General features: G+C 35.8%; 3 protein-coding genes and 2 long non-coding RNA genes across 9 annotated transcripts; 4 read left to right on the plus strand and 1 right to left on the minus strand.

Annotated features, from left to right (window-relative positions):
* The first annotated feature begins 10,111 nt into the window (after positions 1 to 10,111).
* On the plus strand, positions 10,112 to 12,310 carry LOC150034587 (uncharacterized). 2 transcript variants are annotated; one of them, XR_016531393.1, is made up of 2 exons: positions 10,112 to 10,557; positions 10,647 to 12,310. It is a non-coding gene; the product is annotated as an uncharacterized LOC150034587 (long non-coding RNA). The 2 variants fall into 2 exon arrangements; XR_016531394.1 differs by having other exon boundaries at positions 12,068 to 12,310.
* Positions 12,311 to 13,797: 1,487 nt separating this feature from the next.
* On the plus strand, positions 13,798 to 15,482 carry LOC120083873 (uncharacterized). Its single transcript, XR_005483565.2, has 3 exons — positions 13,798 to 13,927; positions 14,126 to 14,300; positions 15,344 to 15,482. It is a non-coding gene; the product is annotated as an uncharacterized LOC120083873 (long non-coding RNA).
* Positions 15,483 to 15,967: 485 nt separating this feature from the next.
* LOC120083665 (nuclease) lies at positions 15,968 to 19,078 on the plus strand. 4 transcript variants are annotated; one of them, XM_039039503.2, is made up of 6 exons: positions 16,015 to 16,307; positions 16,933 to 17,144; positions 17,280 to 17,381; positions 17,535 to 17,992; positions 18,068 to 18,293; positions 18,423 to 19,078. In XM_039039503.2, exons 4-6 carry the CDS (start codon positions 17,549 to 17,551, stop codon positions 18,929 to 18,931), a joined length of 1,179 nt encoding a protein of 392 aa, XP_038895431.1. In that variant the 5' UTR covers positions 16,015 to 16,307; positions 16,933 to 17,144; positions 17,280 to 17,381; positions 17,535 to 17,548; the 3' UTR covers positions 18,932 to 19,078. The 4 variants fall into 4 exon arrangements, with proteins under 4 accessions (XP_038895430.1, XP_038895432.1, XP_038895431.1 ...); XM_039039504.2 differs by lacking the exon at positions 17,280 to 17,381 and having other exon boundaries at positions 15,996 to 16,307; XM_039039501.2 differs by having other exon boundaries at positions 16,034 to 16,307; positions 16,933 to 17,381.
* A 3,851-nt stretch (positions 19,079 to 22,929) lies between these two features.
* LOC120083474 (uncharacterized protein At3g17950) lies at positions 22,930 to 24,077 on the plus strand. Its single transcript, XM_039039241.2, has 2 exons — positions 22,930 to 23,180; positions 23,260 to 24,077. Exons 1-2 carry the CDS (start codon positions 23,097 to 23,099, stop codon positions 23,740 to 23,742), a joined length of 567 nt encoding a protein of 188 aa, XP_038895169.1. The 5' UTR covers positions 22,930 to 23,096; the 3' UTR covers positions 23,743 to 24,077.
* Positions 24,078 to 24,727: 650 nt separating this feature from the next.
* LOC120083473 (surfeit locus protein 1-like) lies at positions 24,728 to 29,933 on the minus strand. The gene is made up of 6 exons (XM_039039240.2): positions 29,522 to 29,933; positions 29,307 to 29,407; positions 28,370 to 28,608; positions 27,481 to 27,658; positions 27,116 to 27,399; positions 24,728 to 25,384 (listed from the first exon to the last, which is right to left on the minus strand). Exons 1-6 carry the CDS (start codon positions 29,685 to 29,687, stop codon positions 25,315 to 25,317), a joined length of 1,038 nt encoding a protein of 345 aa, XP_038895168.1. The 5' UTR covers positions 29,688 to 29,933; the 3' UTR covers positions 24,728 to 25,314.
* Positions 29,934 to 72,089: the final 42,156 nt, after the last annotated feature.

Genomic DNA, 72,089 nt, shown 5'->3' on the forward strand with positions numbered 1-72,089 from the left:
ATTGAAGAAATGAGTGAAGAAGGTTAAGCTACAGAGATTGGATTTTCAGCCACTACCATATACTCGATGCTTGATGGCATACTCGATGGTATTTTGTGTAATACTCGATTCTCGATGTTACTCGACGTCATACTCGATGGTACTCGATTACTTGATGTACGATGCCTTACTCGATGGTATTTTGTGAAGTACTCAATGCTCAATGGTACTTGATATCATACTCGATGCATGATGGCATACTTGATGCTTATACTTGATGGCATACTCGATGCTCGATGTCATACTCTATTCACGTTGGCATACTTGATGCTCATATTTAATGCTTGATGGCATGCTCGATGGTACTCGATGCTTGATGGTACTCAATGGTTTTTTGCCCGATTCAGCCCAATTTTGAGCATTGGAGGTCCAGTTCGGTTCAAGGCGGTTTGAGCGGTCCAAAAGTGTTTTGGAGCCAGTTTTGTTTATTATTGTAATAATTAGACTTTTTGTTTGCTTGAGAATGCCAAAACTAAACCATATTATTTTGTGTTTAATTATTTATGCATGTGATGTATGTTATAATTAAATAAATCTTGTATGTGCATATAGTATGCCATGTAGATTTAAAATCCCTCCATAGGAAGCATGTTACATGCATTGAAAGCATGTTATAAGATGTTATAATATACATTATGCATGTTTAGGTGTCAATTGTTATAATATAAGTGTTATATTAGATCATGAGATATCTGATGTACTTTATGGATGCAAAAGCATGTCTAAAGTTTTATAACTTGTTATAAAATTGAATTAGACATTAAAATCCATAACAAAAATAAATAGCATGTTCGCTTAGGTTAATGACTTGTTTTAATAGTTAAAATAGGTCATTATCTTATAAAATTTGGTTACAAACTTAATCATTTTATAATCTTGTCTAAGGCTGGGGGTATTTAAGTTGACGATTTACGTAACACCTCCTACTTGGGGATTATGACCGAAATGATGAGCATTGTTAACCGATTTTATGAGCTTACGTGAGCGACGTGAGGTTTAAAATTAGTTTAAATACTTAGACATCGCAGGTTGAAGTCTAAATATAAATGTTATACTTGGATAAAATCATATAGACTTAGGTAGTTTAAAATTAGCCGTAATAAACCTAAGTAAAAGAATACCCAAACATTTAGAATACTTCAATGGGAGATTAACAATATGTTAGATCGACACCAGCACACAGTGGAAGAAATCAGGATCCATAAGCACTCTAATTCATTAATTTTGGTTGAAAATAAACATGCTAAAAACAGAGTATAATGGGTTTCAAGAACATACCTTGGTCGAACCAACGAAATCTCCATTTCCAGCTGCAAAATCCTCTGAATCCTCGTGTAGACCACCACAAGATCTTCCCTACTATCTTCTTGGTGCTCTAGATTAAGTTGCGGGACTCAAAATAAGCTGGAATCAAAGGGAATATGGAGAAAGCTCACTGAACCAACCCATTGAAGAACACCTTCTTCATCCGAATTTTTCAGCAAAAATTCAGTCAGTTCCTCATAATTTCTTCACTCCCATCTCTTCAATATATTGCAGACTATTATGCAAAGAGAAGTGCTGTATGGGATGTGTTGGATTTTATGTCATAAAACTCGTAGTTTTTAAATTGATAAACATATTCTGTTTTGTTTTTCGATAAAATTGTTATTGAAATTGTAATCTTGAATCCAATAAACTAAGGTCCTGAGGCTATTTAATGTAGACTTGAACTTTATGTGATGACATAAAACATGGATCAAGTTCGAGTATATAGCCTAAAATGGTCTATAGTATAGAGATAAGGTTGGGCGCCTTGTTCTAGGGACACTATGGATGCGGCCCACTTTGTAGTTAGTACAAACGATGTGATCCTAAATCGTTCATATAGAGATATGTGAGTGGGGGCATCCTATGCAATGAGTTTATATAAGACTGGATCACGACTTAGTCACTTTTACTCTATAACACCGTTTACTATATAAAACTGACCAATTCAAATTTGATGACCTAGGTAACTCGATCTCAATCCTGAGCTAACTATGAACTTCTATTTATTTGGAATTATCCTTAGATCTGCATGGGTGAGAGTAGCTCAACAGCGCTGGTTCAATAAGCCTCCCATTTCAGAGGTAAGACTGGGTAAATAACTGGGGACATAAAGTGCAAGACGGACTTCACTCCTACCCGTCTCTAGTCGTAGTAGATAGGTTGTTCCCTCAAGTGCTACATTCGGAATTTGAACAAGGGGCCCCACCCTCTCACTAGGCTGAGAGGGACTCGATTTGTTGGTTGGACCACAAATCAATTGTTCTTTAGAGGTTCAGTGGTACTGAAGGAACAAAAAGTTTTCTCGGAGGTAAAACGGTATTTTGACCCAGTCAAGACCACGAACAACCTGTGAAAGATTGACTTACTGATTATAGTTATATCAGATGGACAGAAACATATCTATAGTGAGGGAAGTGCAACTACGAGACTTTAGTGGAATGACCTGTTAGTTAACAAATGTTGATTAATTAGGTTAAAGAGTTTTATCGGTTAATCTCAGATTATTAGAGTCCATGATCTGTAGGTCCATTAGGTCCCCTTGCTAGCTTATATGGATTAAACTTAGAACAGTATGTTGGATTAATTCGAATTGTTCAAGTTAAGAAAAAGGATTAAAACCGACAAGTATATGCGATATCGCTATTGATTTTTTGTATGGCGCTCTATATTCAAATGTGATTTGAATTTTGAAAATATGAATCCGGATTCATGTTCGGGAGGTCGAAATTAGTCAAGAGGGTCAAAACTGTAAAAAGTCAAAAGGGTTGACTTTTTCGCTAAAAGTCAAAGTTTGACTTTGACCAAATAGAAAAAGACCATTTTGCCCTTGACTAAGAGTTAGTGGAATTATCTAACATTTTTGTTGGATAATCCCACTAACTTAAGTGGACTATGTGTAAACATTATAGAATGACATATAGCACACTTTGGTTCAGTGCTTTGTGAGGTGTTGATCTTTGGTGAGTTTTTACGTGCATTATATGCATGTAATAGTTTTATAAAAAAAAAAATTCTTTTGAAATAAACTTCTTCTTTCTCTTTGAGCAAGCTAATTTTTCTATCATTTTTTGTTTTCAAATTCTCATAAAAAATTCATTAATCTTGAACCTCCCTTTATTCTCTTTTCATTCCCTCATTCATCGGGTTCCACAATCCGGTTTTGAGTCCAGAGAATAGCGGGTAAACTTTAGTGGTGGTCCGGTAAAGTTTAGGTCGAGATTCAGCGAGGAAAAGCTTTTTTTGGAAGCTACAAAGATTGACTCTACTCCTTTTTAATTTACTATTTTTTCTAATTTTTTTCCATTTTTTTCCTTTTAATTAAAAGCAATTAGAGTCTAATTAGATCCTTATTCCGCTGCGTATGTCTCGTGTTCCATCAGGTTGCAGCTCATGCTTGGAGTAAACCAAAGGAGGAGGTGGTGGGTTCCTTGTAAGCTAATTGAAAATGAACTTTGAAAAACCCATTTTCAATTTTGTGTAATTTTTCAATTTCCAAAATCTATTTTGATTTTAAAATCAAATTTTATTTCTAAAATAAAATTTATTAACTTTACAAATTAATTTCATAAATTAATTTTCTAATAAAATCAATAAATAATTATTTGAACAATTTAAATAATTCTAATTAATTTAATATCCAATATTAAATTAATTTTTACACAAATTCATCTTCATATATTTAAATATATTTTCTCCAATTCCGTTTGATTCTAATTTGAAAGTTTTAAATTAACTTATCACACTACTCTAGGGCTAATCCATTTTCGAGCTAGTAGGTGGACCTCATGGACCTACAGATCATGGGCTCCAACGATCCGAGATTAATTGGCTAAACTCATTAAACCGATCTAACCCTATTCGTTAATTAATGGATCACTTTACTCCGAGATTAATCGGCTAAACTCATTAAACCGATCTAACCCTATTCGTTAACTAATGGATCACTTTACTCAAGCCCATAGTTGAACTCCCCTCACTGTAGATATATTATGTCCACTCGATATAACCATGATTAGTAAGTTAACCCTTCACAGGTTGTTCGCAATAACGGCTGGGTCAAATCTCTGTTTTACCCCCGAAATTACCTCTTATTCCTTAAGTCCCCACTGATCCCCTAATGAACAATTGTTTTATGATCCAATCACAAAACCGAGTCCCTCTCATCATGAGAGGGCGGGATCCCTTGTTCAAGCCCCAAAATCAGCACTTAAGGGAACAACCTCTCTACTATCCCTAAAGCGGGTAGGATTGAATTCCTTTTGCACCCTATGTCCCCAACTATCTATCTGGTCTTACCCCTAAAATGGCAGTCATATTGAGCCGGCGCTGTTGAGTCAACCCTCACTTATGCAAATCTAAGGACAATCCTAAACAAACAGGAGTTCATAGTTAGCTCAAGATTAAGGTCAAGTTACCTAGGTCATCGATTTGAAATAGTCAGTCTTAAACAGTAAATAACGTTATAAAGTAAGAGTGACTCATTTCGTGGTCTGATCTTGTACAAACTCTTTTGCACAAGGACACCCTCACTCCTCATGTCCAACATGAACGAGTTAGGATCACTTCGATTGTAGCACTTTACAACTCCTTGTAACAACTACAGAGCAGGCCGTATCCAATAGTGTTACCAAAATAAGGTACCCAACCTTATCCATGTACTATAGATCATTTGACTATTTACTCGAACCTGATCCACCTTTATGTCTCCACACAAAGTTCAAGTACTCATCCAATGGTCAAGGGACTTTTAGGTTTATTCGATTTCTATTCAAGCAATAGATTTATTCAATAACACCTCTATTGAATTTTCAGAATAAGCTCCATTGTTTACATACCACGAGTTTTAGGACATAAAACCCAACACAATATATTTGTTATATCATTTTTAGCTCTCACGTCCTTAAGAGTTCACACCGTGAGATCCATGCTCGGCTTCGTGTCGCTTTTACTACGACTTCTCCATTCGGAAAGTGTTTTCATGGGTCAATAACAAGGTGAATGGGGGAAGTAGTTTATAGTAAGTGGGTGAAGGAAATGTGTCAACATATCCTACAGTCTCCTCCATTAGTTTGAACTGTGAGATTCCTATGTTACGTCTGTTGTTGTTTTTAGGTGGCACTAGCTAGTCGTTAACTGCGACGATCCCTATGGAGGGTTGTAACATAGGATTCAGAACAACCCAAGCTTCATAAACGAATAGGGTCTTATAATTCCTTCTTGAACATTGTCTTCCAATTCGGGGGCGTGTTCATATTGTTTTATAATATTTGAAAATGACGGGTCACACTTATAGAATTACTAAATGTTAGTAAGTTCTTGACTGAAAATGGTAGCTAAATGACTGTCGAAATATGAGTTATTCTGGAGATAGTATTTAGTCAAGAATCTCTTGCTTTAGTGAAGGAGTATTTGACTGCCCCTCGGTAGCACTTATTCTGACTCACTATAGTATCATTGCAAAAGAAATATGGGTACTTTATTATTTTTGCTAAAATTGGATTTAGATGTGAAACCCGGATTTCAATTTCCCTACTTAAGCAGATAATTAAGGAAATTAACTAAGTATAAGTTAAATCCTATGCTGAAGAGAAGGAAATTTCTAAGTGTTGAATAGATTTTCCTTGAGTAACTTTGAATTAAGCCTTAATTGGTGAAATTTGGCTAAGTATGAAATAAGAAAGAAGCCATGTGTTGGGTGATAGGAAACATTAACGCATGAGATGAGGTTAAGTGTACCATGAAGCCAAAGGCAACCACGCGTTTGTAAGGTAGGACGCATGTTGGCCGAAGCAGTGGCAAGAGGCGTTGCCAAGAGTTACTCATGCGTTGAGGAAGCGTGAGCGAGAGCGAAGAGAGCGAGAAAAGCTTGAGTGGACAAACGATTGTATAGATATGTGCAGGCGTTGAGTGAAGCGCTAGACGATCATGTAGCTGTAGGCGACGCCAAAACGATGTGAAGTGACGTGTTAGATGATAAAACTATACGATAGAAGATGGCACTACACGATCAGTGTAAGCACTAAACGATAAGCGTAGAAGCTGGGCGATAGTGCTAGACGATGGCACTAAACGATAGCATTAAGGATGAGCGGACGCTAGACGATAAGCTGAAACGTTAGACGATGCGCTGGCACTAAGCGATAGACTACACGATGGCGCTACATGATGAGCGTGATTGCTACACGATAGGCCAAGCGGTAGACGATGGGCGTGCGCGATAGACGCAGACGCTGGGCGATGGCATTGCACGATAAGTAGACGCGTTAGGCGATAGACAAATGCGTTAGACGATCAGGTGTCAATGCTACACGATGGAGCTAAACGATGGGCACAATAGCTATGCGATGGGCTATGCACGAGATCGTTGAGAGCGAGATGTTTACTAAACGATTGAGCTACACGATCGGGCGTTAGTGCTATGCGATAGATGCAGGCACTAGATGATTGATTATAGCGAGAGACAGCGATAGAGCTGAATGTTAAGCGATAGCGAGAGATTCATTAGACGATAGAGCTAAGCGATGATGTGTAGGAGCTGCACGATGGACTAAACAATGGAGCGGTGCTGAGGCCTGTGTTACGCAAGGCTGATGAGCTCATCCAGACAAATGGCTATATCGAGAGAAAGTTAAGACTTGAATTAGTAAAAGCTGGACAAATTAAGTTTCATGCAAAGGAAGTCTTATGCATGAGGAAGACAACTCAAGCAGGTGAGTGGCATAAGAGTAGGTGAATAGCAAAGGAAGTAGGTGGTGGCAAAACATGGTGCATACACTTCAAGAGTAGGAGGTGTCTTACATTGGAGGCCTAAAAGATGAGAAGGATCATTTCTTTTAGCCTATAAATACCACCACAAATTATCTCTTCAATCCAAAAGCCAAATCCTCTTCAAAGAGCGTAAGGAAGAATGTTAGAAGGTAGATTTGGAGTAGACTATGCATTGATCATGAAGGGCATGCGTTGATCAAGAAATTCCAAGAGGCGGAGATGCTGTCGGACAGTGAAGTCTGGAAGTAGCATCAACTTGGGACGAGGAGTTCTCCCAGAATACTCGTGTGTTGTAAGTGATTTGAAAGCCACTTGAAAGCTGAGAGAGTCTAGTTTTCAGGATTGGGCTGCCGGAGAAGAAGCTCCAAGGAATCGGGCTGGAGAGTGAAGAAAAATAGAATGGTAGAGCTGTCAGTCAGTCTTGATGTTTTGATGGTTTCGGCCAAACCATGAGGAGGTCTAAGCTAATATTTTAAGGTAAGCTTCCTGAGACATTCTCGAAATAAGGCTTGGAACTATGAGTAATCTGAGCTTAAATTTGAATATGGATTTTAGGATTCAAAAGAGGAGCCCGAGAGGATCAAGGAACTTCTAAAGAGGAAGATTCCTATCTGACCAAAGTGAGTGGTGCTTTCCCTTAAGTCTTAAAGCATATCTTTTAGAGTAAATTATATATGCTTATGTTATGAATGAGTATTTAGCATGAGAATGAGATTATGTGATCGGGATGGTCAGGGGGTCAATAGACCTAGTTCCTGAGCCTCGAATGGAACCTCACGGGATGGTCAGGGGATCAGGAGGTCTAGTTCCTAAGCCTGTAGGAGGAACCTCATATGGGATGGTCAGAGGGCCGGCAGGCCTAGTTTCTGAGCCCATAAGCGGGGAATTATGTGCACATAGGGAACAGAGGGAACGCAAGAGAGTAAGCGTTTATGATTAGTATCAGTTAACTGTCTATCGTGTATGTAGGTAGAAAACATACTCATTCTAAGTAGTTATTAGTTTAGCTATCTACCGTGCATGTAGATAGAGTTGAAAGCAGACTCATTCAAAGCTGAGGTTTGAGTATTAACCTCGTATTTATGATATGCTTGTATAACTCTATAAGTTGTTTACCACTCACTGAGCTTTGTGAAGCTCATTCTTTTCTTTCATGTTTTTCTTTCTAGGTAGCGGAAGGTGAGGAGTTCCAAGATGCTGCAAAGGTCAAGGTCTGCCACAACCACAGTCACACTTCCGGGTTTTAGAGTTGTTGTTGTAAACTTTGTGGTTAAGTCTTGGAGTTGTATAAACATTACATTGTTGTAATAAAATGGGCCTAATCCATCACATGTTGTTTATTTTCTTGACTTAAAAGTTTACTAAGGGTAAAAGAGGTTCAGATGGGCAGTAGGTATCACAAAATGGTGGTATCTGCGGTCTCTCACGCCTCTCCTCGGGCTCAGGAGGCAGGCTCGGGGCGAGATGTGACATTAGATTCATAATTTTAATAGAATTTATGTATTTTTCAGCAATGTCGAACTCAATAATACAACTTCTTGCTTCTGACAAATTTAATGGAGAGGGTTACTTCAACTGGAAGTTAAACATAAACACAATATTAGTAGTTGATGACCTGAGGTTTGTTTTAATGGAGGAATGTCCTCTTATTCTCAGTTCAAACACTAACCAAAATGTTCAAGATGCCTATGATAGGTGGGTAAGGACTAATGAAAAGGCAAGAGCAATATCTTGGTGAGCATATCTGATGTGCTCAACAAGAAACATGAAGCCATGCCCATAGCTCGTGAGATCATGGCATCATTACAGGAAATGTTCGGGAAACCATCATCTTCCGTACGACACGAGGCTATAAAATATGTTTATGACTCTCGCATGAAAGATGGAACCAATGTCAGGAAGCATGTCTTAGACATGATGGTTCACTTTAACATTGCAGAAGCTGACTAGGCTACCAAAGACGAAACTATTCAAGTTAGTATGATCTTGGAGTCTCTTCTGAAGAGCTACCTGACCTTCCGTACTAATGCCGTAATGAATAAGATTGATTACAATTTGACTACTTTGATAAATGAACTTCAGACTTACCAATCAATGATGAAATTAAAAGAGAGTGAAGCAAATGTTGTTTCACATCAGAATTTTTTTTTGAAAGGATCATCTTCGAGAACGAAGCCTTCAAACAAAAAGAAGTCTGTCCCTTCATCATCTAGAGATAAAAGTGTATAGATGAAGAAAAAGGGAAAAGGGAATAAAAAACCTACTGCAAAGAAAAACAAAGCTCCCAAAAGAAAGTGTTTCCATTGTAGCCATAAGCACGGAAAGAACATCGAGTGCAAGTACCATCTCATCAGGGAGATTGTACACCTTGAAAACGTGATCGTCACGTAGATAGCCTCATAAGACAATTTAGCTGATCCTTTTACAAAGGTCTCTCGGCTAAAGTGTTTGAGGGTCACCTAGTGAGATTAGGACTACGAGATAGATAAATCTAAGGCGAGTGGGAGAATTATTGGGTATCTGATGCCCTAGGTTATTGTATTTATTCTCTCGTACTCAACATTCTATATATTTGTATATATGTAAACCCACTGGAGTTTTAGTCCAAGTGGGAGTTTGTTAGATTGTATGTCCTAAAACTCGCAGTTTGTAAAATTAAACATATTCTATTTGCAATAAAGAAGTTATTGAGGTTTATTCAATAAAAACTGTTATTGAATATGTAAATTGCACTTGTAAAAACTAAATTCAATAAACTAAGATCCATGGCTATTACATGAGTACTTGGATTTTATGTGGAGACATAAGAATGAAACAAGTTTGAGTAGGTAGGCAAAAGGGTCTATAGTATACGGATAAGGTTGGGTACCTTATTCTGGAAACACTATTGGATGTGACCCACTTTGTAAGTACAAAAGATGTGATCCTGAAGCGTTCATGTGGAGACGTTCTATACAAAGAATTTGTATAAGACTTGTAACACCCCAAGTTTTGTTAGTAATGTATTTTAGTAACTTCTTTTAATTGGGGGCATTTTTGGAATTTTGGACTTTTAAGTGTAATTGCGAAAATTTAATTATTAACGTTGGAAATTATTTATGTTGAAAATGAATGGTAGGAGTTAATTCTCTTTTGAAAGGGAGGGAATTTAAAAAATTTATGTGGATTAAGAAAAGAATAAAATAAAATAAAATATATTTTATTTTTATTTTATTTTATTCTTATTCTTATTCTTTCTTTTCTTTTCTTTTCTTTTCTTTTCTTTTCTCTTTCTTTTTCTTTTTCTCTCTCCCTTCTCTTTCTTCTTCCTCGTGTGCCTCCCCACCTGAAACCCCTTCCCCCCATCTCTTCCCTCTCCCTCTTTAAAGACCAGAACCCCCTGAAATCGTTCGCCATTCGATCGAGCCCAGCACCCACAAGCTGCTGCCTCCGATCTGCATGCAGCGCGTGCCGCCAGCCGCCGATCTGAGCTCCACTTGAGCCACTCGTCGTTTGTGGGTTTTTACCGAATAGATCCCGCTAGCCGAGTCGCATCGCCTTAGACCTCCTCCACCACGTGCCCCTCTATGCGCCGAAGCGATCAGATCCGCCACATTGTCCACATTCGTCTGACATCGCCCAGCCCCTGCCGTTGTCTTGGGTTTTGTTAGATATTTTTGGTTTAGATTTGATGTCTTGAAGAGGAATTTTCATGCTGTGCAACACGGTTTGGCATGATTGGTAAGTTGTTCGTGAAATTTTCTTTGGGTTGTTGTTCTACCTCATTTACCAAATAAGATTGACTTGAATTTAATGTTTACCCATAATAGTTGGTCCTAGATTTGAATTTAAGAAGTGCTAAGAGTGTTTTCTAGAAGATTTAAAGTGATTTCGACAAGTGTTGGTAAGTTTTTGGGTAAAATCGGTTGAGTTTTGAAGGTTCTTGTTTGCCCATTAAATTTTGGATTTTCTTTTGGTTGATACCTATTATATTTGGAATTAAGATCCAAGATTGGAGTAGTTTGAAGTGTGCAACGTGCTGTTCAGCGAGTTCGAGTTCGTTTCCGACAATAAATTTGGTAACATTTATGGTTCTTGAGGTTGATCTTCGGACACCCACTAATGATTGGATTAAGTATTGACTTGACTATTGTATTTAGAAGGTTTAAGGTCGCTGTCTATCAAAATTAGAGGTTGTTCTTCTTTGTGGAATTTAGTGGAGAGTTTGGAGCCAAAGCTTGGAAGTGACGGTTGATCAAGCCACACTTTAGGTAAATTATTTTGGGGTTGATTGTATGAATTGATGGGTGGAATCGGGCCTTAGTGTGAATTAAATGTTGGGTTTATGTAGTAGGTTTAATTTGAGTTTCATTATCGAGTAGTTGCTTGGAGGGAAATATTTGGACTTGCGATTTGAGATAAGTAATCTTACTACTAGAAACTGTCTACGGGCCAGATACTAGATGTATGCTAGCATGACATATTGATATTATGACAGAGCGATGGCATGATAGACTGATAGTATAGTATAATCGATGTATGTTTTTGTACGAGGATCTAAAATATTAAATGCGCATATAGATACTTGAATGCTAGCATGAGATGATATTTGATTCCATGAGATTTTATTTGGTCTGAGGATGTCGAGACGTATATGTATTTATAGAGCCATGATGTTGAGATGTATATGTATGTTGTAGAACTATGATGTTGGGATGTATATATATGTTATAGAACCATGTTATGATACTTGTGTTATTGAAATTGTGATAGTGTCCTCACTGATTAGTTAGATGCCCACTAGATGTTGTGTTTCCTTCAAGATTCAGTAGAGGTGGTGGTTTCCTTCGGGATCCACCGGGGGTTGTGTTTCCTTCGGGATTTACTAGAGGTGGTGTTATCTTTCGAGATTCACCAGAGGTTGTGTTTCCTTCGGGATTCACTAGAGGTGGTGGTTTCCTTCGGGATCCACCAGAGGTTGTATTTTCTTCAGGATTCATTAGAGATGGTGCTTTCCTTCGGGATTCACCAGAGGTTGTGGGTCCTACGAAACTTACTAGAGGTAGTGGGTATACTTAACTATAGTAGGATCAAAATCAGTTACTCATGTATGAGTCCCATGAGGACTAGAGGAGTATGTATGTTCCACCGGAGGTAGGCATCTAGAGGATATAGATGCCTAACCTAACCCCAGTAGTGGGTTTACTTACTGAGTATTTTATACTCATCTTTTTTTATGTTGTTGTTTCAGGTAAGGGTAGAGATGCACCGACGACTGATAAGAGGAATCTTTGATCGAGCCACTGGAGACTAGTTTACATGTTTCCGCTTATATTTTAATATTTCTATTATATTTTACATTTTCAGATTTGAAATTTGAGACTACCGTTTAAGTTTTGTTTTCAGACTTATTTGTTTCTTTTCATGATTTATGGATACCCTATCCTTTGACTTTAAGTATTTGAATTTAATGCAAATCTTTTTAGTTATCTCATTTATTTTACATTTATTTCATTATAAAAAAATGTCCTTTTAACTTACATGCATGCATGTGTTAGTAACAACCTAGCTTGAATCATAGGGAGTCGGGTCGTTACAATACTGGACCAAGGAATAAGTCACTATTAATTTAGAAAGTTGTTTACTGTTTAAGAATGATTATTTCAAAGTGATGACATAAGTAACTTGACCTTAATCCTAAGCTAATTATGAACTCCTGTTTATTCAGGATCATCCTTAGATTTGCATAGGTGAGGGTTGGCTCAATAAGCCCCACATTTCAAGGGTAAGACCAGGTAGATAACTGGGGGCATAGGGTACAATACAAAATTCACTCCTACCCACTTTTAGTGATAGTAGAGAGGTTGTTCCCTTAAGTACTGACTCTGAATCTTGAATAAGGGGCCCTACCCTCTCATTGGCTCGAGAGGCAGTCAGTTTGGTGATTGGATCACAAACTAATTGTTTATTAGAGGATTAATAAGACTTAATGAGCAATGTGTAATCTTTAGGGTAAAACAGCTTTTGACCCAGTAGTTATCACGAACAACCTGTGAAGGATTGACTTACTGATTATGGTTAAATCAAGTGGACAAAAATATATCTAAAGTGAGGGGAGTACAACTACTGGGCTTTAATTGAGTGACCCAGTAGTTAACGAATGCTAACTAATATGTTTTAAAGAGTTAGCTGATTAATCTTGAATCATTGGAGCTCATGATCTGTATGTCCATTAGGTCCCCTTACTAGCTCACAGATGGATTAAACCTTAGAATAGCGTGATGAGTAAATTTGAAATGTTCAAATTTGAATTGAGGGAATTAGTAATTATATACGATATAATTAAACATTTAATTATTAAATTAAACGAAATCGGAGGATTAGACAATATTTAAATTTGATTCATATATTAATTACATGAATAGAGATTTATGTTTGTGGATTTGGTGTCTTAATAATTTAATATTCGATATTAAATTATTCTAATTAATTATTTAAATGAATTTTATTTAAAATTAAAATTTTAAATTTTTTGAAAATTCAAATACATAAATCGATCTTGTTTAATTTATTATTTTTTGAAAATTAAATTAAATATTAAAAATTGATTTAATTGAATTTTACTGAAAATTCAAATATATAAATCAATTTTTAATTTGTTTTTTGGAAAATTAAATTAAATAATAAAAATTGTTTTGATTGAAATTTATTTAAAATTCAAATAAAAAATTGATTTTGAATCAATTTTTAAGTTTGAGTGGGTTTTTCCCACTTTTTCCACCTCCAACTTCATTATCCTCTTGGTGTTTGGTGTTAAGCTGATTTGCTGTCTTAATTGCATGACTAAGTTGTCTAAAAAATTAGAAAACTTCAGCTGAAAAGGATGATGCATTTTGAGGTTTTTGTTGAAGAACAAGAAGAAATGTTCTTCAACCTAAGAACATAAAACTAGAATAAAAGACTCTCTTTTATTCCCTTCAATTCCAACTCATTTTGGGTTCCACCACCTAATCTAAGGTTTTAAAGGATAGTAGGGAAGATCAAGTGGTGGTCTACAAGTATTTGGAGTGAAGATTCAAGCTAGATTTGAAGATTGAAGAGTTTTTTAAAGGTATATCTTCAAAACTCTATTTTTAGTTTACGAACTTACGTGTTTCTATGCTAAAATTGATGGAATTAGACTGCTTAAGATCCTAATATTCCGCATGTTGAATGTCAACACCATCACATCTCATGTTCTCCAAGTACGACCTGTACAGTTAAAAGAGAATTTAACTAATAAAGAAGAACTAGTATGGATTCTTGACAGGAAAGAACAAGTGCTTCAAGATAAGACTATTCCTCTAGTAAAAGTGCTATGGAGAAATCATGGGATGCAAGAGGCCACCTGGGATACAGAAAAGCAAATGAGAGACAAATACCCACATCTCTTGTACGAGGAAGCTTAAGGCAAATTTCAAGGATGAAATTTTTCTAAGGGGAAGGTAAATTATAAACCCTAGATTTTGAATTTCTGAATGCCCGTGCTTGAAAATTTACAATGTTACTTATTATCTTAAATGCATATTAAGTAAGGTAGATTTTATTAGTTAAGGTGTTTCAATAAAAAAGGAGTATGTGAATATGCAATTAAGAGGATAACCATAAGTTAATAATATTATTTTTAGGCCAAGTTCAATTAGGAGAGGCTTATGAACCTAAAGGATGGAGCTAGAAATTATAAGTGACAAGTTTTTTTTTATAAATATTTCCAGCGCATAGTCAGCTTAACTGTTGCTTTTATATCATGATTTTCTCAACACATGCTTTAAATATATGTTGATCGTATGATCCATAATTTTAAATACTTAAATTTTATATGTGAAATTGGCATGCGTTGAAATTGGCATGTGTTTTCAGTAAGCTTATGCCCATGTTATGAAATATGTTGAATTTCTACAAATAAATTTATAAGCATGATTAATGTTTACAAGGCACTATGCGGTGACATGTAACTTTGAAGTTTAATCATTTTATCATCGAGTATGTTACTTTATATTTATGGAATGTTTTAATAGCCTTGTACAAAAGCCCTACTCCAAATGTTGGTAACAAAGGTATAGTAAGATACCTAGATTTTCAGTTATGCTAGGGATTCCTGATACCGAAGGTATGGTAAGGTAGTCAGGATCCTATTCAGTTCTACTGCACGTATGACCTATGTTATTGACGTTGGCGAGATCAAGCAAAAGGGCTCTCTCTCAACTAAGGATATTAGGGACTAAGTAAAAGAGTTCTCCCTCATGTTCAGACAAAGGAGTAGAGGTGCTTTACAGGAAAATGATGATGAGTTTTATTCCAGAGTTTTCTTTTTTGTGTACTATAATTCCATGTTTACATTTTTTATTTTCAAACCCTAAAATTAAAAATGTAAATGTTTTATGTAAAACATGTTTATGTTTATTGATGTATGAAAACATGTTTCTTTTAAGGAAGCCACTCGCTACGCATTTTCAAGCTCATTGTTTCAAATGTTTTTTCTCCCTAGCTAGCAGTCGATGCCCCAAGGCCTAGCAATTCTGCTAGTCAGTCACTACTCAGGGATCATATAGGCTTGAAGTTTAGGTGGTCCACTATGTCCTTTTTAGACCCTATTCCGAAAAAAAAAATGTAGCAATTGAAGAAGAAGAAGGAGAAAAAGAACTATTGAAGAAGGAGAAGGAGGAGGAACACCTTACCGATTGAATCAAAGAAGAAGAGAAAGAACTGCTCGTCGTCGATCTTTCACAATTCAATTGAAGAAGAAGAAGCAGCCGACTGTAGAACTCGAAGAAGAAGAAGGACTCAATCGTTCAATTGAATGTTGAGGTTGAAGAAATTGACAATGAGAAATGGGGAAAATTAGGGTAGTTTGGGTATTTTAAAATTTATTAAAATTTCGTGTGCTGCATTTTTTTTAAAATTTTTTTTTACTATTTTTGTAAATAGTTGACATTTTTTTTCATATGTGAGAATTTTCCTATTTTAATCCAATTTTGATGTATAAATTGATTTTCTTTTCTCACGGAAAAAGAAGAAGGAAAAAAGGGAAAAAAGAAAAAGAAAAAGAAAAAGAAAAAGAAAAATGGGCTTCCTTATACTCATAGTATGTGGTGGGCTTTCCAATGGAAACGGACTCTACCCTTTACAAGCAAAACCGAAAAACACTATGATTAAGTTACCATAAAAATACACCAATGGCAGAGCAAACAGAGTCGCTGAAAAACCCTGCAAAATCTACAGTCTGGACAACCCCTGCTCCCAAAATCCCTTCTTTTCAGACTCTACTACTTCTATACCTACGGATTCTACTCTGTCATTGTCTCTTCTTCAAACCCTCTTTTCACTTTCTTCCATTTCCCTTTCTGCACTCATTTTGACCTCAAATCTTCCCCACTTCGTCGCCACTCACCGACGCCGTTTCCCTGGTTTTCAAACCAGGTGGACAACGCCCTCCAGAGTAGTCTTACCATGTATGGTTCCTGCCCTTTATCGCTTTGTCTCCTTAAACATTAGTTTTGGTTTTGCTGAAAATTTGAATTTTTAACTTCTTTATTCGTTCTTCTAAGTGTATTTTGGAAAATGGGCATGTTCTTATTAGCGAAAAGTTCAATGAATTTGGGTGGTTGGTTACTGTTAACTTGATGTATTGGGTATTGACTATGGTGTTCTTGTTTATTGGAAACCAATCTGCGGATTGGAACCAGTTTGAGGATGAAGCAGAACGTTATGTGGGTGTTTTTTGCTTGTTATTTTTACTCTTCATTCTCTCTAGAAGTTCTCTTTGACGTTGAGTTTTGGTTATATTGTTGCTATTGTATGATTCTATCCAATTGACTTGTTCTTTCTCCTTCCTTGGGACTTTGGTGATGTTTTGTGATTCAATATTTTTTTTTTTGGTTTAAAAAAGAAGCGAGAAACTTTTTTAATAAGAGGATGAATAGAGACTATTGTTTTGAGATACATAGGGATGCAATGAAACGAAATGTTAATAAACCATAATAAGGGACTTAAAACATAAGCAGTAATTTAAAGCAAAAACAGAAAAGAAATTTTGTGATTCAATATTTTGATGCATTCTTTTTTTCTTTTATGAAGGTGCATGCGTTCTTTTGGAGCTGTTAATTATGTTGTGTTTAATACCACATACCATGGCAGGCTACAGATGAAATAGAGTTCTCAATTTGAACTTAGAACTTCTTGATATTTACATTTAAGCCATGACAGAGGCTAGATATCAAGTAGAGCTAGTGTTCAACTTAAAACTCCCTGCATTACCTAAGCACTTCTTGATTGTGATCACCAGGCCGGTGAGGGTGTTGCCATATCTTTTTCCCCACAACAATAGGCATTAAACCTTATGAACGGTTCCTGCCATTCTTCTTTGTTTGATAACCTAATTATTTTAATGTTCATATTAGAAACTCCAAACTTTTGTTCTGCAGAAATTTTATCACTTGGGTATTTGTCATTTTTTCAAGATCTTTACAAAAATCTAATTTGTGCCCAGTCGTTTCTAGTTGTACTTGTCCTTGATGGATTATTAGGTAAGATCTTCTGAGTGCTTTTTTTTGTTATACTATTTGCCTCTCTCTCTCTCAAAATCTCCTTTTCCTTTTATTTGTCAAATATAATGGCAAGTTGATTCTTTCATTTGAAGAAAAAAATAAATTGATGATATTCCCATACTTTGGCTGCAGAGTTCAAATTTACTATGGAGAGTTCTGATGATGAAAAGGATGGAACTTATGGGAAATACGTTCCAAGAGAACCGAGTCATAATCTAGTATCTAATGGTGCAAAATTTGTAGATGAAGTACTCAATGGACAAAATGAACGTTGTTTAGATTATTTCCGCATGGACAAGCACATATTTTATAAGTTGTGCGATATTTTGCAAGCCAAAGGCTTACTGCGTCATACAAACCGCATTAAGATTGAAGAGCAACTAGCCATATTCATGTTTATTATTGGTCACAATCTTAGGACACGAGCAGTTCAAGAGCTGTTCAGATATTCGGGAGAAACAATAAGTCGCCATTTTAACAATGTATTGAATGCGATTATGGCAATATCATTGGATTTTTTTCAACCTCCAGGATCCAATGTTCCTCCTCCAGAAATTTTAGAAGATCCAAGATTCTATCCTTACTTTAAGGTAGCACGGTGGTTTTAGTTTGACTAGTGTTTTTCTATAATGTGACTTACCCTCTCATTAACTTAACTTATTTAGGATTGTGTGGGGGCAATTGATGGCATACACATCCCTGTGATGGTTGGTGTTGATGAGCAAGGACCTTTTCGAAATAAGAAAGGACTACTTTCTCAAATTGTTTTGGCAGCATGCTCATTTGACCTCAAGTTCCATTATGTTCTAGCAGGATGGGAAGGATCGGCATCCGATTTGCAGGTTCTGAACTCAGCACTTACTAGGCGAAACAAACTACATGTCCCTGAAGGTGCGTGCATTCTAAGAAGATAATCATAAATCTCTTATTTTTTAGTGTGCCTAATATGGTAGAAATGGTATTTGAATGGTCAGGCTATTGCTCTCTGGCCATTTTTGGGCTAATATTGTTGAATTGCAGGTAAGTACTACCTTGTGGACCAAAAATATATGAACATGCCTGGTTTTATTGCCCCTTATCATGATATCCCCTATCATTCAAAGGAATATCCTGGTGGTTATCATCCACAAGATGCCAAAGAGCTATTTAATCTACGGCATTCATTGTTGCGCAATGCAACTGATAGAACTTTTGGAGCTCTAAAGGCACGCTTCCCCATACTATTGTCAGCTCCTCCTTACCCATTACAGACACAAGTTAAGTTGGTTGTTGCAACATGTGCGATTCACAATTACATTCGGAGGGAGAATCCTGACGATTGGCTCTTTAGATTATATGAACAAGACCATGTTCCACATATGGAGGATTCTTTGCCTCAATTGGACGCAGAACAGTTGACAACACACATTGAGACTCCAATTGTGGACATTGCTTTTGAGACGGAAGAACTAGAAATTACATCACAGTTGCGGGATACTATTGCAGCTGAATTGTGGAGTGACTACATTAATGATATATCACCCATGTAAATTAAATTTATGTTATCATAGCTTCTAAGTAGGTCAGAAATCTTTGGGAACATAAGAAATACACAAATGGGGTCTGATTTTGAAGGTGTATATTGGCATTACTATGTTCATATGAAAAAAATATAATAATGAACATTGTTTCTCTCAGGTTTTTGCAAAAGTGTACTACATAGGGTGTACTAATGGTGCCCGTAATCTCAACTGTTCTTTTTGTTTGTAATACGATATTGATAGTCCAAATGCGACAAACAATCACTGTGGAACTTTGGAGACAAACTTTCACATTCTTGATGACTGCAGAAAAATCAACCATTAAGCTGGTTACATCAGTTGCTGATATGTCTCTTGTTTTTTTCTTTTAAAATTGTGTTAATTTGATTCAACAAATATGGTTCTAATATGTCAATTTTCTCTTGGACTTGTGTTTTTTCTTAGGGAAGTCAAATCCTTGAGTACTGCTGCCAAGGAAGCAACACCAGGTTAGCCTTCTCGAAGATATGAATTAACTGACTGATATTTGTATTCATTGAGTTTTGAATTTTGTTACACATACCAAACTATATTTGCCTCTTGATGCGCAAGGGATTGAGTATGGTTGTTGTGATGGGTCAGAGTTACATGAATGTGATTGATTAATATTTGCTTGTTTTTTTAGACAATAGTGGATGCTGTTTTGATCCAATGCAAAATTTCGGTAAACAAAGCCTTTTTTTCCCCTCTTCTTAAAAGGCATAAATATGTGCCTGCTAAAGAAGTGCATGCCTGCTTGAGTTAAATTATGGTTGAGAATGTGGTTCACTTTTTTTGAAGAAAGAGCATGGCTTTATCAAATCAGAAACTGTTTTCTTCTGTTTGTTTCATTTTTACTGCTACATTCATTCGGCTTCCATCTGAAAGTACCTCAAAGTTCCCCACCTCCTGTAGTTTGCTTTTGATCTGCTGGCAATGCGTGTATATTGTGGTGCGCCTCTTGTATGGGGTGGGGCTTCAAAACTGTTGGATCTATGTACTTGTCTTTTGAATCAAATAGTTCGTACACACCAATCGATATATATTTTTTTCTCCTTAAAATATATAATGAGGATATTGGCTACATTTTCAAGTCAATTCCACTGTAGCTAAGTGGATAAGATATCAAATACCATTTTAAAGATCATCTACCCATAATTGTTGAACAAAAGAAAAAATTACTATCTAGAAAGTTCAAAAAAGTTGAGAAATTATTAGAAATAGGCTTCATATGTTTTCATCTTTCACAATTAACACCTTTTTGGAGAATTCGTTGGAATAGTTTTTCTTGGTCCGGTCGATCTCGAGATTCGAATAAAAATTTAACTTATTTTCATAGGTTGTATGTAATCTTTCCTAAATCTTGTGTAATCTTATCAAATCTTCTTCAAATTTTCAAAATTTATGGCCTATTTAGTTGTCTGAACTAGGAATTTCTATATAGATTTACAAATTTTTCGTTTTCCCATTCGAGCAATTGTGCGATCTACGGAAGAAAATCGGATCTTGGGGTGCATAAAAATGAAGTTAAATTTAGGGAATGATTACATAGGGGGTGTTTGGCCCATCAATATGAGTTGAGTTGAGTTGGTATAATATAACAACTCAACCTTTGATCCACCAAATTTAAATGTTGGTTTACTAACTCACCTCAACTCTTCCTTCTTCCTATATTTTTAATGGCTTCACCCATCGACTAGTGTTAGCGACTATTGCTGTCACACTCTAGGAACCAATTTTGGACTTCGACAACCACTTCTGATGACAACTCCAACGACCACCTTGGCACCACCTACTCCAACAACTAATTTCGGCTCTGGCAAGCACCTTCAATGACAACTCTGGTGACCCAATTCCGATGACTACTTTCGCGCAACCAACTCCGACTACCACTTTTGCACGACCAACTCCGATGACCAATTTTAGGCTCTGATTGACCTTCATAGGCTCTGACAACCACCTCTTACTACAAACTCCGACAAAAATCACCTTTGATCATCAACTTTGATGACCACCTTCGAGTGAGCAACTTTGACGACCAACTCTAGGCTTCGACAACCAGTTTCATTGACAAACTTTGGAAATCAACTCCAATGCCACATTCATGTGACCAACTTCAAGCTCTGACAACTACCTTTAGCGAAAATCATCTTCGATGATCAACTTCGACGACCATCTTCGCGTGACCAATTCTGGACTTCGAAAACCACCTCCAACGACAAACTTCCACCTTCATGTGACCAACTTCAAGCTCCAACATCACCTTTGGCTACAAACTCTAGCAGAAACCATTTTTGATAATCAACTTTGACTACCACTTCTGACAATTATAAGATCGATGACTGTTAAAGTATGTTGTAGGGTTGTTGATTATATAAATAATGGTATTTTGTCTACATTAAGTGCAATATTTATATGTAGAAATTTGTAAAATATATTTTTATTTAATTAAATGCACATATCAAATTAGTGTTAAGAATAATTGGAAAAGTAGCAACATATAACAAAAAAAAAAAACCATAAAATGGAGATTTTTTTTTAAAAAATACTTTCTATCAAGAATTAGTGAAAAATGAAGATTTATTCTCTAATGATCCTTCAAATTTGGAGGAAGAAATTGTTGAAGAAATGTGATGACATTCTATTGGCCATTAAGATGATGATAGAGATTCAATTAAAAAAAATTCATGATAAAAGTAAAAATACAAAGCAACAATAGGAAAGAATAAGAAGAAAAAGAAGAAGATGATGAAATTCAATGAGAAAAATTAGGAATAAAAAGTTTTGATTTCTTTTTTATTTCTCATTTTATTTAACTATATTTTTGTGAAAAATATGAGTTAATTGTTGTTTATTATCAAAAAAGAAAAAGACAGAAAGAGATAAAGAAAGAAAAGCTTTAAAAATTAAAAGAAAAAAAAATTACAATATGTATTTTATTTAAACAAAGATGGGTACAATTATTGAATAAAAAAGTTTCAAAACAAAAATAACAGACATATGAACTCAGATCAAATAATTTTGCACCTCAAACACAAAAATACGAACTTCACAGGTATATAAATTTCAGACAATCATATCTCAACCTAATGCTCCTAACAACCCATAAGATTTTGAAAAGATTGCATATGATCTCAGTCTTCATCTTGGTTGAGTTTTCTCCGAGAAAACCTAAAAAAAAAAAATCGATGGTTTAGATGTTCGATGAAAATAAGTTAAACTTTTATTCGAATGTCGGAGTCGATCTGGGTTGGAAAGTACCAAAAAAAAAAAAAAAAACTATTATAATTAATTGTAAAAACGATGGTAGTAGTGAAAGTTAAAAACTTTATAGGATTTCAGATAATTTCCAAAAGTTTAAAGTTATTAATTGAACTTGTTGAAATGGTAAGATTTTGAAGTGAAGATAGACATATCATGTTACTTTTGCTTGCATTATGACGTATTTAATGGCTATTTTATAGTGTGGGGGAGTGTGCTTTGGGCTTTTGTATTTATTGGATTCTCTGACTTCCTCTGCTTCATTGGTCAGTCATTTTAGTTGACTTTTCTTTCTTCTTTCTGTCCTCTCTGTTCCCTTTACCATCGTCTTTCCCTTTCTATTTTATGCACTTGTTTAATTTGTACTTGCACAAATCTACAATTTTTGGATCATGGGTTCATCTCTTTTTAATCCAAAATCAAATTGCCACAACTTATGTAATTCCTTTATTATGACAAACACAATCTAGAGTTTCTAAAATGATTAAATCATAAAAAATACCTCTAAAGTTGATCGGTTGTTTCAAAAATACTTTTAATCTTTTATATCTTAGTTTCTCATGCAATAGCATAAAATATAATATCCCAAGGAATTGTTTATTATTACATTATCACCCCTTGCGATTAAACACATTAATGTGCTATATATTTGATATGTGAAGAATAGTAAAGTAAAAAGTGAGGACAAAATTGAGAATAAATAAAAGAAGGGGTAAGATAACAGACACAAAAAGGCTGCACTAACAATCATTTCAAAACCCATTTCAATTTTCATCCCTCTTTCTCTCTCCTCAATTTCCAATTCCTTAATTCTTTCTCTCTCATCTTCTTCTTTGTTTTTATTTCTCATTCAAATTTCATTCTCAGCTTCTCGAATCCAGAGAGAGCGAAAGAGATGTTGAATCCGGCCAACGATCTGTTACCGCCGCCGTCTTCTCCGACCAATTCATCCATTTCCTCCTCCGATCTCGATACTGAGGTGCCCCACTATCGCCTTTCTCCCATTTTCTCATTCTCTAATCTGTTCTTTATTTTAGGAATTCAATTCTGTTTTGCAGTCTACGGGTTCGTTTTTCCATGACAGGAGCACGAGCTTGGGGACTCTAATGGGGGTCAGCTTCCCGGCGATTACTTTCCGAGTACCCTCCCAGAACAGAGATCAACACACCGCTGCGACGGCCGCCGCGGGCGGCGGTTCCCGCAAGAGTAAGAAGACAAAGAGAAAAACGTCAACTGCACCGGCACTGGTTGCAGATCGGAAACGGCGGTGGTGGCGGCTATGTAGGGATGACGGCGTTAAGCCGGCGTCTCTGGGCGAGTTTCTCGAAGTGGAACGGAGATTTGGGGATGGTGCTTTCTACGGCAACGCGGTGGATCTGGAAGGCGTGGTTGCGACAGATCAACAGAGGAATGGCCGGTCTTTGTTTGCCGACGGAAGAGTTCTTCCACCGGCGGAAACGGAGGATGATACGTCGGCGGCCGGCGCTCTATGTCGATTTTCTGTATCGCTTACCGGAATTTGCAGCGGCGGTGCCGGTTAAAATCTGGGATTTGATTTGTCCAGTATATTTAAAATGTTATATTATATTTAATCAATCAAATGCTTTAATGTGGAAGAAAAAAAGGGAAAAAATGTCACCTTTATTGTGTAGGTGACCCTCTTTTCTTTTTCTTTTTTCTTTTTAATTTTCTTTAATCATCTCACAGGTTACTTCTTTCTTTTTCTTTTTTTTTTTCTTTTCGAAAATAATTAAAAAAAAATTAACACTGAGATCTTCATCTTTGAAGATTTTGGAAATTTTCCTGTTCAAGCTGTGAATTGTGAACTATGTTTGAGCAAAATTCATAAATGAATTTGAAAACAGATACCCCCAAATTTCTCTTTTTCCAATCATAAATAACATATTTGATGACATGGGCTCCCAATACCAAATTAAATTTTATACAATTCTTTTATCTCAACCTTTGTATTTAAGGTAATCAACAAAGTCAATTTGAACATATTTTAGCTTAAACACGTGATATAAACCAAAAGCAGAATAATAATAATAAAGTTAGCCAAGTAGATTTGATGTAAAGAGTGGCTAACCAATGTAGCAAGCATATTATGCTAGAGCTTTACATCGCACCAATACAAATCTAAAATTATTAGATTTTTTAGTAGATGTTTGAATCTTTGAATTTTTGTCGAAGATATATACTTAAATTAGTTTGACTACAGTCAAGTTACCATTAAAGTTATTAGGCTTAATAAAAAAATATGATTAGAATATGATTATAACCAAATAAACATACCATAAAATAGATAAAGAAGAAACATATAGCCAAGATTTCCAATGCTCAGGGGTATAGCTTTGGGCCACATTTTGAAGTACCAAGTAAGAGAAATTGAAGATGGGAACCATCCATTATCCATGTCAATGGAGATGTGACTTTTCATTTGAAAAAATGCCAAAGGACTTATTTGAGGATGATAAAAAGTTAAAATCCAATTAGAAGTTGAAAGCATCCAACCAACCAAATAGGTTTTCAATATTCATAGACCATCCATTGTAACCCACCAAACAAGATATATATTTAATGTCACTTTCACATTCAACTATGCCTAATAAACTTGACAATGAAAGATTTAAGGAAAATAAAAACATAGACAAAGAATATGACAGGCCTGACCAACTTTTTTCCCCCCAAGATAATAGAGAGTAGGTAGATTTGAACCCCAATCCTAAGAAAACTATACATCAATTACCACTGTACTATATCCATATTGGCAAATGAAATTAACCGTTCTTTCATACACCGGAAAACATGACAGTTCAAAGAAACAATGCTCCAAATTGACTAACAAATTTATTAGTTAGGGAAATATCAAAATGGTTGCTCAGTTTTAATGGTTGCAGAAAACTTGTTATCTTGCCACATGCTGTATCTCTAAAGGGATCGAGGATTTCTGAGCATTTTCTAGTTCAAAAAGTCCTTGGGAAATGAGGTATCCAGGCTTCTCTAGTGAAAAGCATTATGAAAATCAATACCAAGAAAAATAATTTGCACGTACAATTTATGAGAGTTCCGGGTTCGTTCCTGCTCTATAGAAGGTCAAGCAAGAGTTTTTGTTATCTTCGACTTGTTTTTTGACTCAGTCTTTTGAAAGCCATAAACGTTACAGCAGCTGAGAGAGCGTACCTGCACAAAGATCAACCATTGCAAGAATAAGAATGTATAAGACTTCCAATTGAAACTTCTTCAACATCAAAATCCATTTTACTTTACTTTTGTCATCTTCTCGCAAGGACTATAAGCCTATGTATGCTTGTACACTTCTCTCAAGGGTTGGATTGTTTTTTTTTTTTTTTTTTTTTTTTTTTTTTGAGGATAAGAACAACTTTCATTGAGAAAAAAAAAGAAAGAATACATGGGTGAACAAAAAAAACTCAGCCTACAAAAAATGGGGGAATCCCGCTACAGGAAGGAACTCCAGCTATACAAAATCATGTCAATAGAATAATTACAAAAAGCCTTCAAAATTGAAGCCCAATGAGAAACATGGAAACAAACAAGAGACAAAACATTCCTAGTATCCTTCTCAATTCCCCTAAACACCCACCTATTCCTCTCATCCATAGCACCCAAATAATAGCACAAACACTAGCAAGCCAGAGGAACCGGCTTCTCTCCCCAAATGGTCGATTGAGAATGAACTCCTCCATTATATCTCTAACACCCCTATGGCGAACCACACATCAAGTCAAACGTCTTGAGAAAATAATCCCAGACAGAGTTTGCATACTCGCAACGCCAAGGAACATGATCCAAGTCTTCCTCCACCTTCCAACATAGAATACAGTAGAAAGGCCTAAACATCGACCGCAACCTCCTAACCAACCTATCCAACGTTCTTATCCGACCATGAAGAACCTGCTTGGTAAAGAATCTGACCTTTCTCGAGATCTTAATCCTCCACATCGACGCAAAGACCGACTCACCCGAAGAAGCAGGGTTGAATTGGGTTAAATTTTTCCTATTTTTTTTCGAGTTGATTTTTTTTTCTCCCGGGTTGGACCAACCCAACCCAAGTTACATATACATTAATAAAATATTAAAAAGAATATATATATATATATATATATATATATATAAGTTTAATTTTTGGGATTTAGCTTTAGGTTGAATTTTTAATGTTTTTGTTTTAGAATTGTTGCGATGTTTGTCTTTGTTTAAAGTTTGTAATCAATATCATAGATATGTATTTAACATTAGAGTTTTATGATATTTTAGTTATTAGACATGTGTTAGTAGTAGATAAATTTAAGTTTCTTAAATTAATAAGAAAAAAATATAGTAACTCAACAAATCACCCCAACCCAACCCAAATTTCAAGGGTCGGGTTGGAGACCCTGTTTGGGTCTTTCGGTTAGCCAACCCGACCAACCCAAATTTTCGGGTTGGTTAAAAAAAAAAAAAAACAATAAATAAATCATCCATGTACACCCCTGAGTCATAAACTTACAAATTATAAGTCAGCTAAAACAGAAGCAGCTCAAAATTTTCTTAACCCTTCTAAAGAAATTACAGATTTATTTTTCTTAAATGATATCTGCAAGGATTGGGAAAAAATCAGATAAGGTATGAAGAGTCTTTGATAAACATGAGAGAGTATGAGCTTGAAAAGTAATTCAACCCACTTTCTTCGCGGGATGAACAGGTGCTATGCTTATTCCATCAACCACCATTGGTAGTTGACCAGATGCAGCATCTTAATTCTCAATGTAATTGGAATAATAATTATTCACAAGTAAAAGAAACTGAAACTTATTCCACGTGAATCAATCAATGGTTAGGAGTACTCAATGTCATACTTCAGGAAATAGTGAACTTTACATGGAAAGAACATGTGAAAAAAGGCTAACAACATACCATGTTAATGTATAATTCAGATGATCTTGTGGCATAACGGAACTCCGTATCAAGGTATTAACATCCTTTGGAATGGGATACGGGTCACTTGGGTTCACATTCTCATTTATGTCTTCAACATAAGTAGTATCCTCAGGTAGACCAGAAGAGCGTGCAATTGCTGGAACATCGACATAAAACCATTGCCTAGAGCCAGGATCATTTGCTGGCACAAATATGCTAGGCTTCTCACTTGTGCGAACTACTCCAATAACTTCTATTGGAGTAATGGGGGTGGTTTCATTCTGCATAACAAGTAAAGTAAGAATTTTAGTATTTGAATGAATGTTATTTGACATTTAACATGTGAAAATATCAGAAAGAACCTCTAGACTCTCAGTCTTTTTTGACCAGAACTTCCACCAAGAGCTTCTCCCATTCTCTTGAACCAAGGAAGGTACAATATCTGAAGACTGTTCACTACCTTGTTGATCTACTTCTAAAGCCTTCTCCTTCCAAGTGCGTGGAGCCCAGCCTCTATTAACCAGAACTGGCGACTGCACACTGGAGGAGGGTTATTTGATACATTCTTAGTCGAATGGAGTCATAAAACGAATATGAAACTACTAAATTCATCCAAAAGGACACAATTTCATTTGTTCACAGCATGAAAATGGGAATTGGCAGAAATGAAGATGCTATTTGGTCTTCCATGTCCTTCAGAATTCATTGCACATCCCCATCTATAGTTTCATATGTTGTTCATTCATAACAAGGTAGCATGGTTATCATGGCTTCACTGATTTTGCTCCATTAAGTATGAAGAGCTCCAGCAAAAAATTGCTATTCAAACGTTCATATCAGAAAATAATAAACAGACTATGGTGATTAGTTGGAAGCAACTTCGACTACCATGAACTTACAAGCAAAGCATACAATTATAATAATACTGCAAGAAGAAAGTATAAAGATCCAGAAATACACCAGTGTTGATAAGAGAAAAGGGACTGAAGTTTCTTCTTGTTTAAACTGATGTAAGATTGCAGATAATAGCAAACCATTGTATTATATTCACTTCTCCGCAAGAAGTTTTTCACACAAGCTAATGGTCAATGAATAAAGGAACGGAAGAATAGTTGGGGGGCAGAAAGGTTGCAAGAATTAAAATTTTAGGCCATATTCTGAATCAGATATTGATGTTTTTAATATTATTAGATTGTTCAATATTAATATGATAATTGGTATAGTCAACCATAAAGTTTCACTGGATTATACCTATCCGGAAGGCCGGGAATTGGCATCAATGGGGTAATCACATAATGACCATTTTCTGTCACTCCTGAAATACTTCTCGAACGTGGACCAACATAGGTTGATTTTTTCTCATCAAAAACTCCTTTACATATCACTCTCCTGAACTCCAGATCATCGAGCTTGTCCTCCAATGGCAATAAGTTGTTTATGTTCACAGGTTGCATTAACAATCGCTTCTGCCGGTAATCTAGCATTTCTATCTGCAAAATATAATGTCAAAAAAGATGATAAGTACTTGATGAGAAATGTGTGTACTGTACATCAGCTTCCTGCAATGTTAAACGATTTGATGCTCAAAAGATGATCTTTCAGCTCTCAAGGTTGGGAAATGAAGAAACCTTTGACACTAAACAACAGAAATGAGACTCAGCCTCCTAATTGATGAAAAAATTTCAACACCCTGACATGCCATATGTTTTAATGAAATGGAGTTTCTGCATTTACCAGTTGCCATATTCTCTATGTCATGGAAAGACCCATGCCTCAATTACCAAGGTTAGAAATCCATCACACAGACCCCGCCAATTTTCCTCCAAGATTAAAAACTTCTCAACTATTAGTTTGTCAGGAGCATACGAGCGTTTGAGAAAAGTCCTCAAGACCAACATACTTATGGGGCCGTGCATTTCTTCTAACGGGGGTATTTTACTAATTTCAACTGCATCAAAATGGTTAAATTAGCAATGAAAAAAGGCCTATCCATGTTTCAAGAGTCGATTACTTGCAAGGGGCAATGAAGGCCTCATCAGTTTTGAACAGTAAAATGTGTTGCTGCATACTTGTATTAGATCAATCACAACTTAATTCGTTGGAGGCGGGACGGAGAAATTGAAAAATCAAACTGCAAATTAGATAATTCAAACAAGCACAACACAAAGTCAACAATAAATCGAAATACCTTATCTTGCCTCCTGACAATCTGCCATGTTCCAAGGCCAAACGTGAGAGCACCAGGAAGGAACAGGAGCCATTTTGACCATCTCGACTCTCTTTGTTTCTCTAAGAAAAAGACCCACAAAGCAATACGCGATTTTCAACAATCAAAACCACAAGAATCTAAATCATTTTCCAAAATTAAGAGAAACCCAGACAGAAGAAAGATAAAAAACGCACGTTGGGCTTGCGAAAGGAAAGATGAGTTGGGATCAGGAGCAGAAGAAACCACAGCGGCAGAGCTGAACGAGGAAGAGGATGGAGGTAAAGGCGTCGAACAGTGCCCAGAAAGGGAAAAAGAAGGGCGAAATTTTGTTATGGATTTAGCTAAGGAAGAAGATGCCATGTTCTTGATGCTGACATTTGGAGAGTTTCTCAGTCTTGGTCTTCACCTGGCTACTCTGTTCTGCTCTGTTGAGGTCCAAAAACTCAAATTTTGAGGGTTAAGTTTAGGGTTTATGCATTCAATATTTCTATGCTAGTTCCTTCTTAATCTTCCTTATTTTTAACGGGAAAATTGCAAAGTTCACCATGAACTTGGGGTTTATTATAATGATACACCCGGACCTTCAATTTCATCAATAAGTGCCTTAGATTTATGAAATTATTTGCTTTTAGTTTATATTCGTGAAGGTTGGTACAGATTCCACACACATCGAATAATCTCACGGGATATTTATAAAGAAAATTTTTTTTCATGAAAATACATTTGGAGAATCTTTTGTTCAAATAAGATATAAATTGATATGTCAGGAATAATGTGTAAACGTGGAGGTTGCCTAGTCAAATGTAAAAGGTTTTGAGTGAGTTGGGTTGAATTGTGCAGGATCACAATGATGGTGCAATTTTGGGTGTAGTGTAAATTCATTTCAAAGAGGTGGGGTGCTAGCTTGCTTGAACCCGACACTCTAGTGGAAGGGTTGATTATGGTTTAGAGTGAGTGGTTTAGATTGAACTTGCCGCTCGAGGTTGAGTCAGATGCGTTGGATGTTATTAAGCTTCTCAACATACAAGAGTCATCTTCCATTGAAATTAGGGTTCTTATCAAGGATATTCTTGTTTTTTGGAAGAGTATAAACACTTTACATTTTTTTTTGTCACATTTCTCATGAGGAGAATAAAGTGGCTCATGCTATTGCAACTTTAGCATCCTCTCAAGGTTGTTTTTCAATATGGAAAGATATTTTTCTAGATATTATTCTCCCTTATTAGTAATGAAGTACATTGAGAGTTGTGGTTGCAGTTCTAATTTATTCTTATCTAAAAAAATTGTTCATCGTCACGTTGTTGAACCAGAGAACATCACATTTGATTTGAACTTAGAAGAAATTAAAAAAAAAATACCAACTAAAAAAAAATACCCAACCCTAAAGAATTTATATATATATAAAAGTGTTTTGCATAAAATAAACTCTAACTTAGTTTGAGATTGTTCTAAGTTTTAGAATACTAGTTTTTGATACGTGCCATGCATATGGTAGTGTAATTTATTTTATTAGATATTATAATTAACTTTTATAATTTTTTCTTATATATACATTTTGATAGGAGAAGGTAAAAATTTTATGTTATTACTACGATCTCTATGTTTTCTAGAAGAAATAAAAAGTTTAATCAAATTTTCTAATATATATAGATCATTAGTATTGATATATAATAGAAAAATAATAATGTGAATAAAATATAATATTGATAAAAAAAATTATAAAACAAACATGCCTCTTCACAACCAAAATCAATTTCAAGATTTTTAATGAACTTGGATGGTTTTTATGTCTTTTTCTGCAGTTGTCTACTTAAATTATCAGAACTCTTTAAAATCCGTTCTTTTAAAAAATAACTAAAATTATTTTACAATATATCAAGTATTCAATTTTGAAAATAAATCATTTAAAAAAATTAAAGTATTTGACAACTACTCAAAATAGTTTTCGAAACAATTTCAAATATAATTTAAACAATTTTTTTAATATTTGAACAATTTTTTTAATCAAAAGAGTTTAAATAAAAATGATTTTTTTAAAAAACATTTATTTAGTTAATCCAAACAGATTCATAACCTTTTGAAGACACAATGATACAACCACTGGAAACATATATATATAAAGAAAATGATATTTTAATATAAAATGAAGAAAAAATAAATGATGTTCGTAAATTTTGGTTGTTCTAACATTGAAATATCATATATAGATTAACAATAATCTCACAATCAACTCTCGCACCTATTCATAAATTCCTTCCTTTCGCATATCAACTTTTGATTCTCTTCTCTCTCAATCTAATCAAATAAACTTTTAATATTAATCAAGTTTGAATATAAAAAATGTTGCTTATTTATTTGCAAAATTATTATAATTCTAAAACTTTTAGCATTCCATTATTGGTTATAAATTAAGATAAAATCATAAATTTTATAATTAATTTACAAATGATTTTATCTTAATTCACAAACATGATTAAATCTTATAATTAGATCATTTCACATTCCCACACAAATATCATAAATAGGATTTTTACATATTTTGACACGTCACAAATGTCAAAAAACTTTTCATACTGTAATGTTTTGTTTATCAATTTTATTTTTATATTTATTCACAAAATTTTAGCTATTTGATTTCTAATCTTTAAAATTGTGCTATTTTTTCTAATCTTTAAAGTACACGGTTTTATTAAATTCTTTAGATTAATAATAAATAAAATTATAAATGTATTTAAGTGATTAATTTGAATTATTTCAACACTTTCATTTTAAAAGAGTATTTGAACTTTATAGTTTTTAAACTTTTGAACCTCTATTTTTAATTTTTTAGAAATAAATTCAAACATTTCATAACCAACCAAAGAAACTTTTAATATTAAAGTTGGTTGCTTACTTATTTGCAAAACTATTATAATTCTAAAGTTTTTTGACATTTCATTATAGGTTATAAATTAAGATAAGAGTCATAAATTTTAGAATTAGTTTATAAAAATAATTAAGTCTTATAATTATATCATTTTACATCCCCACACAAATATCCTAAATAAGGTCTTTATATATTTTGACATAAATGCCACAAATGTCATCAAGTTTTTCATATTATAATATCTTGTTTTATCAATTTGATGAATGTAATTTAAATAATTTTGTTCGAGCTATATATATAATTTTGGTGTCAAAATATTATACTTATTTTATTTTTGTTCATAAAATGTTTTATTTGTAATCTGTAAAATCGTAAATGATTTTATTAAATTTTTTAGTTTTATTATAAAGAATTGTTAATGTATTTAATGTTGGGATAAACATTATACCTTTTGAATCAATTATTCCACTCTTGTGTGAATCTAATAGAATATTAATCAACTAGAAATAACAATAATAATCAAGTAAGGACATAAGAAATTTTAACATGGAAAAACCTCCTCAATGTGAGGAGTAAAAAAACCGTGGACTGAAGTCAAAATCTCTATTATGATCAAATAAGGGGTACAAACAAGTTCTCCCTAGTCACAACTAGAGGCATACACAAATATATCTCAAGATTAATAATCTCAGCAACAAACAGAGAAAAATAAAATTAGAAACGTCTCACTTAAAGTTCCAACTAATTACCCACGGTATCTGGATGTAGGTAGCTAAAATCTCCATTGTCTAGATTGAAGACCCCCGTGTCAAGAACACGAGATAAAAATTTCAGCTCGATCGGACCTCAGATCGACCCTCAAACGGCTGAAAAACTGTGTTGAATGGAAGACTTTCTTTTCTGAAAATAATCTACAAATCTCCCCTTATTTCACTTTGTGGAGGAACTTGTCATTCCTACTGCTGAACGACAAAACTCAATCTTCTCTCTTGGTAGATTCTTCATCAACTTATCAGATCCATTATGATTAGTATGTATCTCAAGCTCAAATAATTCATCATTCAAAGCATCTCTCATCCAATGATACCTCACATCTATATGCTTCGTTCTGGAATGAAATGTAGCATTCTTACCAAGATGATGAATTACACTCTGATTATCGCACTATATCATATATCATTGTTGCTTGAAGTCAAGCTTCTATATAAAGCGCTTCATCCACAACATCTCTGATAAGGCAACCTTAACCCTCAACCTAAAGACCCAAGCTATTATGTAGCAAAAACCTTTGAATCTAAGAAACTAACACCTCCGTATATAATTTAGTTCAACCCCGAGAAAATGCTAGATTAGATTACCTCTTGATCGAAGATTTAGAAGCAATCTAGAAATCTTGTTCTAGATTGAGCCACTCCACAATCAACTTGATCAAGGTTAGATTGAATGGGTCACTTGCATTCTATCACAAGAATTGCAAAATTCTTAGGGAAAGTCTCAAATATGAGTTCTCACATTTCATTAATTAAAATCTTAATCTGATTACAAAATGAAGGGTAGAAGGCTTTATATAACCTTGTAAAGATTATGAATCTATTTAATGTAAAGTACAAAAAGTCAAAATAGAACATTAAAAGAGTTTACCATCTTCCAACCACCACCTTCCATCTACTATATCTAATGACTTCTTCTAGAAACATTGACTAGACATAAAATTTAACTATTAAAAGCTAGAAATTAATTAAAGAAAACAAATAACTCTAGAATTAAAATGTTAGAAATTAATTAAAATTAACTAAAGTTTACTAATGCAACTCATAGGTCTCGACCCATATCATCTTCCCCCTCTTTGAAAGGATTCACCCTCGAATCTAAAAGTATCTCCTACATTGAATGGACAAAATTCAGCGGCATTGAAAAAGTAATTCACATTAGAGTAGTCTTGTAGTCATGGGATTTCATGTGCAAGTCATCAGAGGAACTCTACTTAGGTTTCTTCAGGAAATAACGAACCTTCCAAAAGTGCCTCTACGCCCAATTTCTTACTTATGCTTGCTACCATGATTGAATTTTGGAGTAAATTTGGAGTTGTGTCTCTCAATAAATGATTTGGCCTTGAAGTCTATATCTTCATTTTTTACTTTTGAAGCAATCTTCAAATCAAACATCTTTATAAGTGCTTTAGCCTCCTATAAGAACTCGAAGGAAACACTAGAAAAACATGGCTTGAGCTCTCCCATCAGAAAACAAGTTCTTTTGTATAAAAGATAAAACTTTGAAAACAAAATATATTTAACCTCACTAGTTCTTTCACATAAGCTCACATTTTCAGCTTTTCTCTCATTTTCCTCTCCAGGCCATAAATTAACGCCATGATTTTCTTTCTCACTCTTTTTCTTGCAAGATTCTTTTTTAATCAATCTACATGCTTTTGTTTTGACTTTTTTTTGTCTTTTCCTCTAACTCAAACACATCACCATGAACTTCAATATCATGTGTTACAATACAATCAGCTAATTTTTCACAAGGTATGTCATCTTGAACTTTATCACTTTCTACCACAACAATGGGCATACTTTCAGTAGACAGGCTAACTTTTTTCAAAATTTGGTCTCGCAGATTCAACTATTGAGTCAATTTAGATAGGTAATCAACCGCTTGATGTAACTCAACCAAACTATTGTGAAAAGTCTTTCGAAAACTTTCATTGCTATTGTACCTCTAATGGCGATTTCTTCCTTGATGAAACATGCTCTTAAATGAAAAGGAATAGATCTCAAAACACTTAACTCATGGATGGTTCACTCAAGAACACTCACGCACACAAAAGGTAGGTTATTTGAGGAAGTGGCTAAATTATGTATTGGATAGGCTTATGTGGAATAAACAATTCTTGAAATAGAGAACTATTCAATATAAGCAAGACAATATAATATGAAAAAATAAGCTAAAAAAGAAAAAGAAAACAATAAAAGACTCAAACAAATAAGGAAAAACACAAAGCAGTTTTCGGATAAAACTGAACACATAAATGGAATTACAAATAAAAGGGTATTACGCAATGAATTTGACGAAATTATCTTCTTAACAATTTAAGATACAAGGCTTATCTAAAACTTTGTCCAAGGACACCGAATCAAATTCAGTCATTTGCATTGAGAAAGAAAACGAAAGATAAGAAGAAAGGTCAACAATTCCATACTTGAATTAGTTTTCAGCATTTAGTGACAGGAAGCTGAAAAAGCACTTAAATGAACATGCAATTGATCTTGGAATTGAGAGAAAGTATAGAGAGAGTTAATGTAATAACTCAATTATGCCAAATTGATTAAAATACCAAAGATCAAACACACAATTTCCATGAATTTGCAAGAACAAATTCTGATTTTTCTTGTCAATTTTTTCTTCTATTTTTTTTTTTTAAGATCTAAACTTGATCAACAAGATGAAAATAACGCAAAAAGATGATGAACAAATGATGAAACAAACAATAAAGAACCAAATGGACAGAATTGGAAATTTGAATGAAAATGCAAAAACAACAAAGAAAGATAGAATCAATTCTAGAGTAGGCCCAAAGATGCAACCTATTCTTTGATAACAAATGATAAGACAACCCTAACCTTCAGTCCAAAGATCTAAGCTATTATGTAGTAAGAACCTTTGAATCTAAGAAATTAACACCTCCCTGTACAATTTAATTCAACCCTGAGAAAAGGCTAGAATTAGATTACCTCTTGATTGAAAATCTAGAAGCAAGATTGAGAAATTTTGTTCTAGATTGAGTCACTCCACAATCAACTTGATCAAAGTTAGATTGAACGACTCATATACTATCCATCACAAGAATTGCAAAATTCTAAAGGAAAAGTCTCAAATATGAGACCTTAAATTTCATTAATCAAAATCTTAATCTGATTACAAAATGAAAGGTAGAAGGCTTTATATACCCTCGTAGAGATTCTAAACTATTTAATGTAAAGTAGAAAAGTCAAAATAAAACATAAAAGAGTTCTCCATCTTCCAACCACCATCTTCCATCTACTATATTTAATGCAATTATAGTAGAGACATTTGCTAGATATAAAATTTAACAATTAAGAGTTAGAAATTAATTAAAGACAACAAATAACTCTAAAATTAAAATGCTGAAAATTAATTAAAATCAACTAAAGTTTACTAATGCAACTCATAGTTCCCGATCCATATCAATCTCTTTTCAAGTCGCTGCTGTACAATATACTCTGTTTCACTTGTAGAAAGTGCAACACACTTTTACAACCTTAACTGTCAAGACACTGCACCACCTGCAAATGTCATCAAGTAACCGGAAGTATACTTTCTATTGTCTAGATCTCCTGCCATATCTGAATCAGTGTAACAAAAAATTATTGGCTTTCCACCTCCAAATATGAGCTTCAAACTAGAAGTGCCTCGCAAATATCTCACGATGCACTTGATTGCCTCCCAATACTATTTTCTTGGATTGGACATAAAATGACTAACAAAACCAACAACATGAGCAGTATCAGGTCTAGTATATACCATGACATGCATTAAGCTAGGGGTGGTCATTCAAACAGCAAAAACCGAACCAAAAATTTAGTGAAACCGAAAAATTCGGTTCGATCCGATTTGAAGAAATTTTGAAACCGAATTAATTCAGTTTGGTTCGGTTTCACTTTCGAAAATCGAATTTGAAACTGAACTGAACTGTTTTTAACTAATATATATATATATATATATATAAGAGTAAAACCGAATTTAAATTCGAACCACTTTTAGTTTAAAGAGCAAAACCAAATTTAAAACCGAACCGCTTTTTAATTAAAAAAGAATATAACATGGATTTTTTAAAAATGCCAAAACCAAATTTGAAACCGAACTGAACCACATTGGTTTGGTTTGAACCAATAAATCGGTTCGGTTTGGTTTCACATTTTAAAAAATTTGACTCGATTCGGTTTGACCACCAAACCAAACTGAACCAAACCATTTCCACCCCTACATTAAGCTCCCAACTGCTGAAGCACTTCTATAAGGGAACTTGCTCATATCTTCCTTCTCTTTATCTGTAGAAGGACTCTGTTTGCTACTCAATTTAAAGTGACTAGATAAAGAAGAACTGACCAATTTTGCTTTACTCATGTTGAAATGCTCAAGCATCTTCTCTAAGTATTGCCCTTTGACATATATAACTTCTTGGATGCTCTGTCTCGAATTATTTTAATTCCAAAAATTTTCTTTACTGACCCCAAAATCCTTCATGGCAAAGAATTTGTTCAACTATTTCTTTAACCTTGAAGGAACTCTTAATGAAGCGCATCCATGAGCGCATTTGGATCTTTCTAATTTCATCATGAGCGAAATACAACACATACATTCTAACATACAGTTATGAAAATTAACACTAATTAAAGGCATGCTTTGAACAATAAAATTATAAGGAAAGAATTCTCATACCAGTTGAAGACCCTCTTCAAGTTTTGGAACTCAGACGTAGTGGAAGACCTCTATGTGAACTCAATCACCCAGCAAACAAGTGGGCTGTAGCAGCACGAACAATCACGAACAAGTGAACGCAACGGGGACGACACCACCAAAATGAAACCCTTGGTATTTTCGGAGTGAGAAACCAAAGTGTGGTCTTTGGTGAATTTGGCAGAGGTTGGAGAAAGAATTAATTGTGTGGATAAGCAAGTGGGAGAGAAAAAGAGCTATCGTATAGCTAAGTGCCTATCGTTTAGAAGAAGCTACACGATCGTGTAGGTTTTACTAAGCGATCGTTTAGTAAATGTTAGACGATTGTTTAGAAAATGCGACACACTATGTGATCGTTTAGGAAAGTTAAGCGATCGTTTAGGAACTAGTGTACAATCGTTTAGGTGTGAGGTGTGTGATCGTTTAGGCGATGAGTGACTATCGCATAGGCTCTTAAGCTATGAGATCATTATATTTTCACACCGATGCCAATTTTTTCGAACTTTTGCAAAATGAAACAAATTTTCATTTTATTCATCGGTTACCATAACCGAATGCGGCTGCTCCAACTAACGCATGTCCGAGAGAAATTTTAGGCCAATTATCATATAATTAACCAATTTAATAATTAAAGAATATAATCATATTATATTCTTACCCTATAGTTTGATATCACATATCTACTATAGTAATTTCTCCTCTACTTGATATAAATCATATTTATATCTAATTTCCTCCAAAATAATGTATCTCATACATTTATCAATTATATCATATATAATCAACCAATTCAATTGTATCATGTATAATCGAACCCCCCTTGTCAATTTGAACATTTCAAACTGACCCAAACACTGACTCTCAACTTTATCCAAGCTACCCAGGGGACCTAATGGACCTATGATTTGAAACTTTAACGGTTCGTGAATAGCTGACTAAACTCTTTAGCCACAAGATCCACCATCCGTTAACTGTCAGACATTCCACTAAAGAACAACAACTGAATTCTTCTTACCACAGATATATTTCTGTGTCCATTGGATATAACCAATCATGAGTACGATGACCCTTCACGGATGGTCGTAAGTACAGATGAGCCAATTTACCATTTTTCCACTGTAGTTATATCTCACTCCTTAAGTACCACTGATTTCTCTAATGAACAATACAACATAGTCCAACTATGTGTGAACACCTTTCGAGCCAAGAGAAGGTGCGTGGCGCCACATCGTTCAAGCCCTGGAATCAACTCTTAAGGGAGCTATCTATCTACTTACCCCTGCTTCAGGGAAGGAGTGAATTTCATCTTGTGTAGTTGAGTTTCCAACTCCCAAATCAGACGAATTTCCAAAATGGTAGGTTTGAATCAGTGACCTGACCACTCGCACCCATACAAATCAAAGAACCGCCCTCAATGGTAGGAGTTCTCAACTCACTCATGATTAAGGTCATGTTACCTATGGTCATCCTAGTGAAGTGAAGTCTCTGTCATGAACGGTGTTATATAACGAGACGTTAACACTTCGTGGTCAGGTTTTATACAAACTCTTTGTATAAGACGCCCCCGCTCGCATGTCCCCTACACGAATAATCAGGATCAGACCATCTGTGACAAGTCACAATACTTGTGACCATTCCACAAAGCGAGCCGCATCTGTTGCGTTACCAGGATAAGATTTCCCTCCTATATTCATATACTACAGACCATTTTGGTTATCACTCAAGATATGATCCACTTGTATGTCACCACATACATGTTTAAGTTATATACAAATAACTAGGAATTTTATGTTTATTGATTTGTGGTAAAGCAAATAAAACATGCAACTGAGCAAAAAAAAATAAGATGTAAAGTAAATATCATATATTATACAACATAAGCGTTCATACAAACTATTTACAAACTATAGGACATAAGACTTTAAGGCATCAACCTCAACAAACCTCTAAATTTTTTAAACATTCCTATCATCTATCAAAATAGCATAAATATATCAATAATATAATAAAATCATCATCAGAAAATTTTTGAACAAAAGTGCCATGATCAAAAGTAGCCTTTTTGTAGCCTTTTTTCCTTATAACTTACTCAAACTTCTTGTACCACTGTCTTAGTAATTGTTTCAACCCATAAATACTTTTCTTCAATTTACACACAAGATGCTCTTTGCCTTTATGCTCAAAACCCTCTGGTTGTTCCATATAGATTTCTTTATCTAAATCCCCATGAAGAACTGCAGTTTTAACATCCATTTGTTCAACCTCAAAGTCAAGACTAGCTGCCAAACTCAAAACTACACGTATAGAAGCATCTTGACAATTGGAGCGAAAATTTCATCCAAAGTCGACACCTTTCTTCTGACAGAACGATTTAAGAACCAATCTCGCATTGTGACGCAGATTTGAAGTATGTTTTTTCTTTTTCACTCTATAAACCCACTTATTTTTTAGTGTGATTTTTTCTTTAGGCAATTTCACAAGCTCAAAAGTGTGGGTTTCATGCAAAGACTTCATCTCATCTTTCATGGCATCATTCCACTCTCTTTTGTGCTCATCTTCTATGGCCTCTTCATAACTCTCAGGCTCTCCCCCATCAGTCAATAATAAATATTCATTAGCTGAGTGAAACAAGTGTAGAAACTTCTGTTTTTGACAACTGTTCCTAAACATTGTCATCTGTCTCAACCTGCTCATAACTCGCATTTGTATTAATAAACTGTTCATTCTGAGCCTCATCTTTTATTTGTGTAGAAGGTTGTGTCAAAGAAACTAAACTCAAATCAATCAGATCATCATTGTGCTCCAACTCTGTATTATCTGTCTTCTTCATGTCTAGTATTATTTGGTCTTCTACAAACATAACATCTCGACTTCTTATGAACTAGATCATACAGTCTATAACCGAACTCATCTTGACCATAGTCAAGAAAATACACACAGTTTAGTTTTTGCATCAAGCTTTGATCTCTCATCTTGAGGAATATGAACAAAAGCTTTATAACCAAAGGCACGAAGGTAATCATAAGATATATCCTTATTTGACCATATTCTGTTTGGAACTTTTAGTTCCAAAGGAACACATGGTGTGAGATTCAAAACATGTACAACTATATTCAATCCTTCACCCCAAAACGATTGTGATAACTATGATTCCAAATGTAAGCATCCCATTCTCTCAACTAATGTTCTATTCATTCTCTTAACTATCCCATTTAACTGAGGAGTTTTAGGAGGTGTCTTTTGATGTCAAATACTGTGATTTCTGTAATACTTGTCAAAAGGCCCACAAAACTCACCTCCATTATCATTCCTAAGACACTTCAACTTTTTACCAATTTCTCTCTCAACAAGGGCATGAAATTATTTAAACACCTATAACACCCGATTTTTAGTCTTCAAGGTGTAAACCCACGTTTTCCTCCAATGGTCATCGATAAACGTCACAAAATAGGATGTACCTCCAAGTGTTTTTGTTTTCATAGGACCACACACATCAAAATGTACCAACTCTAGTACATTTTATTTCCTTGAATGTTGAGATGACTTAAAAGTAACTCTTGTTTGCTTTCTTGCCAAACAATGAGGACACCTTTTTAGGTGTACACTCTTTATATCAGGAAGATGATTTTTCTTGGCTAATATCTTCAAACCCTTCTCACACATGTGACTTAGTTTTTTATTTCAAATCTTAACACTTGCTTCATCATTCACTGTATTTATATCACAATCAGTGATCTTAGCCTCCATATAATACAGTGAAGAATCTTTCTTAGCTACCACTATAGAGCCTTTAGTAAGCTTCCATTTACCATTATAAAAGGTTTTGCAGAAGCCTTCCTCATTAAGCTTACCTGTAGAAATCAAATTCATGCAAACATTAGGAATGTGTTTCACATTCTTCAAAATCAACTTAGAACCATTCTCGTTCTCCAAGTGTACATCTCTGATGGCAACTGCTTTTGTTGACCCGTCATTACCCGTCTTAACATTGCCAAAATCACCAGGTGTATAGGATGCAAATAATTCCCTCTTTGATGTAGCATGAACTGAGGTACCACTGTTAATCACCCAACTGCTCTGTTCTATAGCAAGATTTATAACGTCACTGCCAAATAAGATGTAAAAATATTTGGTGGCCACAACAAATGTGTTTGCATCTGTCATCGTCATTTTTCTTTTTCTTATCTTTATCCTTTTTCTTATCCCTTTTAAATTTTCGAAAGTGCTTCTTTATATGCCCTTTCACATGACAATAATAACACTCAATATTTGCAAACTGATAACTTTTCCTTTTGCTTCTGTCTTTACCCCTCGGACCTTTACTCTTACTCTTCCCTCTTCTTTCAGTAACGAGAACATCTGACTGTGAAAAGAGTCCCGTGACATTCTTCTCATCTCCTCGTTCAACACATTACTTTTTACTAAGTTCATACTTAGTACATCATTTGGGGTTGAGTTCGATAATGAAGTTCTGAATATCTCTCATAAGTTCGGTAATTTACCAAGGACCCACAACTCATGTATCTCATCCTCAAACTTGATACTCATCCTAGATAACTGATTCATGATATCTTTGAATGTATTCAAGTGGTTTAACATGGGTGTCCCATCTTGATACTTCAACTCAATCATTTGTTTAATCAGATTGTTACCAGTTTTAGGGGCACATAACGACTCAAGCTTGTTCTACATAGTCCCTGCATGAGTTTTATCACCAATATGGTCTAGAAAATTATCTTCTACCCATAGTCTCATAATCTTACACACTTTCCTATGACATAATTCCCATTCTTTATTAGGTTTATCATCAGGTTTCTCTTCAGGAAAAAAAAATTGGGAGATGGAAATCATTCACATATAAAATATCTTCCATCTTTCTTTTCCAAATTTGATAATTTGACCCATTAAGGGTAACCATATTAGCTGAACCAGTATCCATTATTCAACACAAGACAATCATAATTAATTTAACTAATGCTCTGATACCATTTTGTTGGGATAAACACTTTATTTTTTGGATCAATTATCCCACTCTTGTGTGAATCTAATAGAATACTAATCAACTAGAAAACAACAATAATAATCAAGTAAGGACAAAGAAATTTTAACGTGGAAAAACCTCCTCAACGTGAGAAGAAAAATCATATGCAGACCGAGAGGAAGAGTAACGGTAGTAGGAGAACAATTCAGAAAAGAAAGCCTTCCATTCAACACCATTTTCAGCCGTTTGAGGGTCGATTTGTGGTCCGATTGAGCTGAATTTTGACAGCATGTTCTTGACACGAAGGTCTTCAATCTGGATAGTGGAGATTTCTTTTAAAGCTACCTACAGTCAGATACCATGGGTAATTGTGTTGGGGTTGATGCCCTAAATCTTATAGGGTCTTATAGTTTGTAAACCTTGTATGAACAAACATTTCTGTGATTAATAATATTTGATATTTTATTCACTCTGTCTATGAAATATATGATATTTTATTTGCATTAACCACAAACCAATAAACTAACATCCAAGGTTATCGTTGTAACTTAAACATGTATATGGAGACATAAAAGTGGATAATGTTTAAGTGATAACCTAAATGATCTGTAGTATATGGATAAGATTGGGTACCTTATCCTGGTGACACTATGAGTATGACCCGTTTTGTAGGTATTGTAATGTTGTAAATTGCCACAAATGATCTGATTCTGATCATTCATGTATTAGACATGCGAGCGGGGATATTCTATACAAAGGAGTTTGTATAAGACCGGACCATGAAATGTTTAGTCTCGTTATATAACGTCGTTCATAATAGAGACTTTCATTTCACTAGGATGACCATAGGTAACATGACCTTAATCATGAGTGAGTTGTGAACTTCTACCTATGAGGGCGGTCCTTTGATTTGTATGGGTGAGAGTGACCAGATCGCTGACTCAACAAGCCTACCATTTTGAGGATTTGTCTAATTGGGGAACTGGGAACTCAGCTACACTAGATGAAATTCACTCTTTCCTCAAAGTAGGGGTAAGTAGATAAATTGCTCCCTTAAGGGTTGATTTCGGGTCTTGAACAATGTGGCGCCATACCCTCTCTTGGGCAGAAAGGGATTTAGTCATAGTGGGACTATGATCTATTATTCGTTAGAGGGTACTTAAGGAGTTAGATGTAACTATAAGGGAAAAACGGTAATTTGGCCCAACTGTACTTACGAGCAATTTGTGAAGGGTAATCGTACTATTGATTGGTTATATCCAATGGACACATAAATATATCTGTAGTGCGAAGAGTGCAGCTGTCGATCTTTAGTGGAGTGCCCGATAGTTAACGGATGGTGGATAATGTGATTAAAGAGTTTAATTAATTATTCATGTACCATTGAAGCTTCAAGCTACAGGTCCATAAGGTCTCCTTGGTAGCTCAAAGGATTTAGATGAGAATCAGTTTTTAGGTTAATTTGAAATGTTCAAATTAATAAGAGAGAATTTAATTATATATGATATAATTAAATTAATTAAATTATATATGATATAATTGATCTAATGTATTTGATACATTATTGTATAATTGGAAGAACAAATATTTGAATATGATTCAAATATATTTTCTATGAATAAGATTCATAGTTGTTAAATTTAATATAAATATGATTTATATTAAATGCCATAAAATAGAGAAAAAGAACTATAGTTTTTATTGTATATGATGCAATTTAAAACTATAGGTTATAAATATAATATGATAAGTTGGTTATCATATTTATTTATATTATTAATTATTTGATAATTAATTCCCTTTTTCTCTCTAACCACCTTAGTAGGAAGTTAAGAAGTTTTTATGGCAAAATGGAATATAATAAAATTTGATTTATTATTCCAAAAAAAAAAAGGTTACACGATTTGAGAGTCTATTACATGATTTGCTTGAGAGCCTATGCGATAGACTCAATTAACTAAACGATCAAGAGACTTATCTATGTGATAGAGTTGTCTTCCTTCTCCAACTCCAAAACACTCTTTAACCAAAATAGACAGAGTCCATCACTCTTGGGTTCTCACACCGAGAATACCAAGATAACTAAGTGGTAGTGTCCTCTCCCTTTGGTTCGAGTTGCGTCGCGGTATTTGATCGAGGAGAGTTTGTGTTGTTTGAAGTGTTCGTATAAGTTTGAGGGATTAAGCAAAGAAGAGTTTTTCAAAGGTATAATCTCTAAACTTTGTTTCTTGTTAGAGAACATGCTGAAATTTAGTTAAAGTGCATAATCTGTCTGTTTTATTATAAATGTATGCGTTCAATCGAAATGGGATTTGGACGATCCGCTTTTGCTCAAAGGTTCTTTGTAAAACGAGTTCCTTCAATTGGTATCAAAGCCAGGTTGTGTTCTGATTTCCAGATTCCATTTTCTGTATTGAATCGTTTACAATTGGTGGGCTTTAAGTTTCTGCATTGCAGGTTAAATGTATATGGATGTTGTTGATGGATGTTTCAAGATAGTTGTTTCTCTATTTTGGCTTTTCTTTAAGTTTACAAAAGTTAAATTATAAGGGTCCTTGCGTTTTTGGGCATAATTTCTTGTAATAGACTATGTATTCGTTAGTTTTTTGAGTCATTCATGAAGCAGCAAATGCAAGAGTTGCAGTTCATTTTAATGGAGAAGACGAAACGGTGGTCGCATCGTGGAGCTTAAAGCTAAATGATCGTTTAGAGTTGGCTATTTGTTCGTGTAGAATTTTCTATACGATCGTGTAGTATATGCTAAACGATCACATAGTTAATGCTACGCGATCGTGTAAAGTGTTTACACGATCGTGTTGTGTTGGCTGCATGATCGCGTAGATGCTAGAGGGGTAAACTATTGCGCGATATTTGATACTCGGCGCAAGGCATGCGTGCTAAACAATTGTGTAGACTATCATGCTCATTGCGTAGTCAATAGCTACATGATCGCATAGTATATGATACTTGACGCACGCTACTCGATCGTGTAGACTATCATGCTCATCGCATAGTCGTTAGCTACACGATCTTATGGTATGCGCTGCTCGAAGCACGCTGCACGATCGTGTGGACTTTCGTGCTCATCGCATAGTCCAAAGCTACGTGGTTGTTGCTACATGATCATTTACACCCGATGCTTATTGCTCGATGATCAAGGGATTTGCTCCACGATCAAGTGACGAGGCTTCAAGGTGAGTGGTTCAAGACCCAGTTCACCTGTTCCAAATGGGTTGACTCAATCTTTTGTAATAGATTAGCCTTTTCTTTTTGGTTTTGAGATATACTATCCCGGTCCATCAACTTTTATTTAAATATGCATATGATGTATGTTTATAATATATTATATGCCATAATGTATGTCATATAGTTTTTAAACCTACCATAGGTTATACATTTTTTTTCTCATGCATCATTTTATATTACAAGTGTTACAATATATTAGTATGCATGATTTAAATTACATAAAGTATGCTCATACATCATATAATATAGGAGTTATAATATATGCGTGCATTATAGCATATCCATGCATAATTTATATTTTAAATGTTATAATATAAGGTTGTATGTATTTGTGGAATGTATGCTTAGTTTATTACTTTATTATATAAAAGTTATATATTAGTAACGAATGAACATTGCATGAAGCATGATACTTAGGTTTATTTATAAGTGTTATAAATGCCTTATGTATGTCTAGCTAGCAATGTTGAATGGTTTTAATTATTTCATTTTTTATAAAAGTTATAATTAATGAAATTAGAATTAAAATCAATAATAAAGAGTTGCATGCACACCTTAAGCTTTAATCATTTTTTAAAATTGTTTTAAAATTTGATTGAGATAGACCTAAGATCACATTTCTAATGATATTAGAAATTTAAGTTTAATCTTTTAAATTAGTTTAATAGGATTAAATTGATCTAATAAAAGATCCAATATGTAACAAATGTATCTATAAAGGACGTTTTGGCTAAGGCTGGTTCTGGCTAGGCTGGGATACTTAAGTCGATGGAAACGTCGCACCCCTACCTGGGAACCTACCTGGAAAGGTGAATTAGATAGATTTGTTACATGCATGCAAATTTGATGAAAGTCTATTAAAGAGTTTAATAAGACTTGAATCAAATTTGTTTAATAATCAAAAGCAAGTGTTCTTTTTTAGCAAATTAAACAAACCACTTAGTTAAAATCAGTAGCTAGATTTTCAAAGTTAATGAACCCTAGGTAGAACATCCAGTGGGAGGTAATTGGGATATATGATACTTCACTTTACTTCTACACGTTTCTCCCTAAAAGTTCACACCTGAGATCTATCCTCGGCCTCGAGGCACCACTGGAGTGTCCCTCTACGGGTGGCATTTGGGTAGGTCAATAACAAGGTGAATGGAGAGAATGTCCATAGTAAGTGGGAGCGAGATGTGGGGCAACATATCACTTGGTATCTCTCATTAGGTTGGATAAGATTTTAGTGCATCTCCTCGTGGCACCCTGGGAGTGTTCCTTTAGAGGATGACAATTTTGTATAACTCTTTATTTAATCTTCAACAGTGGATAATGTTGCTTTAGTCCCTTATCCTAATCAGATTTTCCTTTAGGTTGGCTCATTAAGGTGGGACTTTAGGACCTAAAATAAGGGGTTATACTTACACCGAATTGTTAAGGATGTTAACAAATTCTGGACCAAACAATGGTGACTATTAGATTCAGTTACAAGGAGTTGTTTCTGTCTAATGGTTGAGATTGTCTCATTCCAGTGAAGGGGCACTTGATCACCCTACGGTGATTTTTGTCCTGCCTCACTGGAGCATCATTGCAAAATAGGTGTCATTTAGGGTACACTAGATCTATTTTGCTAAAACTTAATTGGTTTTAAAGTGGTTTAATGCAAGTAGACTTATTAAGTTTGTTCATTTTTCAGCAATTTAAATATGGCTACCGCTACTCTTTCATTACTTGTCATCGATAAATTGATTGGCAAAAATTACGCTAGTTGGAAAAACACCATTAACATGATACTAATCATCGATGACCTAAGGTTTGTCCTTACGGAGGATTGTCCTCCTATTCCACCTCCTACCACTGCTCGAAACGTTCGAGAGGCGTATGAGCATTGGACATGCACGAACGAAAAGGTCCGAGCGTATATCTTGGCTAGCCTTAACGAAGTTTTTGCCAAGAATCATGAGCCCATCATCACTACACGCGAGATCATGGAGTCCCTGAGGAGAATGTTCGGACAACCGTCCGCGCATCTTAGGCATGACGCTCTGAAGTACATCTTTAATTCACGCATGAAGGAAGGAACATGTTCTCAATATGATGGTCCACTTTAACGTGGCTGAGATGAATGAGTCGAGCATTGATGAGGCCAGTCAGGTTAGCATAATTATGGAGTTGTTACCATAAAGCTTCCTTCACTTTGTTAGCAATGCTGTTCTGAAACAGGGTTGACTACAACCTTACAACTCTACTCAATAAGTTGCAGACTTTCCAATCTTTACTGAAAAACAAGGAGAAGAAGGTTGGTGAAGCAAATGTTGCTTCTAAAGGAACTCTTATCAAAGAGTACCTCTGAGTAGAAGCGAGATCATTCCAAACTCATTGTGACAGAATTACCACATTCACAATCTAACAGACAAGTTATGCAATATACAACAAATTACCGGCATGCTTTGAAATTAAACAACAAGAGAACAAGAAACGTGCCAGTTGAAGAACTCTTCTTCGCCTTAGAACTTGTTCTCTCTAAGGACTGCTCCTCCCGCTCTTGCTGTGAACGTCCACTCCAGTCATTCACCAAATCACGGTTGTCTACCCGCGAACCGCCTCCACACGAAAACAGCAACGAGGAGGACACCACCATTTAGAACCATTGGTATTCTCGGTGTGAGAATCCAGGAGGTGTGGGCTCTATTGAATTTGGCAAAGGGAAGGAGGAAGAGAAGATCGTATACCATGACCAAGCAAGTGGGAGAATATCGGATCTATCGTATAGACGATGCTTGATCATTTAGGAAAAGGTACACGATCGTTTAGTAAATAGGACGCGATCGTTTAGGAAACGCTCGGGCCCACGATCGTTTAGAAAAAATCTAGACGATCGTTTAACAAATCCTATGCGACCGTTTAGTAAACTGCGCGCGTGTATACGATTGTGTAGAAACATTGAGCTATCGTGTCGGCTCTCGGTTTGCTATGCAATAGACAGTATACACTTAACGTGAGCGAATCTCTGATCTCTTGCAAAATGAAAATGATTTCCATTTTATTCTTCAGTTACAAAAACTAAATGAAACCTTCCACTATCACATAGTTACGGAGAAAATGCCGGGACAATTATCCTATAATTGTCCAATATAAATAATAAATATAATCATATTATATTCATTAACCTATGGTTTAATATCACATCTAATGCAACATATGAACCATAATATTTTCTCCTCCATTAGATATAAATCATATTTATATCATTTTCCTTCAAATAATTTATCTTATACATAATGTCAATCATATCATATATAATTAACCAGTTCAATCATATCATATATAATCGAACTCCCTCTTGTTAATTTGAACACTTCAAATTGATCCAAAAACTGATTCTTAGCTTGAATCCATTGAGCTACCAAAGGGACCTTATGGACCTATGGCTCGAATCTCCAACGGTACGTGAATAGCTGACTAAACTCTTTAGCCACGAGATTCATCATCCGTTAACTGCCAGAAATTCTATTAAAGACCGACAATTGCACACTTCTCACCATAGATATATTTCTGTGTCCATCAGATATAACCAATCAACAGTATGATAACCCTTCAGATGCTCGTAAGTACAGTTGGGCCAATTTACCATTTTGCCCTTGTAGTTACATCTAACTTCTTAAGTACCACTGGTTCCTCTAATGAATAATACACATAGTCCTACTATGTGTAGAAACCTCTCGAGCCATGAAAAAATGTGTGGCGCCACATCATGCAATGCTCTGTATTAGATTGATAAAAGCTCTCGGAAGTCCACTTCAGAGTCAGTTTTTACTCTTAACGGAGGAGCAGTAGTGTGGCAAAGCACTAAGTAAGGATGCATCGCCGACTCCACGATGGAGGTCGAGTACATAGCGAATTGTGAAGATGCTAAGGAGACCGTTTGGCTTAGGAAGTACCTGACAGATCTAGAAGTTGTTCCAAACATGTCTAGGCCCATCACTCTTTATTGTGACAATAGTGGTGTTGTGGTGAACTCCAAGGAGCCCAGGAGTCACAGGTGTGACAAACATATAGAGCAAAAGTATCATCTGATCCGCGAGATAGTGCATCGAGGGGATATGATAGTCACGAAGATTGCTTCAGAGCACAACGTTACTAACCCGTTTACGAAGGCTCTTACGGTTACAATGTTTGAGGGTCACCTTCAAAGCACGGGTCTACAGGACCGTCCGCGGCTGGACCAGGGCAAGTGGGAGATATTTTTGTATTGGGCCTTAGTGCCCTAATTTATTGTTTTATACTAGTTGTATGTACACCCCACTCGCTTTAGGACAAATGGGAGATTGTTGGGGATGATGCCCTAAACTTTCATGTCTTATAGTTTGTAAACACAGTTTTGAACAAACGCTTGTGATGTATAATATATGATATTTTCTCCACTTATTGTCTATGAACATTGGATGTTTTATTTGCATTATCACAAACCAATAAACTAAGATCCCTAGTTGTTGTTTGTAACTTAAGCATGTATGTGGAGACATACAAGTGGATCATGTCTTAAGTGATAACCAAAATGATCTGTAGTATATAGATAAAGTAGGGAAACCTTATCTTGATAACGCTACGGATGCGGCTCGCTTTGTAGAATAGTTACAAGTGTTATAACTTGCTACAGATGGTTTAATCCTGATCATTCATGTGAGGACATGCGGCGGAGGCGTCCTATACAAAGAGTTTGTATAAGATAGGACCATGAAGCGTTCATGACAGAGACTTTACTTCACTAGGATGACCGTAGATAACATGACCTCAATCCTGAGTGAATTGGGAACTCCTGTCTTTGAGGGCGGTCCTTTGATTTGCATGAGTGTGAGTGGTCAGATCGCTGACTCAAACCTACCACTTGGGGATTTGTCTGATTTGGGAGCTGGGAACTGAGTTACACAAGATGGAATTCACTCCTTCTCCAAAGCAGAGGTAAGTAGATAGATTTCTTTCTTAAGGGCTGATCCCCACATTAAACTGCCAACGGTAGATGCATATGGGACCCGTCTCATCTTCTCAACCTCTTGAGGCGTCTTAGGACACATTTCCTTAGACAAAGTAATTCCATGCCTGAATGATAGTAGGCCCCTTTTGGAGTTATGCATCGAGTACTTGAGCAACATCTTGTCAATGTACGATGCCTAAGACAGTGCTAGCACTTTGTTCTTACGATCCTGAAAGATCTGTATACCCAGAACAAACTGAGCCTCTCCCAAATCTTTCATTTGGAATTAAGTCGCTAGCCAATTCTTAACTGCAGTCAGTAGTCCTACATCATTCCCAATGAGTAGGATATCGTCTACACAACACTAGGAAAACTATTGAACTGTTGACGATCTTCTTGTAGACATAAGGCTCATCAACGTCTTTGTCAAATCCGTACGATTTGATCGCAGTATCAAACTGAATATTCCATGACCGAGATGCCTGTTTCAGCCCATATATGGACTGATTCAGTTTGCAAACTTTTTGCTCTTGACCTTGGGCAATGAATCCCTCAGACTGTACCACATAAATGGTCTCCTCAAAATTGTCATTCAGAAAGGCAGTCTTGACATCCATTTGGCAAATTTCATAATCATAATAAGTGGTAATGGACAAGAGGATGTGGATCGACTTCAACATGGCAACCTGCGAGAAAGTCTCCTCATAGTCGACTCCCTCCACTTGGGTATAACCCTTTGCCACAAGTCGAGTCTTGAAGGTTTGCACTTTCCTATCGGCACCCCGTTTCCTCTTGTAGATCCATTTGCAACCTATAGGTCTTACCCCATCAGGCTGATCTACAAGATCCCATACTGAGTTGAAGTACATTGACTCCATTTCTAGATCCATGGCTTTGATCCATTCATCCCGATCAACATCCTCCATTGCCTTCTGATAAGACAGCGGATCCTCAACTTCGCCATCAGCTACCATGGCTAGGATTTCTGTGAAATCCATATAGTGAACAGATGGGTTTTCAACCCTCTCACTGCGTCGAGGTTCTCTCAACTCTTGAGGTGGAACGGACCTACTAAATGAATTATCATCAACAACCTTTGCTGATGAAAGAGGCCCTTCAACAGCTCTTGTTGAAGTTTCAATAGTTTCATTGGAAAGCTCACGTAACACGACCTTATTACGTGGATTGTGCTCCCTAATATGATCCTCCTCCATGAAGGTAGCAGAAACAAACACTCTATTTTCCGACGGATCATAAAAATAAACCCTCATATACCTTTGGGGTAGCCTACAAAGAGGCACAACCTTGACCGTGGTTCCAATTTCTTTGGATTAGCCTCAAAACATGTGCTGGGCAACCCCATATGCGAAAGTAACGTAAACTAGCTTTACGCCCATTCTGAAACTCCAAAGGTGTTCTCGCAACACTCTTGTAAGGAACAAAGTTGAGTATATACACTGCAGTCTCCACTACAAAACCCCAAAACGAGTTCGATAAGAAAGCGTAACTCATCATCGAATGAACCATGTCTAACAAGGTTTTGTTTCTCCTCTCTGCTACACCATTCTACTAAGGTGTACCCAGCGCTGAGAGCTGGGAAACGATTCCATATCCTATCAAATAGTCCTAGAACCTCGAATCTAAAAACTCTCCATCTCAATCCGATCAAAGTATCTTAATCTGTCTATCCAATGCATTTTCAACTTCAACCTTGAACTCTTTGAACTTTTCAAAGGATTCAGACTTCTAGTGCATCAAATAAACATACCCATACCTAGAGTGATCAATAGTAAAAGTGACGAAATACTCATAGCCTCCCCTAGCTCGCACATTCATAGGACCACAAAGGTCAGAATGCACTAACTCTAGAGGCTCTTTGACTTGATAACCTTTTCCAGTAAAAGGTCTTTTAGCCATCTTACCCTCAAGGCAAAATTCGCACACCAGTAAAGAATTTTCCTCTAACTCACTTAGAAGGCCATTCTTCACCAACCTCTCAATCCTATTGAGATTGATGTGCCCTAATCGAAGGTGCCAAACTTGGACATTTTCTTTTGGAGAAACCCGTTGATGTTTATTTTGAGTTACGAAAGTTTTAAACATTTCTATATTACGGAGGGAACTTAATGCTAACGACCTTAGCACATACAAGTTATTTTCCAGTTTTGCTGTACATATCTCAACTCTATCCTTATGAATAAACACTTTATTCACATTAAAATCGAAAGTATATTTACACTGCAACTGAAGGAAATCGAACACGAGGATTTCCATGAGCAGCGGAAAGATCATTCCAAATTACAATCATATATGAACTTTACAAATACAGTCATAAACACAAAAATACAATTATGCATTAATTACAGAAATTACAGCATGACAATACAAATGATCAAGGAGAAATGCTACACACATTTGTAGACTCATCGCCAAGGTCTTTGATCACGAACGCTCGAACACAGCAACACAGCACCTTGAACACCCATCCAACGTGACTGCTACACAGCACGAACACAACACACTCGAACTCAGCGATCGCCTTAGTCACAAACACCCCGAACAACACGAACAACCTCCACAGAACCTCGACGGTGTCGAGTTGAGTATGACACCACCAAGAAGGTTTCTTTGGTATTCTCGGTGTGAGAATCCAGAGGGTGGGCTCTGTGTGGACTTAGTTTGAGGTAGAAGATGGAGGAAACAACAATCGTGTAAGCGATTGAGCAAGTGGGAGAAGGAAGAACCTATCGTATAGGTCGATGCCCTATCGTTTAGCAAAAGCTAATCGATCATCTAGTAAAAGCTATGTGATCGTTTAGCTCATCGCTTAGCTACGTGTCTATCGCCTACAAACATTACACGATCGTTTACCTTATCCAAGTTGTCGCATAGTAAATCCTATTTACTTGACAACTTCCCGTGAGATTCCGAGGGAGAAAAATCTCAAAAAAAAATTTTGCAAGCTTACTAAAATTAGGAAAAAAATTTCCTTTTTATCTCACGGTTACTATGAGACCACCAATAACCTCCCACTCAATTTGTTATTAGAGAAAAAGAGTTAATTATCCAATAATTTATATTATTATAAATATAAATGATAACTAACTTATCATACTATATTAATAACCTATAGTTTTAATATTTCATCTCATGAAACATACAAACCATAATTCTTTTTCTATTCCATGGTATTTAATGTAAATCTCATTTACATTAATCCTTCACTAAATGTATCTCATACATCATACCGATCATATCATATATAATCCAATGACCTCTTGTCAATTTGAACATTTGAAATCAATACCAAGAACTGATCCTCAACTGAATCCATTGAGCTAACAAAGGGACCTTATGGACCTATAGCTTGAAGCTCCAACGGTCCATGAATAACTGACTAAACTCTTTAGTCACGGGATCCATCATCCGTTAATTGTCAGACACTCCACTAAAGAATGACAGCTGAACTCTCCTTACCACAGATATATTATATGTCCATCTTAACCAGTCAACAGTACGACAACCCTTCACAAATCGTTCGTAAGTACAGCTCGACCAATAACCGTTATGCCCATATAGTTACATCTAACTTCTTAAGTACCACTGATTCTTCTAATGAACATAAGTCATAGTTCTACCATGACTGAGTCCTCTCTTCCAAAGAGAAGCTGTGGGCACTATGTTCAAGCCCTGGAATCAACTCTTAAGGGAGTAATCTCTCTACTTACCCCTGCTTTGGGAAAGGAGTGAATTCCATCTTATGTATTGAGTTCCCAGCTCCCAAATCAGACAAGTCCCCAAAAAGGTAGGCATGTTGAGTTGGCAATCTGGCCACTCTCGTCCATACTAATCAAAGGATTGCCCTCAAAGGCAGGAGTTTCCAAAATACTCAGGATTGAGGTCGTGTCACCTAGGTCGTTTAGGTAAGATGTAAGTCTCTAGTATCAACAGCGTTATTGATAACTGGTAGAAATACAAGTTATTATAGCTCAAATAAGTAAAACAATGAGAGAATACGATGGTAAAATAAGCAATATCATGTTCGAAAGCGCTAAACTGAAAGAAATTTCGATCGCAAGTGCTCATCACATAAAAGCAGTTAATTTACCTATTTTGTGCAGGTACAATGCGATGACGCATATGAAATTGCGATCCAAAGGCACAATGCATCAGCGCGGTTGAAGATTGCCATCGCAAGTTATGTGATTGTGAGAAATTTCTTAAAAAGGCGGCTGCATAAACACCTCGCATCAAAGCGGCAACATAGTAAATCATAATGGGACGGAAAGCTGATAACGGTCGATTTCGAATTTAGTTGACAAGCCGTTAAAAGCCACACTGTAGCAAGTACATTCAACTTTCGGTGAACTTTAATCGGCGTAACAGAATAGGGGAATTAATGTCGCCCATCATTGCAATCATTGGCCAGAAAAGCTGCTTCACCTTGAAGTCTATAAATACCGAAGGCCACCAGAGAAGAAGAGAGTCCTTTTGGGAGAGAGTTAGTTAGTCCATTCTCGCGCACACTTATACATAGAGGATGTAGAGAGCAAGGAGACGAGGAAGCTGAGAGATCATTCCCGAACAAATCGAGAGATTGCCGGAAATCAATACAAAGAAGAGAGGGCCAACATTTGCGAGAGCAAGAATCCACATTGAAAGCAGAGTTGAAGTGATAAAAGAGCAGTGTAAAAGGCCATAGGAAGCAAGACATTGCTTACCGAGCTTGTTATCTCTCACATCCATTTGTTATTTTGTATTCAGTACTTTATTTACATAAAATAAAAATCTCATTTCAATCTATGATCAATCTCTCCATATCACGCATGAGTAGCTAAATTTCTGAATGGGTTGAGAAACACTTAACTAGCATGACTTAAGATTTACATTTTATGCGATCATCTTGTCTTATGCATGCATCAATCACCCTTTGAACATACTTAAGAGAGTAATCTAAAGATAGAATCTAGACTTGAGAGAGTCGTATTAGAATCGCATAAGCAAGAAATAGAAACTTAGACATAAGTTCTATTGCTATTTACACATCGCATACGCCCTAGAAATAGGAATGATTGTATGCAGTCACCTTGTCTTATGTGTGTATCATTCATCATCGCATAGGCAAGAGTAGAGACTTAGAAATAAGTCCTATCGATTTTTTCGCATATACATTGCATGCATCCTAGAAATAGGAATTATGGCATTCTGCATTGAGAAATGACGTGCTGTTATTTGTGTGTAGCATGATCGCATAATTTGTGCACAATCTTAGGAAATGTTAGCTAAACGCCTTCTCCACCCCTTCATCGCATACTTATTGTAACTCTACGCTTTCATCAACTCTGTGTTTAATACTATCGCATAGGAAAAGCCTCAATCAAAACCCGATCCACTTTATTTGTTTTTACCACCGCAATAGAATCAAAGTGTTTGTTGCATATCTACTTAGTAGTCCCTATATTTGACCCTAGACTTACCAGGAAACCTAAGAAGGTTTATACTTTGGCCTCGTTAAGAAAACTTGCATGATCACCACAAACTCACACCATAACACATCGCATCAAAATTACACACATAAGTTATATATAGAGTCTAGTTATCTCGTGGTCCGGTCTTATACAAACTCTTTGTGTAGGACACCCCCACTCGCATGTCTCCACAGGAATGGTCAGGATCTACTATTTGTAGTAGTTTACAACACTTGTAAACCTCTACAAAATGGGTCGTATTCGTAGTGTCACCAGGATCAGATATCCCACCTTAATCCTTATACTACAAACCTATTTAGGTTATCACTTAAGTCATGATCCACTTGTATATCACATATACATACTTAAGTTTACATAAGATAACCATGGAGTTTTGTTTATTGGATATGAGTAAATGCTAGAATGAAATAACAGTTATTTTATTCATCAAACAATGTGTATCATTACAAACAAGACTCCGATAAAATTAGGACACCAATCCCAATAGCAACAAGCACTTTACAGAAATTAAGTTCCTTTTTAATTCAGGAACTATAAATACATCTTGTAAAATAAGAAATTTCTTCTGTGATCAAACTTACAAGATCAGTTATTCTTACATGTTTGAGTATGATCCTTGTAGTAAGGTTATTTTCATCAATGTTGTACAGCTTATCAGTCATGTCCAACTTCCTTTTGACCTTTTATTAGTTATTTAAGAAACAGTATTTGTTATAGATATGTATAAATACACATCATTAAGTTCAGGATCCATATTAGTTGTAGTATTATACCTCTTACTTTTTGGGTTGTTGGTGTTGACCCATGCACCACAATGGCTGTACCTTTTCAAGAATCTTAGCTGTTGAAGTTTTAGGAGTGTGATTCTATTAACATGTTAAAAATCCAAAAAATTCATTTAATATGGAGTTAAAAAATAATAATTAAATTTTGTACGGTTTTGAAGAAACATACCAATATTATTGTCTTCTAATATTATTGTCTTTTGCTTGTTTGACATCTCTAGCTTCTTTTAAATCTCTCGTTCATCAATTGATCGAATTACTTCGTTGATTTCTTCATCAGCATCTTGATTGTCCTATCTCAATCAAGTTTTCTAGTCAATTTCCAAGTATTGTTAAAAGATATAATCTAGAACATGCTTATATCAACTTATCTTGACCTCTAGTTCTTTACTTCCTTTTTCTTCAGACTCTTTTTTTTTTAATTACCATGGCATGCTTCTTTGTGTACTGCTGATGGTATTTTCAATCCACGATCCTTGTTTCCTTGGCCTTCTTCGTCCTCATCGTCATCTTTTATTCGAACTATTGTGGGAGCATTAGAAGCATCAACCAACTCCTTCTCTTCTTTCTCTTCTTGTTCTTTCTCAATACCATCTAGTTCCTTTTCAAACTGGGATGCAGGCTGCTTCCATATAATTCATAATAGGTTTGTACTATGAAATACAATAAATACAATGTAGTTAGTTTACATACCATAAACATATTGTTTGTTGATACATGTGATTGAACAACCTATGTAGTCTTCATGTAGTCAATCATTTTGTTTTATGGTTCCACCAAGTCATCTATCTTCATCATCAAGATTTTCTAACTAACCTTCATGGCATCAAAGTTTTAATCCATCATTGTGTTCATTAATTGTTGTATTTTCTTTATTCCTTCAAACCTTTGTTTCATTTCATCTTTGTCAGATGATAAACCAAGTCTTCTATTTAAGGATAGTTCAACTACACACTCTCTCGACCTATATCTTCTCATTTCTTCTTTGACCTCTTGCAACACCTTTTTTTCCTTCTTGATGAATGGAGCAAACTATGGCATAGTCATTTCCTGTGGGGTTGCAAGTAGTGAACAAATTTCAAGCTGTCAAGTAAACAAGGAAATAAGATGTTAGTTTATAGTTTAGAATTTAAGACTGTATATCTATTTTGTTTGTATAGATATTTATACCTCTTTTGTATCAAATACTCTTCGCTTGAGATCCTTCCATTTGGGTTGGTTGTCTGCAGCCCAATTTACTATCCTTTGAACATTGTCAGAAACCTTCTTGGCAAAAAATTTTTATGACGAGCTCAAGGTGGGTATCACCTCGTACGCCCATGCTAAGATTGAGAATATAAATCCCCCCCATTAATATTCCAGATTTACCTTTTTTGTGTATTGCTCTATGCATAACGTTAACAAGTAAATTAAAAGCAATCCTTCCCCATGGGTAGTTATCAAAGAGGTCATCGTCATCGACCATCAGAATGTGGTCTATATTCACATTCACTGAATCTTGTTTTGGGAGAAGAAAACTTTCCAAGAAATACAACTTTGCCATTTTTATCCTGTCACTTTCACATCCTGCCTTGCTAACATTAAAAGCTATGTTAAGGAAATACCTAGTCACAGTTTTCATATCCTCGAAGTACATTTTTCTTATATTACTTTCTCCTTTTATCCCACTTTTATTAATTATTGGTAATTCACCACAATTTAGACCAGTTATCAATGCAAACTTTCTCAAACCAAATTTCAGTACTCGACCCCCTATGAAGAAATTCAACTGGGATGATGACTTTAGTTTACACTGTCTTTGTATTAGGTGTAACAATAGTTGAAAATATTGATTTGTAATGGAAAAATCAAGGAAATGTCCAAAAATAGTTTCTCTAAATCTCTATTGTAACTCCTCATTTAAATTCTCTTTGAGTTTATCAATTACAGAAGTCTTTGTTTGCAAGTTTATTTTCAGTGGTTCATTTCTCCTTGTACTATCCATCAGATACAAACAGTCCTAACATATTTGAAATAAACCATAAACAGAAGCTTAATAATATGCTAATAGTAAATACAATTACAAAGTATTTAAGTAAAAATACCTCACGTGTATCTATCATTTTGATTGTTTTTGCATTTTGGCATGTTGTTACTTTGTCGTTTCCTTTATCTGACCTAGTTATTACCTAATATTTATAACTATCAGTAAATATTTAAGTAAAAATACCTTAAATATATCCATTCCATAGATGATTACCTTTTTCCTTTCTTTGTTTCCATCCTCTTGTCTGACTGTCCATTGGATGATCTTTTTTCCGATAGTGTTGTTTTCCCATAACTTTATTACTTCTTTTCTTCATTGTCTTTGCTTTCATCTTGCATATTTTCACATGTCCCTTCAAGGTTCTCTTCTTCCTCTTCATACTCATTATTATCTCGTTCATTCCGTTTCATTATTTATTAATTATATTATGTAAATACTTTAATAAATACACTGTAATTAATAGACGATCCCATAAAATCTACATTATCATACCTTTCTCTCATATAGTTCCTGCTACTCTTCTTCTTCTACTACGTCCTTTCTCACTTTCTTGTTTGATTCTGTCGTCTTTTTCACAGCCTGTATCGCAATTTAGATTTATAAGATCTTCAACCCTTAACATTTCTTGTTGAATCAAATAATCCTGACCTTGCTCTTTATCCTTAGTTTGTTTGCTTGAACTTTGACCTTTAGTGTACAAGCATCCCGCTTTCGTTTGTTGCTAGTTATTGGAGTTGCATGTTTTATGTCTGATGCCCCTGCCATTATCTCCATTTTCCTTTGTTTTACATACATGATCAAAATTTGATGTTCACAACTACTTGAAAATAAAAATAAAAACATACCTCGTCGTCACTGTTGAGAACTATTGGCCCTTTGGTTGTTTGTTTTTTTCCACCAGTTATTCCAGTTGCTCTTAATCTTTCGCTGGCTTTGCTTCATCCTTCAACTTTCTCTTTTTTCGTAACTTAAAATGTTTGATTAATTGTAGACTCATAAGTTTTATACAAACAACCAAAGGGCGAGATTTTATATCATTTTCATTAATCATTTCTAAGTCCTAAAAAAAGGGCATTATTTTATATGGAAAACATTTGAATCTAAATATTTAACAATAAAACCACGTTCTGATATCTAAAAACCAATATTAAATCTTTGTTTATTTTTTAAAAAATAATGGAATATTTATATATTATATATAAACCTTAGTGAAGGCCGGGTTATCCTCCCTTGGAGAAGGTCGAATCATCTTACCCTTAGTGAGGGTCGGGTCATCCTTCTCTAGAGAAGGTTTGGTCATCTTGCCCTTAGTGAGGGTCAGATCATCTGATCTTGCCGAATCATCTTACCCATAGAAAGGGTTGGATCATCTAACACTACCGAATCGCTTCACCCTTAAAGAAGGTATAAGCTCGGTGATGTATCGACAGATCTTCGAGCGTAAGCTTGGTGAAGCATCAACGGATCTTTGAACATCAACTTAGTAAAGCATCGACGAATCTTCAGACATCAACTTGGTGAAGCATTGACGAATCCTTCGCACTTGAGCTTGGTGAAGCATTGGCCAATCTTCTGCATTTTAGCTTGACGAAGCACTCGCGAATCCTCTACATTTGAGCTTGAAAAAGCATCGACGGATCCTCCGCATTTGAGCTTGATGAAGCATTGACAAAACCTTCACATTTGATTTTGATGAAGCATCGTCGAATCCTCTACATTTGAGCTCGACAAAGCATCGATGAATCCTCCGAATTCTTTTGGCTTCGATCTTAGTGCGCGACCTGAGGATTCTGCAAATTTTGGCTTCAATCTTTGACTCAAGCATTTTGTCCGCAAACTCAGTGCTCTACCAACTTTGATCTCTGCATTTTATTAGCTTCAATCTTAGTGTGCGATTTGAGAGTTTTGTCCATTTTGGCTTTAGTATTTAACTCGAGCATTCCGTCGATTTCAACCTTAGTTCTCTACCAGCTTTGATCTTTACATTCTGTTGGCTTCGATCTAGCAGATGTGATGAAGCAAAGCAAACTGAACCTAGTTTTTCATATAGGGCAAAATTTGGTAGGCCAGATGTGGAGCCCGGTAGGTCGGACTTGATCATGCAGATGAAGCAAAGAAAGGAAGACTGGACGTGATTATGTAGTTGAGGCAAAGTCAGGTAGGTTGGACTTAATTTCGTGGATGAGGCGAAGCCAGGAAGACCACACTTGATCTGGCAGATGAAGAAGAGCAATGCAGACCAGAATTGACCTCACATATGAGGTGGAGTTAGGCGGACTGAAGTTGATCTAACTTATGAGGCGGAGTCAGGTGGACCAGACTTGATCTCGTGTATGAGGCAAAGCCAAACGGATTAAAGTTGATCTCACGTATAAGGCAGGGCCAGGTGGACCAAACTTGATCTCACATATGAGACGGAACCACACCGACATTTTTTGGAGAGGAAGTAAAGCTGTACCGACATCTTGGAGAAGGAGCGAAACTGCACCGACATTTTTTAGAAGGAAGAAAGCTGCACCAATATTTTGGAGAGGGAGCAAAGTTGCACCAACATTTTGGAGAGGGAGTAAAGCTGACTTCAAAGAGGAAGTGGTGAAGCCTTCGAAGTTGAAGATGGAAGAGCATCAACGAAGGCTCCTCCCACGCTTTTTTGATTTTCAATATAGGACAAACTTGAAGATGGAGGAGCATCGATGAAGCATCTGAACATGAAGATGGAGAAGCATCGATGGAGCCTCTGAACTTGAAGATGGAGGAGCATCGATGAAACCACTAAACTTGAAGATGGAGAAGCATCAACGAAGCCTTTTAACTTGAAGATGGATGAGCATCGACGAAGCCTCTGAACTTGAAAATAGAGGAGTATCGATGAAACCTCTAAACTGACAATGGAGGAGCATCGAAGAACCCTCTGAACTTTAACAAGTGAAGTGAAGCGAGCCATACTAGACTTTGAAGATGAAATGCCACTTCAGATGAGCGAAGCCCCAGTGTTAAAGATAAAGGATGTCTTAAACTTGAAGATGAAGAAGCAACAAATCCTATAGTTGAAGATGAAGAGTTGAACTATAGAGGAGTGATGAAATCCAACAAATCCTACAAACTTGAATTTTAAGAAGCATCGACGAAGCCTCGAAACCTGAATTTAAAGAAGCATTGATGAAACTTCTGAATTGATCTTGAAGAACATCTATAGTTGAAGATGAAGAGTTGAACTATAGAGGAGTGATGCTTCGAACTTGAAGTAAGCAACGCCTGATAACGGGCATAAATGCACATTATTACAGCGCAAAGATATAAAACAATGAAGGATTGTGACGATAAAAATTATATAAAATTGCATCCAAAAGCATTAAGTCTATAACATTGCGATCGCATTAAAAACAGCTAACTTATGTATTTTTTGTAGAAAATGTGATGGCGCAAGGCGGAATTGCGATCCAAAGAATTTAGCGTCCGTGCGCATTAAGAAATTATGACCACAAGGCTATGCGATCTTTTGCATTTGCGATAATTTGCTCAAGAAGGTGGCCGCATAGAGCCGGCTCATCAAGGTGAAAGCCTAATAAATCACGATGGGACAGAAAGCTGATGACGATCGATTCCGAATTAAGTTGACAAACCGTTAACGACACACTGTAGCAAGTACACTCAACTTTTCGGTGACAATTATTTGGCGCATCAGATAGAGAATTAATGACATCCCATCAGTACAATCATTTGAGAGAAAAAGTTTTTCACCTTGAAGCATTATAAATATCGAAGGCCACCTTCGTTAAAAGAGTTTTGTTTGTTCGGAGAGTTCACCATATAGAAGATAGTCAGCCTTTGTTCATTGTTTTCTTATACTTAGAAGGCGGAGGCGAGAGAGGAGAGAAGACACCGGAATATCATCCTGGTCAGCTCGAGAGAGTGCTAGGGAGCGTGGAAAATAGAGAGAGGGCCGACTCTTGCGAGAGCAAGAATATTCTTTGGAATAGAGTAGAGAAGACAGTGTAAAAGCCTTAGGAAGCAAGAAATTTCTACCAGGCTCCTTATCTTTATTTCACATTGTCATTTTGTATTTCGATTTCATTTATAGAATGGAACCTACATTTCTACATATGTTCACTCTCTGTACATTATGCTTGAGTAACTAAACTTTCGAATGGGTTGAGAAGTACTTAGCTAACATGACCTGGATCTTCATTACATGCGATCATCTTGTCTTATGTTGCATCCATCACCCATTTAAAACTACTCGAGAGAGAGTCTAAAGAAAGAACCTAAGACTTGAGAGAGCTAGGTTAGAATCTAAACTTGAGAAAACAAGATTAGATCTGCATAAGCAAGAGATAGAGACTTAAAGATAAGCTCTATTTGCCAACATGCATCGCATGCACCCTAGAAATAGGTTATGGTAGTATGCGGCCGCCTTGTGTATGTGTGTGTCATTCATCATCGCATAGACAAGAATAGAGGCTTAGACGTAAGTCCTAATAGACATCATCGCATACATCACATGCGTTCTAAAACTAGAAGCTATAACATTTGTATTGAGAGATGACTTGCTGTTGTGTGTATGTAGCATGATCGCATAACATGAACGCAATCTTAGAAAGTGTTAGCTGAATCCCTTCTCAACCCATTCCCTTGCATACTCATTGTACTTTCGTATTATTAACTCTTTTCTCAAATCCGCCACATAGACTTTATACCTTAAACAACATACCAACCAACACATTGTTTTATTTATCACCACAAAGGGAATTGAAATTACCATCACATACTGTTTTCCTTAGTCCCTGTGTTCGACCCTGGGCTTACCAGGCAACTCAGTAGGATTTATACTTGGATCTTACTGAGAAAAATTGCATGCACAATGCATATTCTACCATCGCATTCTACACCATTATTTCATCGCATTAACCACGTATCAACGCACAACACTGCTTCTTTATTTAAGTGAACGATAAGACGATTGAATTTTCTAACAAGAACCTTATTGTACAAATTCAACCTGTGTAGCATCGTGCAAACGACATGCGTCTTCAATTTGTTGCATTGTCCCCAGTAAGGATGAATATATTCAATTTATTGTGTTGCCCTAGTAGAGACGAACATCTTCAATTTTCTGTGTAGCGCCACATGTAGGGTGATCGTGGTACCCCTTTTTGATGGATTGGATTTAAATTTCTTTAAGTTGCCAACATAACCTTGAAGAAAGGGATCAAGTCACGAAGTAGTTTGCACAGAGATTTTTTTTTTTTATTTGGACTAAATTTGAGGTTTTCTTTAAGCTGCCTACATACTCTTTATGATAAATAGGGATCAAGTTATTACGTAGTTCGTAGAGAGATTTTTTTTGTTTGGACTGAACTCAAGCAGCCTATGTACCTTTATGATAAATAGGGATTAAGTCATAACGTAGTTTGTAGAGAGTTTTTTTTTTTTTTTGGGTTTGGAGTCTTTCAACTTTTAAGCTCATGTGGGCCAGGAGCGCCATGTAGTTTATACTCTTACGATAAGGAGTTATTTACATTTAAACTTCAGAAGCTCTTGTTTCATCATGACTTTAATCATCCTCTTCATTTTTAGGATTCATCAATATAATGAGTTTTGGCTTCACCATCAAGGAACCTTCTGTATCTATATTAACAGATAACTTCCTCTTCATGCATGAAGGGACATGACTGTGAATCTTCTCGTCATTGTTTTCTTCATGAAATGGTCTTACCTTCAAGGTTTTCATCTTTTTTTTTTTTTTTTTTTATGGTGATCGTTTGTCATCTCAAGATGATCAAAAGCAAAAGATCGATATTTCTTCGATGTGGAGATACTTAGTCTTTTGAAGGTTGAAGTTCGAGTGGAAATAGACACTGAACATCAGTTTTCTTCTTCTGTTGTGGCCATACTCAATCTTTGGAAGACTAAAGATTAAGTAGTTGAAGGCTTGATACGATCGAAGGCAGAAACTCTTTGCTCGACTTCTTTTGAATCCTTGACTTATTCAACAATTATATGGTTGTCGACTTCTGCTATACTAATAGCATGACATGCAATTGAAGGAAATCGAATACAAGGATTTCCATGAGCAGCGAAAGAATCATTCCAAATTACAATCGTATATGAACTTTACAATTACAATCACAAACGGAAACAAACAGTTATGCTAAAATACAGAAATTACAGCATGCTTATATAAAAGATCAAGGACAAGAGCAACACACTTTTTGAAGGAAATCGGATTTGGGATTTCCATGAGCAGCGGAACAATATTATTCCAAATTACAATCATGAATCAACAATACATTTACAGTTGACTTCAAACAAGCAGTTATGCAAACAATACAGAAATTACAGATGAGAATCTCAAATATACAGAGAGAAAAACTGTATGAACAAATACAGCAGCGTCTTCACGCTCCAATGCGCGACTCTGATCGAATAACAGAACCTCGAACGCCCGATCTACAAGATCGCAACACCGCAGGAACATAGCACGAACACTTCGCACTCGTCCTCAACGATCTCCTCAGTCACTAACTCCTCCACAAAAGCGAACGGCCTCCACAGCACCACGAACGACCTCCAGAAAACCTCGATGGTGTCAAGTTGAGTCTGACACCACCAACAAGGCTACCTTTGTATTCTCGGTGTGAGAATCCAGAGGGTGAGCTTTGTTCGGACTTGGTATGAGGCAGACGAACAGAGGAAACAACGATTGCGTACACGATTAGGCAAGTGGGAGATGGCGGAAACCTCTCGTATAGGTCGATGCCCAATCATTTAGATAAAGCTATGTGATCGTTTAGCCTATCGTTTAGCTTAGTCTGTTGTCTACAGACACTACACGATCGTTTACTTTGGGCCAGTGATCGTCTAGCAAAACTATGCGATCATTTAGCAAATACTGCAAGATCGTTTAGCTCGTACCGTACAATTGTTTAGCTCGCCCAGCCATCTTTTAGTAAATCTGAATTTACTTGACGGCTTCGTGAGTTTCTTTTCGCGGAGAGAAAACTCAAAATCCTTTTCAAATTTTTGTAAAAAAAAAAAAATTCTTTTGAAATAGGAAACCACTTTCCTTTTAAACTCACGGTTACCATGATCCAATAACCACCCACTACTTCGGTTATTTAAAAGAAAAAGAATTAATTATCTAATAATTAATATTATTATAGACATAGATGATAACCAACTTATCATACTATATTTATAACCTATAGTTTTAATATTTCATCTCATGAAATATATAAACCATAGTTCTTTTTCTATTTCATGGTACTTAATGTAAATCTCATTTACATCAATCCTCCACTAGATGTATCTTATACATCATACCGATTATATCATATATAATCAAAATACCTATTGTCAATTTGAACATTTCAAATCAACACCAAGAACTGATCCTCAACAGAATCTAAGCTACCAAGGGGACCTCATGGACCTGTAGCTCTGAAGCTCTAACGGTACGTGAATAACTGACTAAACTCTTTAGTCACGGGATTCACCATCTGTTAACTGTCAGGCATTCCACTAAAGACCAACAGCTGAACTCTCCTTACTACATATATATTATATGTCCATCATAACCAATTAGTAGTGCGACAACCCTTCACAGATTACTCGTAAATACAGCTAGGCCAATAACCGTTATGCCCCTGTAGTTACATCTGTCTCCTTAAGTTCCACTGATCCCTCTAATGAACATAAATCATAGTTCTACTATGACTGAGTCTTCTCTTCCAAATAGAAGTTGTGGCCACTATGTTCAAGCCCCAGAATCAGCCCTTAAGGGAGCAATCTATTTACTTATCCCTGCTTCGGGAAAGAAGTGAATTCCATCTTGTGGATTGATTTCCCAACTCCCAGATCAGATAAGTCCCCAAAAAGGTAGGCATGTCGAGTTGGCAATCTGGCCACTCTCACCCATACTAATCAAAGGACCACTCTCAAAGGCAGGAGTTCCTAAAACACTCAGGATTAAGGTCGTGTCACCTATGGTCATTTAGGTGAGATGTAAGTCTCTAGTATCAACGGCGTTATATACAGAGTCTAGTCATCTCGTGGTCCAGGTCTTATACAAACTCTTTGTATAGGACACCCCCGTTCCACATCTCCACACGAATGGTCAGGATCAACCATCTGTAGTAGTTTACAACACTTGCAAACCTCTACAAAGCGGGTCGTATCCGTAGTGTCGCCAGGATCAGGTATCCCACCTTAATCCTTATACTACAGACCGATTTAGGTTATCACTTAAGGCATGATCCACTTGTATATCACATATACATGCTTAAGTTCAGATAAGATAACTAAGGAGCTTTGTTTATTGGATATGAGTAAATGCCAGAATTAAATAACATTTATTTTATTCATTGAACAATGTGTATCTTTAGAAAACAACGAGACTCCATGAGAATTAGGACACCAATCCCAACACTTTTGAAAACTCATCTTCGAGTTCCTTGATCACAAACGTTTGATCATAGCAACACACTTTTGTATAAGCTTCAAGTCTTTCTTGGCTCTGTAACCTTTTCCAGTAAAAGGTCGTTTGATCATCTTGCCTTCGAGGCATGATTCACACACTGGCAAAGAGTTTTCTTCTAAACTCTTTAGAAGTCCACTTTTCACCAACTTCTTAATCCTATTGAGGTTGATGTTGTAACAACCCCGCTTTCTAAGACTACAAAAAAAGAGGATCGCTACTACATGTATGCATAACTATTCTAATTGAGAAAAGATAAAGTAAATTAAAATAGAATAATCATGATTTTTAAACCGCTTTAGGTATATAAGAAAATATTTTGACATCATTTCAAAATTTTAAATCGTTCAATCCGGGCATCCTTTTTAACAAGAAACAAATTATATAAAAAAAAATTAATTAATTAATTAATTAAATTATAGTAAATCCATGAATGAACTAAAAAAACAAAACATGCGAAAATATAAAGGGTCAAATGCGGAAGCGAATTCTGGTTCCTTTGGCACTGTCACGGATTCCTCTTGTCAGTCGCCCGAGTGTCCTTGCCCTTACCTGAAAAAAAAATAAAGATAAAAGTTGAGTATAAAATACTCAGTAAGTGATCCCATTACCGGGATCAGACTATGCATCCACGAGCAAAGAAAGAAAGCCCGTGGCTCATACAGTTACACCGATTTTTCTATGATGAAAGGAAAACCAAAAGACGTACCATCTTGCCTTGAAACGCATGTCTAGCGGCCCGTAGACACACCGTCACACATGATAATAACATGAACGTGAACCCGTCAACCCATGAATGTTTAGCAGCCCATAGGCATACCGTCAAACATAATAATAACATGAATGTTAACCTGTCGGTTCATGCATGTCTAGTGGCTCGTTGGCATACCGTCAAACATAATAATAACATGAATGTTAAATTGTCGATTCATGCATGTCTAGCGGCCCGTAGGCACATCGTCAAAACATGAAACATGAAAATAAAAGTAACATGGACGTAAACCTGTCGGCTCACGCATGTCTAGCAGTCCGTAGGCACATCGTTAAATATGATAATAACATGAACGTTAACCTGTTGGTTCACGCATGTCTAGCGGCCCGTAGGCACACCGTCAAACATAATAATAACATGCGTCACGGCAAGACAATAAACCACTCTACTGGTCTATTCATGCATCACATACATAATATCAGTACTGATTAGAAATTTTAACATGCTCATAATACTTGTAGCTACCACTCAACTAGCAAAACATATTGTCAAAAAAAATCATGCTCTAGAGTCCACCAAGTAACTTGATAGGTTTAATTTAGATCGTCTGGCACGAAGGCACCGATAATAGTATCATTTAACTTAACTTGGTCTCAAAAGTCTACACAAATAACTCCTTAATAGCCCTTGAACAAAACTCCAATCAACCCTAAGACATAACCACAAGTTTAGCTTAGCAACTATGGCCTAGGAGGTGAGTCAAAAATTAAGTAAATCCTTGGGGTCCAAGTCTGAAGGATAACCAACCAACTTACACAAAACTTACCCAAACTAAAACTCTCTAATGAAAAGAATGGTCTTTCCTTTGATAGAAACGCCTCGAAATCTTCAAAAATCCAAAGACGGCGGGGCTGACATCGGCTTGCGGCAGCGACAGAACGACAAGGACGCTCGGCGACGAGGTGCGACGAAGTTGGCGGCGGCTGAAGGTGAACAGTGAGGTGATGGCGGCAACTAAGGCTGGAAGCAAAAGAAGAAAAAGAAGAAAAAGGGGGGGGGGGGGCGGTGCTACACGTGGGTTGAGGAGAGAGAGAGAAAAGAAAATTCACTTTTTCTTTTTTTTTTTTTTCCTTTTTTCTTTTCTCTTTTCTTTAACCCTTTCCATAAATATATACAACCAAATTAAACTCTTTCCTTTTCCCTTTAAAAAACAAATTCCTTAATTATCTCCCAAAATATATATACTAATATATATATTTTCCTTTTCCTTATATAAAAAAAGAATCTAATAAACACATTTAATTATCTCCATAGATAATCAAATCTCTCAAATACAAGCAAAAATAAAACTCAATTAATTCCAAATAATTAAATCATATTTTAGCTTAGTCAAAAACATAAATCTCATATAATTTATCCAATTAGCCAACATAAAAAAAAAAAAAACTTAATTACAAAATAAATCAGGATGTTACAGATGTGACCTAACCTTAGATGCCAAAGATGGGCATTTTCTTTAGGAGAAACCTTTGGTCTTTTAGCTGTTGTTGCCGTACTGAACATTTCAGTGTTGAACAACGCTTTTATGACTAATGACCTTAGTACATATAAGTTACTTTCCATTGAACCATAACCAATCTCCATTCTATTCTTGAATATAAACACTTTACTCTAAGAAAAAGAGATGGTATACCCTTGTTTAATGAGACAAAAAACCGAGATCAAGTTTCTCTTAATATGAGGAACTACAAAAACATCATCCAGTAACAAATAAAGTTTCTTGTCAACAAATAACTTCAGCCTGTCTACAAAAACAGCTGAAATACCTCACCAGTGCCGACTCATAGAGTCATCTCTCCCTGTGGTAATGTTTGTCAGGAACTGAATCCTTGGTAAGAGGAACTGACATGATTGGCAGCACCCAAATCTGAGATCCAGGCAAAATCATCATTCTCTACCAAACACGTCTCCAAGACAACAAATTAGATTTACTGTCTTTCCTCCTTCTTTAGAGAGTAGTGGGATCAGTGTCAGAATAATTGACACTACTGGTTTCGTCATCCATCCCTTTGTGCTCGACAAGTAAGAATTTACATTCAAACAAATCTTACAACTAGTCCATGATCTCACGTGCAATGACCATGTTCTCAACCCTTGTGGCCAAAACATTAGGTATGTAAGCCAAAATGTGAAGTCGGGCCAATGAATTAGCCTTCATCCACACCTTATATGCATTGCAAACACTTCGCGATATATCAAGGGTCGGGACTTGAGGACACTCCTCAACCATGACAAATTTGAGGTCATTTGCCACGAAATATGTTTCACACGATTCTTTCCACTGTATGTAATCGATCATATTAAAAGCACTAAACAGAAAAACTAACGAGTTGTTGAAAAGAAAAAACACATTGACCTACGTTAGGTTTTAAGCAAATACTCATTGTTCAAACAACAATCGATAAGGTTTTAGCAAAACTAATATGAACCCCTTGTGACATCTAGTTTTGTAATAACGCTTCAAAGGTTTAGGACAAAAGCCGCCGAAGGGAGGTCAATTATCCCTCCTCTGAATTGAGAAGTTCTCAACCAGTCATTAATACCAGAACAACTCTTGCTTCTATAACAACTAGCCATCATTGATTTGGCCAAGAGATCATTAACTTACTTAACAATCTCCCGTAAGTGTGACCTGCCATTTTAGGCCCTAGAGATCCGCCCAAGCAGCCAATCCGGGGAAAAATAAGATTGGGGCAAAACCTAAAGCGACCCTATCCATTTCGGGAGTTCACCTTGATCTTGACCAACTGCACAAAATCCATTCGAAGGGGGACACTCCTAGGGCGCCACGAGGGAGTACAGAATGATCTCACGGTGTGAACCAATGACAGAGACCATAAGACGTGTTGACACACACCCTTCACCCACTTACTATAAACACTCTCTCCGTCCACCTTGATATTGACTCATGCAAACACCATCCGAAGGGGGATGCTCCCAGGTTACCATAAGGCCAAGAATGAATCTCACAGTGTGAACATTTAGGGAGAAACGTGAGTGGAATCATAGACATATCAAATACATATCTTCCTCCCACCTAGTATTTTATAACCTAGTGTTTAGTTTACTTAGAAAAAATACGGTTAAGAATTTTAACTAAGTGACTTTTAGGTTTTCCCAAAAGCTATGTGATCGTTTAGCTCATCGCTTAGTTGAGTGTTTATCGCCTAAGAACACTTCACGATTGTTTAACTAACTCCAAGATGTCGCTTAGTAAATCTTGTTTACTTGACAACTATCCGTGAGAATATTTCCAAGTTTGAAGATCTCAAAATCAACATCAATCAACCTTACTAAAATTAGGAAAACATTTTTCCTTTTATCTCACGGTTACCATGAAACCACCGATAACCTCCCACTCAATTGGTTATTAGAGAAAAAGAGATAATTATCCAATAATTAATATTATTATAAATTAAATGATAACTAACTTAACATAATATATTTATAACCTATAGTTTTAATATTTTATCTCATGAAACATATAAACCATAGCTCTTTTTCTATTCCATAGCATTTAATGTAAATCTCATTTACATTAATCCTCCACTTGATGTATCTCATACATCATACCAATTATATCATATATAATTGAATTACCTCTTGTCAATTTGAACATTTCAAATCAACACCAAGAACTGATCCTTAACTCGAAGCTCCAACGGTACGTGAATAATGGACTAAAC

The sequence above is a fragment of the Benincasa hispida genome, chromosome 8 (genome assembly GCF_027475165.1).
Source record: "Benincasa hispida cultivar pf3 chromosome 8, pf3_genome.v1.1, whole genome shotgun sequence".
NCBI classification, from domain to species: Eukaryota; Viridiplantae; Streptophyta; class Magnoliopsida; order Cucurbitales; family Cucurbitaceae; genus Benincasa; species Benincasa hispida.

What these genes read in the sequence shown, in the direction of transcription:
- LOC120083665 (XM_039039501.2), top strand. Translation starts at nt 17,195, where the DNA reads ATGAACGGTTCCTGCCATTCTTCTTTGTTTGATAACCTAATTATTTTA. An exon ending in TGTCCTTGATGGATTATTAG is followed by an intron (nt 17,382 to 17,534) that starts GTAAGATCTTCT and finishes CTTTGGCTGCAG; the next exon opens with AGTTCAAATTTACTATGGAG. An exon ending in GATTCTATCCTTACTTTAAG is followed by an intron (nt 17,993 to 18,067) that starts GTAGCACGGTGG and finishes TAACTTATTTAG; the next exon opens with GATTGTGTGGGGGCAATTGA.
- LOC120083473 (XM_039039240.2), bottom strand. Translation starts at nt 29,687, where the DNA reads ATGGCATCTTCTTCCTTAGCTAAATCCATAACAAAATTTCGCCCTTCT. An exon ending in ATTCCCGGCCTTCCGGATAG is followed by an intron (nt 27,659 to 28,369) that starts GTATAATCCAGT and finishes ACCCTCCTCCAG; the next exon opens with TGTGCAGTCGCCAGTTCTGG. An exon ending in AAAAGACTGAGAGTCTAGAG is followed by an intron (nt 27,400 to 27,480) that starts GTTCTTTCTGAT and finishes CTTGTTATGCAG; the next exon opens with AATGAAACCACCCCCATTAC.
- LOC120083474 (XM_039039241.2), top strand. Translation starts at nt 23,097, where the DNA reads ATGTTGAATCCGGCCAACGATCTGTTACCGCCGCCGTCTTCTCCGACC. An exon ending in CCTCCGATCTCGATACTGAG is followed by an intron (nt 23,181 to 23,259) that starts GTGCCCCACTAT and finishes TCTGTTTTGCAG; the next exon opens with TCTACGGGTTCGTTTTTCCA.